The sequence below is a fragment of the Salvia hispanica genome, chromosome 6, assembly GCF_023119035.1.
Source record: "Salvia hispanica cultivar TCC Black 2014 chromosome 6, UniMelb_Shisp_WGS_1.0, whole genome shotgun sequence".
NCBI lineage: Eukaryota > Viridiplantae > Streptophyta > Magnoliopsida > Lamiales > Lamiaceae > Salvia > Salvia hispanica.
In genome coordinates this window covers 796,975-849,484 of record NC_062970.1, presented here as the reverse complement: position 1 = coordinate 849,484, position 52,510 = coordinate 796,975, and the positions used below count along the sequence as shown (strand labels likewise).

The window sequence follows — 52,510 nt, the reverse complement described above, 5'->3', positions numbered from 1 at the left end:
TAAGTATGACAAGTATTGGCAAATAGATAAAAAGGGAACTAATGACAAGTAATAGAGGACGAAGAGAGTAATACTCCCTCCGTCCCCGATTAAGAGTCACACTTTGACCGGACACGAGTTTTAAGAAATGTAAAGAAAAGTTGGTTGAAAAAGTTAGTGGAATGTGGGACTCATTTTTTTATATTGATTTTATAATAAAATGTGAGTGAATTGAGTTAGTGGAATGTGAGACCTACTTACTATTTATGGTAAAAGTGAAGTGTGACTCTTATTTGGAGACGGACCGAAATAAAAAAGTGTGACTCTTAATCGGGGACGGAGGGAGTATTAAATTATAAAATTAAAAACTAGATTCATACTCTATATACTTTTTCCATCTTCATCTTCTTGCATTTCTTAAAGTCGTGTTAATACATGTATCCATATGTTTTTTAGTTACTACTCCCCCGTCCAAAAAAAATAGTCTGATCTGTCGATGACATGACTTTTAATGAGAAATTGATAAAATAAGAGATTATAGGAAAAGTAGGTAAAATAAGAGAGATATGTAGAAAAAGTCAAAAAATAGATAAAGTAATAGAGAAAAACTTTATATTTTTAGAAATGAGACTATTTTTTGTGGACATCTAAAAATAACAAAATAAGATTATTTTTCGTGGATGGAGGGACTGGGTGTCGAAACGGGTATCTGCGGGTACCCAAACCCGATTTTGCGGGTACCCGTACCCGAAAACGTCAATATTATACTACCCAATCCCGACTCGTATAGTTAAATGGGTAACCCCATACCCGCATCGGGTATCCCAAACCTGCAGTTGCGGGTACCCACACCCGCATATAACTTGAATTGTGTATTATATTATTCAATGGTATTATGCTTTTAGTTTTCGCTTATCATCAATACTAGTCATCTAATTCAATAATTTTATATACATGTTTGAAATTCTAGAATGAATTTAGGGATTGTTTCTAGTTGCTACACTATGATTTTAGATTTGTATTTTTTTTTACTTTGTTGTATTTTCATAATTTCCAACTATTAAATATGCACAAATATGGTGATTTCTCATCTCTTAAATATAATATGACTACGTATGAAATATAATGCAAATCCAAATTTCAAATAAACAAATATGATAGAAACATCAAGCATGTCTAAAATTAAATCACCATTCAAAATTTTAATATAAAACCAAAAATAATTCACTTTCATCAAAAGTTTAAATATAAATAACTTCAACTAAAAATCTAAATATTTTAAATCTTTAATATAAAGAGTTAAAGACACTAAACTAATAAAAGTTTCACTTTCACAAATCTTGCAATCCTTCATTTGCCAGCGGATAAATAATTGGAAATAAAGTGTATTGTCGGGGAGTATATACAGACTTCAAATTAATTAACTAAAATAAAATATTTGAAAACCCTTACCCTAAAAATAACGGGTATTATCGGGTTTAATGGGTATACTCGCGCGGGTAGCGGGTATACCCATACCCGCAAAAATTGAAAACAAACTATCCGATCCCGTCCCGTTTCCCATTATTGTCGGGTAGCGGGTACCCGTTACCCGGCGGGTAGCGAGTCGGGTTGAGGGTTTCCTAATACCCGCTACCCGTTTCGACACCCCTGTGAGGGAGTACATATATCCCCATGCTCCCTTTTATGCATTTTTTGAACTAATATATCTTGTTCATTAGTATTACCAATATCAACATTATTCATTTTTTAGTTAGACACAACTTGTTTTTTTTTTTTCTTCCAAAGTTTCTCTCATATTCAACAGCTAGACGACTAATTACTCATTCCAAAAAATGATTTGCTCAGGGGATCCAACTACCATGCCAACCATGTTGGTGAGATACACCTAGTTGTTTAAAACTTAAACTTGTAACAAAAAAAATTGGTAATGTCATTCATTTATATATTTAGTGAACTCTTATTATGCATCACTAAGTGAGCAATAAACTATTTATGATCGATATAATATGTAACTTCATTCAACACTTGCAGTCTTTGTAGAGTTATATATCAACGATTGACAATGCTAAACATGCGATAATTTGGAGTTTAAGGGGAGGAATATAAACACAATATATGATCATTCAACATCATTTCACTTATTAATTAATTCCAAATCATTGCAAAAATAAAAACAAGCTCTTTTTTGCAAAGTACATAAAATACTCCATCGAGCTTGCTCATGAATATTGACATTTGCCAAATGCTGCAAGAAAAAAAAAATCAAAATTAAACCTAATAGTGAAGATATATAAAATACTATGAATAAAAAAGTTGAATAAAAAACTTACAAGGATCATTAACCGAAATTATGCCAACGGCTTTGTCACACTGGCCTTTACTACGATAGACTAGATTGAGAATGTACGATGCATGATTCTGCAACGTATCCGGTTCATAGCACGAACCGCCTGGCTTTATATCTTTGCAGTCGACTAGCTGATTACACGCGGTGTTCAGGAAAGCTTGCATCTGCTCGTCTCTTGCGCCCGGTGCCACCACACACCATTGCTCTGCAGCGACGCATGAAATGAGAAGCCCTAGTTGAACCATGGCAATGATCAAAGAAAGCTTCATCCTTGGAGAGGATGTGTTGTTGTGAGGGTTTGATTCAATTTGTTTTAAGTTTTGGTGTTGATTGAAGTTGAGAATTGATTGGGTTTTATAGGGCTTACTATCAAATCATGCATAATGAAAGTTTGCTATTATTTGAAAATATGGGTGTGTCACATTAAATTGAGTTTGCCGGTTGTGAAATGGTTGAGGTTGATATATATCCTTACTTGCTTTTAATATATGGATTTGATTTAACATCAAAAAGTGCCTTTGCTTTCATGTATGGATTTGATTTAACATCAAAATTGACTTCAAAACAATTGAATCCAGAGGTTAGGAAATCTTTGGACTCATAAGTAAATAACACAAAAATTAGAAATTAAAAAAAATGATTAAAATTCCAAATTGATTTGGTACATTTCCCCAAAAATAATTTTTGTTTCTACACATTGAATGTGTTAATTAGTTTCTGTTCCTAAACATATTTAACGATTCCGTCAAAAAATAATGGTCAACCACATTTTGAGTTAAATATGTACTAAAACATATTATCTAGAATCAAAAGCTAATATACTTAAAATGTGTAGAACCAAATAGTAGATTTTTTTACAAATATATGAGACCAATTTTGAATTACCCCATCTACTTTTACTTTATTCTTTTCCTTTAGGATTATTTTTTCTTTCCACATTTTCAACATACATTTTGCCTTTCATGCCACAAAGTCAAGATACCAAAATTTTGAATAGTCATTATACCACTAGTTAGTCGTATTTTACATTTTATGTTTAAGTAATAATTCCTTCGTCTCCTGAAAATGAGAGCTTTTAAAAATGAGACGGGTTTCGATGCAAATTTAATAAAATAAGAGAGAACAAAAATGTGTAAATGAAAAATGAATCTCACCTACCTTATTAGAAAGAAAGAAATTTTCTAAAATAGAAAGTTTCCATTTTTAGGAGACGCACTAAAAATAAAAGAGTTTCAATTTTAAAGGGACGGAGGGAGTCCTTAAATTGGTAGAGGAATCCCTTTTCTCTTGTAGTACTACTACTTAGTCTTTTATATTTCGTATTTCAGCTCCAATAGATAATTGCTTAGAAAGTCAAATTTTAGTTTATAATGTTTCCAAATTTTCTCATTTGAACTTGCTATTTCATGTTCATATCTTGCTCAATTTGATTTACCTTGCCCACTCCTAGTTAATACTAATATTTTGGAGAGGAAAAATTATTAATGGCTTGATAAGAGGATTGCACAAAACTCCTTAATTCCATCAAAACTAATGTAGCTTGTAGAATGTTGTAGAGCATACAAGAAATCGACTAATGTTGTTAATACAACATGTATTGCTACATGAACTTTATTATAGTCCCTTGGATTTTGTTGCTAATATACGTTGATTTTGTAATGATTATTTAATTATTTTCTTTAGTGATCAACAATTGACAATGTTAAACATGGTATGATTGGAATTCCGGGGAAGAAAATCAACATGATAAATGATAATTCAATCTCATTTCACTTATTCATCATCTTTTTTTTTTTTGGTAATATATTCATGATCTATTTATTATTGCTAAAACTAAAAACAAGCTCTTCTTCCCTTGTGCAAAAGCAAACTCACTTATGGATATTGACATTTGCCAAATGCTGCAACAAAAAAAAAATCCAATTAAAACAAGTACTCTAGAAATTAAAAAAAAATTAAAATAAAATACTTACAAGGATCATCAATGGAAAATATGCCAACGGCTCTATCACATTGGCCGAAACGGCGATAGCTTAGATTGAGAATGAATGATGCGTGATTCGCCAATGTATCCGGTTGAAAGCACGAACCGCCTGGCCTTATTGCTTTGCAGCTCACTAGCTGACTGCACGCGGTGTTCAAAAAAGCTTGCAGCTTCTGGTCACTTGCGCCCGGTGCCACCACACACCATTGCTTGCTCTGCATTATTATTTCATCTCATTTCGTTAAATATATATAATTTTTTTTATCGCGATTTAGATAATTAATTAGCGAAATGTAAAGACCTGGTAAGTTCCAGCATTAGAAATGACGGAAGACTCTGCAGCGACGACGCATGAAACGACAAGCCCTAGTTGAAATGTGGCGATGAGCAAAGAAAGTTTCATTTTTGGAGTGTGGATGTGTTTGTTTTGTGGCTTTGAATGGATTTGATTTGTTTTGAGTTTTGGTGAGGATTGGATTGGGTTTTATAGACTTTACTAAGAGTTTGATTTTGTTGGAATATATGGGCTTAATTTTCACATTAAGTTGAGTTTACTATTGTGAAACTGTTGAAATTAATATGAACCATTACTTTCCTTTCGTCTATTATTTCTTAATGAATTGGTTTTGAATGGTTTTAAATTATGAGTAACGTGTTTGTGTTTACCATAACTAGTGTTATCACCCATGCTATGCGATTAAGGATTGCACAAACATTTTATACAGTTTTTTGGATTGCCAAGTGGCATACATTTAGGCGGGAAAGCCATCTATTGGGCAAACAAAAAAGTAGATATTATTGGATAAAAATTGGTCCAATGAAATGCAGAAAAAATGGCTTCTCAAATAAGTTTAAAAAACTTATATAGATACACCATTAATTGTATCTTAATAGAAGTTTAAGAATGACTTGAAATTCCCACGGGATTTGAAATTCGCACGTTGATTTGAAATTCGCACGGTACCATATGTATAAGGTAAATATGAACAATTACTTTCCCTTCATCGATTATTTCTTAATGAATTGGTTTTGATTGGTTTTAAGTTATGAGTAACGTGTTTCCTATACATTTAGGAAACACGTTACTCATATTTGGGCATACATTTAGGCGGGAAAGTCATCTATTGGGCAAACAAAAAAGTAGATATTTGGGTAAAAATTGGTCCAATGTAATGCAGAAAAAATGGCTTCTCAAAGGAGTTTAAGAAACTTATATAGATACACCATTAATTGAATCTTAATAGAAGTTTAAGAATGACTTGAAATTTGCACGGTGACTTGAAATTCGCACGGGATTTGAAATTCGCACGTTGATTTGAAATTTGCACGGTACCATATGTATAAGATAAATATGAACAATTACTTTCCCTTCATCGATTATTTCTTAATGAATTGGTTTTGATTGGTTTTAAGTTATGAGTAACATGTTTCCTATAACACTGAAGGTAGAGATATTTTTGAAGATTTGTTTGCTCAAATCCATATATTAAAGGCAAGTGAGGATACTTATCAACTTCAATGATTTCACAATTGGTAAACTCAAAAACCATATTTTCCAAAAAAATCAAACTTTTATTGTGCATGATTTGATAATAAGATCTATAAAACTCAATCGATTCCCACAAAATCTTAATAAAACAAATTGAATCAAAACTACACAACAACACATTCACTCCAAAGATGAATCTTAAATTTCTTTGTTCATTGACGTGACTTTTTACTTTTCTTTGATCGTTGTTTCTTAATGGATTAATTAATAGGTATTGGTTGGTTCTTAATTAAGGGAACATGTATGTACGGGTGTCAGTGGTTGAAATTTGAATTAGTCCTTACTTTCTTTCCTTTAACGTATGGAAATTGTTGAGGAGTAGTGCTAAATAATTTGATATTACAGGTATTATATATTTTAATATATTAATAATGATTCATAAATCTTATATATGGCATACATACCCCTACAAATGAATAAATTTTCCAAATTGAATATGTACAATTTAGAAATGATTGATTATAACTTTCTCATTGTATCTAACGATTAATTTGTCTGCGCAATTTGTTTATATTGTGTAGGCAAGAGCATTAAGTTTCTTCTTCATTTATTTCAAAACTTTTATATTTACAACTACACTACATATTGTAGTCTCAATTATTTATGCCTCATTAGAGCATCCACAATGGTACTTGGGACGGGATGGCGTGCCATCCTGTCCCGTCGGGATGGGCCATCCTCAAGCCACCATTGCAGTCGTCCCACCTTGCTGAAGCGCCCATTCAGTAAGGCTGAGCTCGTGCTGACGGGACCTCGCGCCCCCGCCACACGACGCCTTCTGATGCGGCGTGAAGCCCACTCGCCCGTGCAAGTAGGCTTTATTTTTTGAACATTTTCATTTTTTTAATTTTTTAAAAAAATTCAGGAATTACTTAAATAAATAAATAATTCCCACTTTCCCAAATATTATAATACCATTTTTTTACTCATTTTTCATTTTTTTTAAAAAAATTATCCTTCAAATTAATCCAAAATCATGGAGTACCAAACTCTCTAATTATGTAATTTTTAATTACCACATATTTTAGTTATATAATTTCGGTTTTTAATTAAGTTTTATTAATAAAATATTTTTTATTAATTGCATTTTTATTCAATGCATATAATATAAGCTTGACAAGTAACCAATTACTACTACTACTTTGCATCACCATTCCCTCTTGTAAATTGTCATCCATGAAAAGCCTCTCTTCTTCACTTTCTAGTTTTTGGATGCTTAGCTCTTTTGCCATATTTATTGGCCTTGGTTTGAATACGCTTAGTACTTGATAACTCTCCAAATTGCGTCTCTTCGTAGAATAGTTTTGGGAGTATAGTTTTATCCAACTTATAAAACAATCTTCATCCATATTATCTTTCATTAGTGTCCATTGCTTCACAAAGGTTCAAGGCATACGTTCCATCATCTTTTTCACAAATAATTGGGATTGTTTTCACTTATAGACAAAAGAGTTGACATTGTCAGAAAAATCGAAGTGACGCCATCATAACTCTTATTAATAAACTCTTGGTTACTATTATGCATCCTAATACAAAGTATTTTTTTTTCATATTATTGATTTAATTTGTCGAAGTAACCAATCACTAGTACTTCTTTGCATCACCTTTCCCTCTTGTAAATTGTCATCCATGAATAGCCTCTTTTCTTCACTCTAGTTTTTCCAAATTCCAAATTGTGTCTCTTGGTAGAGTAGTTTTGGGAGTATAGTTTTATCCAACTTATAAAACAAACATTAATCCCATTTGCGTTCAAGGCATGCATTCCATCATCTTCTTCAAAAATAATTACGATTGTTTGCACTTATGGACGAAAGAGTTGACATTGTCAGAAAAACCGAAGTGACGCCATCATAACTCCTATTAATAACCTCGTGGTTGACGATTATGCATCCTAACACTAAGTATTTTTTTAAATTATTAATGATTTGAAATCTTATTATATGGAGTATACATTTTCTCAATAGTTTTCTAGCATTTTATTAATAAGAGAATTTCATTTAGTGAAAATAATAAATTTCTCTTTTTTATGCTTAAACAATAGTATAAATTAAAAAATCATCCTTCTCACTCTCTCTGTAGAGCTAGATACACAAAACATGGCGAGGATAGTTCCCATGGCATCATCAATTAAACCCTCCCTCACCTCTTTCAAATTCTCTGCCACTTCTCGCTTCGCGCTTCCTCGATCCGCCCCCAATCTATGCCGCAGCCTCTCATCCTTGCACCTATCCAGTGGTATGTTTCCTCGATTCTCCACCCCTAATTTTTACGATTTTTTTTGTTTATCACCGATTATCGCGTAATTACGAGACTCATTTTCGTGCTCCGAAATTGTATGATTAACTGTGTGTTGGACTCGATAGTGATGATTTTATGTGTGTTTTGTTTGGTGTGATTGCTGAATTTGAAGGACTAGTTTCGGATTGGAATGTGGTTGCTGTTGATAAGGAAACAATTATTGTTGTGTTTAGGAGAGAAAAGGAATGAGCTAGTTTATAGAAGTAGTAGTAGTTAGGTAGCTAGTGTAGTGAGGGAACAATTTGAAGTCATGCTTTTTTCCTTTTTTTGGTTGCTAAATTGGCAGAAGTTTTGCTTTTAATGGTCTTGTTTGTCACAATCAATGAAGTTCTGTTATCTATGCCATGGATTCTAGGTTTACTTCATCTAGTTTTATTAGAATTACATTCAGCTTTGTTTGTTGCACATCATACCAGTATGCTATCCGGATAGAGTTTGTAGATTTTCAGTTGTTTGGACTAAATGCGGAGGGGGTGGTTACGCGAACTCGAGCTGAGTGAATGATATTATTTGAAAGAGAACATTTTAAGCATGATATCGATCTTGGTTTAACTCTGTAAGTATTTCTCACCTCACGATCTCTATACTTGTCCAGTAATTCCGCAGCTGCAACCGTTTGGGCTTAGAACATCTAAGCTGTTCAAAGAAGATGTACGTAGCAGATCAGTAACTGTTGCGGGAAATGCGACTCAAGCAAGCAGCACAGCTACTACACATGAAAATGTTTTGGAGTGGGTTAAACAGGACAAGAGAAGAATGCTCCATGTTGTTTACCGTGTGGGGGACATGGACAGGACCATAAAGTATATTTGTTTTATGTCGCATTTAATAGGGTGTTCTTCTTGGCTTTCTGGTTCCGTAACGAGAGATTATTTTTGTATATTTACATGTTGGCCACAGATTTTACACAGAGTGTCTTGGGATGAAACTGCTGCGAAAGCGAGATATACCAGAAGAAAGATACACCAATGCATTTCTTGGATATGGGCCTGAAGATTCTCACTTTGTGATTGAACTCACTTACAGTAAGAAATTGCCAGTATTTCTGAATTAGTCTTCCACTGACATCAGAACTACTTGTCTAGAATTCTGGATATAAAAGCTTCGAACTTTGGATCAATACAGAGTGACACTGTTATATGTTGTTCGCATTGTTTACTAATATTCTATCCGTTGATGTTTCCAGACTATGGGGTTGACAAATATGATATTGGCAGTGGTTTTGGACATTTTGGGATTGCAGTGGAGGATGTAAGCTTTCACACAATTTATATAACCATGCTGCATATTAATTTGGAATTAAACGATATTTTTAGCACCTCATTCTTGATGAAAGTAGAATCATATATCTGTTTCCATTTATTTTCTCTTTTAAACTATCAAAACTGTCATGAAGTTAACTTCTTTTTGTCCAAAGCGGATTCAATGTCGATGAAGGTTTTTTCTCTTGAGAATTCTCATAGATATTCTAAATTTCACCGTGTCTCTTCTTTTCATAGTTATCAAGAATTCCTATTTACTAGCATTTGGTGTGCAGGTATCAAAAACTGTAGATTTGATAAAAGCCAAAGGGGGTAAAGTATCACGAGAACCTGGGCCCGTCAAAGGTGGCAATACAGTGATAGCATTTATTGAAGATCCCGATGGCTACAAGTTTGAACTTTTGGAGAGAGGTCCCACACCCGAGCCATTATGTCAAGTTATGCTTAGAGTAGGAGATCTTGATCGTGCTATTGAATTCTATGAGAAGGTTTGAATGTTATGTCTTTTCTTGTAATCCAAATTCATGATTTCTTGATTGAGATATCAGTGTTTCATTTTGGTGGACATCTCTGCAAAAATTTTAATTTCGAGCCACTATTGTATAGGCTTATGGCATGGAGCTTCTTCGCAAGAAGGACAACCCTGAATACAAGGTAAAATTGTGTTTTCTCGTTAGATCTAGCTGGTGGTATATACTGCAATACTGAATCATGTCACATCAGTTTCCATCTTAGAGAACTGCTCTTAGACAACGAAATGTACTCAGTAGAGTTTTTCGTCTTTTCAGTATACAATTGCAATGCTGGGTTATGGTCCTGAAGAAAAAAATGCTGTGATGGAGTTGACATACAATTACGGTGTCACTGAATATGACAAAGGCAATGCTTATGCCCAGGTTATTTCTTCCTCCGATTCTTGATCTTCTGCTATAACTTATATAAGTGAAAAAAGGCAACATTTTAACGTCTGATTGACTATATCTATCTTGCAGATAGCAATAGGGACAGATGATGTTTACAGAACTGCTGAAGCAGTTAAGCTATGCGGAGGTAAAGTCACCAGAGAACCCGGGCCTTTACCTGGTATCAACACAAAGATTACTGCATGCCTGGATCCTGATGGCTGGAAGACGGTATTGCCTTAGCACGTAGAGTTTATCTATCTTTTAGATGAATTACATAAGTATTTCAACCGACTTAAGTAGTTATAACGATCCTGTGAATCTTTGCAGGTTTTCGTTGATAACATTGATTTCCTCAAGGAGCTGGAGTGAGCTACCCGTACACCAAACTTTACTTTCAAGTTCTTTGACTCAAAATGATATTAGGTTCAGTTTTGTAGATTAAGCATTTGATGCATTCTAGTTCATTTCTTTCTGTCCATCATTAGATTATATTGTTAGCAAATTACTGAATAATCATATATTTTCTCTGTTCAATTAGGTGATTCAATCACTATCTCACAATTTTCTTTCTAGTAAACTTAGACTGGTGTATAGTTCATTTACCTTGAAAGAGCTTCCCTTATTTTAAGTATTAGAGGCTTCTTGAAGTGGTGATGATCTATTGTAAAGCATGTGTGGAATTTGTGAGTTTTGTAGGAACAAGAAAGTTTCAATGTGGCCAAAAAGTTTAAATTCCTTGTACGCATCTTTTTGGGCTAAGAGCATCCACAACGCCTTCTCACGGTTCCATCAGGGGGACGAGATGGGGGTGGGGATGCGTTGCAAGTGTCCCGTCCACCCATGCGTGAACAAATATTTTTTTGAAAAAGAACCATAGAAATGAAAAGTAAAATCATTTCTTGATATGTAAAATCTGAACTACTTTTAATTAAAATTAGTGAATGCCCAATATTCTGTATCAAATTTGGGGTATATTAATGGTTTAATTTCCATGCATAATCATTGTTAACCCAACATTAATATACACATAACAATCAAACAAGCCATAGACTATCATCTCTTACTATTCTCGAATATGGGCAAAATAGATCATTAGAAAGGCACAAGACAATGCAAAGCAACACAAGTTACAATATAAACTCATGAGTATATGAAATAAAATTCTAGAGAAATAAATATAAAATAAAATTCCTAATAAGCAACATATTCAACCCTCATATTCTCCATTACCAAGGATTTGAGCGAAACTAAATTCGGACTATGAATAACTAAGTTGGAACTATCATGATTCCTCTCTTTCTTGATCACTTGAATAGCTTTAGTCGCGTTCGAGTAGTAAAATAGTCGAGCAGATTGATGCATGGCGAGTAAGATCCCCCCATCTTCGAATGTTTTAACGGGATAAAGCGTATCATGGTAGAGATTTATGTTTTCTATAAAACGGTCTATAGCTTCGCCATCCAAAATAACATCATGTATATCATAACGTATATTATGTTTGAAAACACAATATAAAATATCAGGAAGTTTGAGCATACCCGGTTTTCTGTTGATAACATAATCAGTAGTCCATGATTTGTCATCTCCATATTCCTTCATACGCCATATTTCAACCTTATCATCAAAGTCATCATTGGTGAAGCACAAGCGTCCACCCAAAACAGATAGCACATAATAGAGACTTCTCTGACAATGTTGAATAGTAGGAGGACAAGAAAAATAGTTAAATAGCTCGGTTTCAAGATCGAGGCAATAAACCCTAGAAGGGTTACTTCTATCCGCATGACTACGTAAAAGCCAATGAAGATTCCCATTCATACAACAAGGCACGTGATCCATGTGATACCATAATTCCAATTGGCTCTCAATTGTAATGCTTTTCCACTGCCCCATTCCTAGAATGTATACTTGACATGTAAGAGGATAATTCTCATGGGCAAAAAGCCTAACAATCTTGTACTGACCACTTTTGCTCATTCCAAACCCAAATGAATAATCTTCTGATTCACATTTACGACCCATATCACGACCCATATCGATCCTAACATACTTCAAACAAGGAGTCCATGTCGATCATGAAAAGCAAGCCATTAAGGGAGCTATGTATAAATGGCTTATTAGGGTTTGGAAAGTTATGAGAGAGAAGTGAACCTTTGGGTGGTTTGAGAATCAGTTCATTATCACCAATAAACGGGTAGTGATAAAATGCAAACCCATATATTGTACAAACTCCAAACTTTTTCAACACAATATCAACATAATGTCAACACAGTATAAAATTTCAAGATTCTGATATCAATACAATATCAATACAATGTCAACACAATTTCAACACAACATCAACCGTTGACATTGTGTTGACATTTTTTGTTGCTATTATTTCATGATCTGTTGATATTTTCTAACGGTCCAGATCATAGTTTGGAGTTTGTACAATATTTAGAGTTTGCATTTGATCACGTCCCTATTTTCTTATTATTATATTATTATTTTCATGTATACATACGATTGTTTAATGAAAATTTCACTTTTTATGGAAAAATGAATCATTCTAAAATATGGTAGTAATTATTTTTTAAGTAACTCTATTTCCCAACCGAATTGTCACATAAGTTCTAATTTGCAACGCGGTAATATACGAATTAATTAAGGCAAAACGCACTTGCAAATTTGTTTTTTTTTTCCTTGTTTGAGAAATATATATTAAAGTTGTTGGCGGCATGAATATTCATAAAATTCTGGTGTAGAAAATGTGCTTTTTTATTTATTATAAAAAACAATAAAAGGAAAACAAATTATCCACACAATATATATTATCAAGTTAATTTAATTGCATTAATCTATAACTTAGTAGTACAAGAAAGACAAAGCAAAGCCGACCATTTTTAAAACCTATGTAAATGTCTATATGATAAAAATTATATATGGAGCTTTATCTACGATTATATATTTATATAGATAGGCGATCCCTGCCGGTTGACTAGTGCTTAGTCGCTGCTGATAAACTATTAGGTCGATTTTAAAAAAAAATTATGCCATGAAAATTGGAAATTTTAAGAAACATAAAAATCGTTTATTATCATTACAATTTATGGAAAATGGAGTAAATTTAGGAACATCTAGCTAGACAAAGCAACACAAGTAACAATATAAGCACATGAGTATATAAAATAAAATACTAGAGAAATAGCAAACAATGTAAATATAAAATAAAATTCCTAATAAGCAATATATTCTACCCTCATATTCTCCATCACCAAGGATTTGAGCGAAACTAAACTCGGACTATGAATAACTATGTTGGAACTATTATGATTCCTCTCTTTCTTGATCTCTTGAATAGCTTTAGTCACGTTCGAGTAGTAAAATAGTCGAGAAGATCTTTCTAGAGCGAGTAAGACTCCCCCATCTTCGAATGCTTTAACGGGATAAAGCGTATCATGGAAGAGATTTTGGCGTTCCACAAAACCCTCTATAGTTTCGACATCCAAAACAACATCATGTATATTATAACGTATTCTACCTTGGAAAAGACAATAGAAAATATCAGGAAGTTTGAGCATACGTGGTTTTCTCTTGATGACATAATCTTTAGTCCATGATTTGTCATCGCCATATTCCTTCATGCACCATATTTCAACCTTATTATCAAAGTCATCATTGCTTAAGCTCAAGCATCCACCCAAAACAGATAGCGCATAATAGTAACTTCTTTGACAATGTTGAATACTAGGAGGACAAGAAAAATAGTTGAATAACTCGGTTTCAAGATCGATGCAATAAACCCTAGGAGGGTTACTTTTATCAGCATAAGTACACGTAAGCCAGTGAAGATTCCCATTCATAAAATAAGGCACATCCATTTGATAAAACAATTCCAATTGGCTATCAATTGTAATGCTTTTCCAATGCTTCATTCCTAGAGTGTGTACTTGACATGTAATGGGAAAACTCACATGGGCAAAAATCCTAACAATCTTATACCGACCACTTTTACTCATTCCAAACCCAAATGAATAATCTTTTGATTTACATTTACGACCCATATCACGACCCATTTCACATTTACGACCCATATCGATCCTGACGTACTCACGAGTGATTGGATTGCATACGAATACTTCAAACAAGGAGTCCATGTCGATCATGAAAAGCAAGCCATTAAGGGAGCTATGTATAAATGGTTTATTAGGGTTTGGAAAATGGTGAGAGAGAACCGAACCTTTGGGTGGTTTGAGAATCAGCTCATTATCACCAATAAACCCTAAGAAGGAGTATGCCCTTGAAAACCTGAGATCTTTAAAGGCGGGGAGGCGGGCGGGGGACAAGGCTGCCTGACGAGAATGCAACGAGGCAAAGTAGGGGCTCTTCACCAAATCGCGCCATGACCTACAAACACAGATGGAGTTCATGATGGTTCGAACGGGGAGTCTTGAGAGGATGTCGATGGTGATTCCTGGCGGAAGATCGTTCATATCAGTACCCATGAATTTTGGAGAAGAGAATGAGATGAGAGTTATGATTGTGAATTTCGTGATACAGTTATATATATATATATATATATATATATATATATATATATATATAGTAAAACGATGGTTGTGTATATTTGTTAAGTAAATCTCTAAACTAATTCTCTTGTTTATTAAATTATTTCATGTACTGTACGATTGTTAAATGAAATATTCACTTTTTTTTATGGAAAAATGAGTAATTCTAAAATATTGCAATTGTTTATATTTGTTAAGTAAATCTCTACACTCATTCTCTTATTATTAAATTATTTTCATATATACGATTCTTTAATGAAAAATTCACCTTTTTTATGGAAAAATGAATGATTCTAAAATATGGTGGTAATTGTTTTAGGTTTCCCATATATGATATATTCATACACTTATATTTATACGCATATTTATAAGTAGAGTATATATTTTAATTAAATCTCAACACTCGTTCTTTTATTATTATATTATATTCATGTATGATCGTTTCTCTCATACTATATTGTATATTAGGGCATTCACAATAGTGAAGCATATCTTTTTTGAATACTTGTGTTAAGTCAAACCAATCATATATCCGTTAACATAATCTCAATAATGTTGCATATCCCAAAATAAAGTAAGAGAAAATAGCTCCATATCAAAACAAATATATTTCGAGTTTTTAAATGAGATATATCTATTTTTTGATTTCACACAGTAACAAATGGAAATCACTTTTCAAAATTTTTGTTGTATTCAATTACCAAGGCCCTTAATCATTCCATAGTTAGAGAGATAGGAGAAGGTGTTTCAATGCCTTCCCAAGGTGTAGTCAATTCCGAAGGATTGTGTGCCTTTATTTGTTAATTGAGTATCTTGAATTTCTTAATAATTGTATGTCCTATTACATGTTAAGCTTTCAATGTTCGATTAATTGAGCATAATTGAATACATTTAAACCTTCTTCCTGGAAATTGTGTGCCTATATAACGCCAATTTTGATCGATTAGTGCATTTTTTTTTCTTCGTCAAATGGATAGGTTATGTCGTGTTTTCGAATGTTCGAAATTTGACTAGATGAAAAATCAAACATTTTTTTAACTAAAAGGGAGTATTGGAGCTTGATGAAGGGCTGCTGGAAACATATGCAAGAGTGGTCGAGCTTGAGGAAGAGCTGCTCGAAATATAGGTACTTCTTTACCTCTTACTTTTGTTCATTAATTGTTGGATTTTATATCACTTTCCCAAAAAAAATACTCTATCCGTCACAAAAACTACATATGGACTAAGGTCCACCGAACTAGTATATAAATTCACTTTAATACAAATTATGTAACTCCTACTAGAAATGTCGACTTTGGGGACTTTGGGGGTGTTCGGTTGGCAAGACTAAATCTCATAATTAAATATGTATCATGTTTGGTTCATAAGATTGACTCCCTCAACTTAATCCTAGATGGATATTCTCATAATAATTAGTCATAGCATACCCCCTCCAACTAAAATAATTCTACAACTTAATCCTAGATGCATAGTTTCAGGATAATTAGTCATGACAACCGAACGCCGCCTTTGTGTAAGATTATTCTAAGAATAAATTTTCTTAGTTAGGGGTAATATTGTCTTACATGGCTTTTTCATGAATACATAGTATTAAACCAAAACACACTTGGGAATCCATTTTCAAAGGTGTATTAATTCAACCAAACATAAATTGAATGGAAACTAAACTAACACTAACTTCGTGCATGAAAAACACACTTCCATACAAATCATGTTTTAGTAGTACTCCTACTATAGTGTAAATAGAGGAAGCCGCATCAACAAATAAAAATAATATTTTGGAAAAAAATGTAAAAATGGGTATTATAAAACATTAAGATTCATGTAAGAATTTTAAGAAAATACAAGAGAAAGTAATATTCACATTCAACATCAAGATTCATGCAAGAATCGTTGATAAATGAGATAAATGATATACACATTCAACATCAAGATCCATGCACACTGAGATGATATTCACAGAATCAATGTACGATGCATCCAAGCATGAATTGTACGATAGGTAGTAGAAATATCCATGTATTATTATGTACTATTAATAGAATTTTCTAGAATTAAGTTTTAAAATGCTGATATTATCTAATAAAATATCTAGTTTTTATCTATAAAAATTTAGATATATGCAAATTAAAGAATAGATTAGGGGATTCTAGAATAAGAGATGAATGCATATAAATAGAGGTGAGTTGTATCATTTTATACAAGTTGAAAAGCTTAAAAAATAAAATGTTTCTTAGTTTGATCATTATGTTGATATAAAATAAAATCAATACTCGATTAATTTTGTAATAAATGGTTTCATCTACTCAATCGAACAAGAAAATTTTTACAACACATTTACAGAAAAACAAAGGAGATAACTGGACGACGACGAAACGACAGGAAACGAAATTGAAATGACATGAAAACTAAATAAATCGCGCCTATATACTATAATTCCCGTCCTTGACATTTTGCTTCTTCCATGATGCTTCACCTCATATTGAGGTCAGGGGGTCGGCGATGCCCCACATCCTCCTCGCGGACGGGGCGAGCAGCAGCGTCTCTCGTGACATAACAAAAGTTTCGCCTTATAACAAAAAAAAAATGTTAAAAGTTTTTCTATTTTTTATTAAATGGAAGTTTATATGAAAAAATAAGTAATGTTTTAATGATTTGTAGAATATTTCATATTGATATTCCCACAAACACGCCAACTTCAATTTCGATGAAAAATAAATTTGGAGAAAAGTAACAAAATAAAATTATAAAATTTATTTGTTTAATAAAAAAAAGTTTATTAAGAAAATAACTAGTATAAAATATCAAAATTCGTGTATGTATAGTTGAATACCAGGCATTCAAAAAATCCAAGAAAATTTCATATTGTTATTAATTTTGAGGTTGTGAATTTAAAAGAGTAAATTGCCAAATAAATTCTAATCAAATTTTAAACCGACTAACACAGGGGGAGGGGGAGTGATCAATTGCTAACTCATCATTTAATTGCTAACTACAACTAATTTGAGGTCATAGGATTTTAGAAAACGTGTGGTCTACAATTTATCACGTGTAATTTTTGTTTTTATTAATTAAATAAAAAAAGATAAAAAAAATCTCCAAATTAGGATTTTGGATGAAAATGTCAATATAGTGTTTCGGAAATATCAACACACTGCTTTGAGAATGTCAACACAATGCTCTAAGAATGTTAACTCATGACTTTGACATTCTACATGTATTATATAGTATGTTGACATTTTTTGCTATACGAAAAAATTAAAAAATTTCGAATTTTTTTTTCAAAATTTGACGTCGGAACATATGCATGTAGGATATCGTTGGAATTCTTATAAAATAATCTTTAATTTGATATAAGTTATATGAATTTAAAGTTTTGGAATTTCTTTTAAAAGTTAGTTATAACTAATTTTGTAGTTAATTGACATTAATACCCTTATTGATATTGTTTGGAATTAATCTTATAGCCTTATTGACGTTTTTTTTGTTGATGTATGACATTTCAGGGTTGATAATCTAGGCCCTTAATTTGAATATCTAATGACTATTATTTAACTGTAGTTAACAATTAAGTGTTGAGTCAGCAATATAACACTCCCCCACTAATACATCTATCATATATTTAGCCAAATTTAATTTAATTTTCAGATTAAAAAAATGTTTTAAAAAGAAATATAATTTCCTAGAGTGTTTGAATTCAGTCAGCTGACGCTTCTCTTCCACTTCAATCAACCCCAATTCAACAAACCCTAGCTTCAGCCTCTCACCCCTCAATTTCGTTTTTGTTTTCTCATAATCTACCTCTAATCAATGGGAGCTGAAAACCGAGACAATCGAGTAAACGAAAACGACAAGAGCGGGAAGAGGAAACACGAAACGGAGCCGGCAGCTCAACAGCAACCGTCAAAGAAGAGAAATCGGAAAGAAATTGCCATCTTCGGAAATTACAGACACTATTATGGCTATAGGGTAATGCTCTCTCCTTATCTGTATGTTGCTATCAATGTAATTGCGAATTGATTTGTTTATAAATTTGTTTTAGGTCGTGATGTATCTATTTTCAATTATTGTTGTTGAGCTCCGGCATTGGAATATATGTTGTGGTAAAATCTGGATGTCTAGTGATTGTTGTAGAAGGATCACAATCAACATATTTATGAGTGAATTGACTATAGAATAAGGTCCGGATAAGTGTTTATTTATCGATTGTTTCTCCGTTAGTGTGGGGGGTGTTTGACTGGTTGGTGATGGTGTTTACAGGTTGGGCAGGGTTTAGATGAAGATCCGAGACTAAGTGTGATGAGAAGAGAATGGTTTGAGGGCAAGGATTGCCTTGACATTGGATGCAATAGTGGTTTGGTCACAATATCTATAGGTAATAGTAACTCCTAAATGCAACATCTTATGGCTTTTATTTGTTAATTTCAGTCAATTCTACTTGATGTGGTTGTCGTAGTTTTACAAGCATTGATCTCTATAGTTTATCTTTCTTGTGCAGCTAAAAAGTTTGGTTGCCAGAGCATTGTTGGTGTTGATATTGATGGAGGTAACTATTCCGAATTTCCTGTTTTGAAGTGAACTTCTTACTGAATTGAGATTATTCGGTGTATTCTCGAGTTGAGATTGTTTGTATCCTTGTTTAGTTTCTCTCTGCATATACTTTATTGATGTCAATTGGTGATGATAGGAGAGTTTTCTGTGTAGCTTGTAATAGGAGTACATGTTTAATTTTGAATGACATCATGACTTATATCTGTCCATCAGATATAAAAAATCTTTGCTTGTATTCTTTCTCATCATGCATACATTTCAATAATACTATCTATTAATAGGAAAGGTGTAGGCTGGATGCTTTGTTATTGGCTCTAAATGTATTTCGTGTTTATGTTGCTGGTGGTTTTTTTACATCATGGTATTTCACTGCTATCCACTGCATATAGAAGAGAGTTGAAGATTATGATTTGTTATATGTTGTGTACAATGAGAAGCAAATTTTTACATATACAGCCAATGGCTAAAATATAGAAATCTTGGACCTTTCAAATTGGGTAATTGAAACTCGTGCCCTGATTCGGTCTTTTAGTTTGGTTTTCTGTATTTTCCTCAAATATTTTTTATTGCCTACTGCCACTCTTGACTTTGCAGTAATCTGTGGAGACTCCCTGGAAAATAGATGAAGTCTTTCTTATAATAGTTGCTGCTTATCACTTTCAGCTCGAGTCGAGGATGCTGACTGGACTCTAAGGAAAATCATAAGGACAGATAAGCACAAAGTGACCTCAAAGACTCCAGGAGTAGCTAATGTAGAGCCGGCTAATGGGTTGCAGAATAGTACAACTAAATCACGAGATGAGAACATCAGTGATTCCCCTCATTTGCCGCAAAAAGATTTGCAAAAAATAGTCTCTTTTGAGAAAGGGAATTTTGTTCTGAACTGGCACCCACCAGCAAATAAATCTTACCATGCAATCCTCTGGTAATAGCACTTACTACTTATCTTATCACGTGCCTGCTTTTGTCATGGTTGTTTTTGTTAGGGAAGTCTGCAATTGTTTTGAACTTTATTAATGTTGGCAGTTACTACTGAACTAGACCTCCATGAATTCATCTTTAAAATGAGATAGGCCATGTATGAAGATGTAAGTGAGAAAACCAGCTTCCTCTTGTTTCCACAACTCATGTAATTCATCTTATATTTGCTTTGATCACGCTAGTCCTTGTCTTTATATGAGAAAACTGCATTATCAACATTAATTTACATTTTGTGAATCATTGCTTTTACATATGAAAAACTTTAATCTCCTCTTCGTTTTGTGCCTGATCGAAATTGATTTGCTTTGCAGTTTAAGTGTGACAAAATGGATACATTTGAACTGGGGTGATGATGGTGTAATTAAACTATTTGCAAAAGTGTGGACACTTCTCCAACCGGTATATTTACATTTACTGATTTCTGTTTATTTGCTTTGAAGTGTGACAAAGTGTTTACAATAGCCATTTATTTACTCTTGTGGCAGGGTGGAGTTTTCATTGTCGAACCTCAACCTTGGACCTCGTATTATAAAAATCGTCTCGTTTCTGAGGTATGCTCATTTCTTATCTACTTGTTTGTCACTATGATAAGGCTAGCAGTAACTTTCTTGAGTAGTGCATAACAGTAAATTGTATTTCAACAGACAACAGCTGCCAATTATCAAAACATTCAGATAACTCCAGAAGATTTTCAGGACATACTTTTAGACAAGGTAAAACCATCTTTAGCTTTGGAAATTTTGTTTACAAACTTGTACTAACAAACTTTGAAGTTCTGAATGATTCTTTGTGATGGCAGATTGGATTCCGTACAGTCGAGAACATAACTCCAAGCTTATCAGGTAGTAAATCGGGATTCGAAAGGCCTATCCTGGCTTTCTGGAAATGAATCTAGTCCAACATCACTCCAGGTTGAAGAAATTTTGGGAGCATTAGTAAAAATTGTCATATATTGTAGAACTATTTTACCCAATTTTTGCTTTCCCTTTTTGTGGCAATGGGTTAATATCTAAACTCAACACAAGCGGAATGTATGGGTTATATCTGAGGAAAAAGTTATTTAATTGAAAGGTTTCTGTGATGTAAGTTGAAGTATCAATTGAACCACACCATAATCCACTTTGATAGTTGAGCTCAGTTGGTTTCCTTTGCTTGTCTTGATATGATAAGTTAAAGATAATATGCAAATTTCAAAACTATATTTTAAATTATAACCGAAAAAAGAGTGATGATTTATATAATTTGCTTCTTATCGTATTTGAACCCTTTGTTGCATCAACTGCCCTTTTTCGTGCCTCAGACGAAACGAAACAAGTAGCAAAAGCATCTTTTTACCTCTTCTTCACATTCGAGTCATGGATTTCGGAATCTGATATGCAGCTAGTCGACTCCAGCAACGCTTTGGCTGTGAACTAGTTAGAGAAAGAAAGCTATACAGGCGAGCACCATACGTAAACAGAAACCTCGGCTAACAAACCACCACGAATGATCGAGAAAAATATTAAATGCCTTGCATTTGTATACAATAAACACACCATTCACTAAATCAACGAGTATCAAAGATTTGGTAACTCCATCTGTTGTCACCAATGAGAAAATAGTCAAGTTGCACCAGCCACAGCCAGTGCCATCTTTAGCAACATGTTTCATCTGCCATGGTAGCACAGATAGCTCAAAAGAGGATCAAATCCTGAAATTTGCAAATTTTGCTTATTTGAGAAATAGAACATAGAAAAGTTGAGTTCAATATGATGGCATTCCAAGTTTTGACCACTACGCGATGGTCCAGATAGATCAGTAGTAATACAAGTTTAACGTATTTAACTAAAAAGGAATAATAGTAATTTAAATCGCGAAATTTGATCAAATTTCGGCCAGTCCACAAGGTTGAAAATGAAATATTAAATCACAAAGTTTCGACTTTTCTCGGTTGTCCTTTCCGCGTACAAAGAGACATATTTGGTGATGCCCAAATCAATGTTTGTTTGATTAAAATAAAAAAGAAAAGAAAAGAGATGAAAAAAATACTTATTCTAACTAACAAAATCGTTTTGAGTATTACCAAAGACGTCATTGTTACACATATGGGATACTTTTAAAAAAAATAGACCTTCATGATTTAATATTCCATTTTCAAACTTTGTGAGACTAGCAAGAATTTAACCAAACTTCGTGATTTAAATTGATAGTATTACCCAAACTAAAACCTCTAGTAATAAAAGAATTCGGCACTTTACATGAGAAGGCGAGGGAACGCGAGCAAACCTGAAGTTGTCCGCATATTCACTTGGATGAAGAGATGCGGCGTAAGGAAGAAATCCAACTACTTGAAGAAGCGTGGTTTTCATTTGCCTCCATAGGTAATATAGGTTTTGAGGTATTTCCTTTTCCGACAACAGCATGGGAGAACGAAGTGGATGGCACATTTGTGTTACTGAACACCTAAGCAAGAAGGTAAATCACATGGATCAAACAACTGAGAAATACATATACCAATCAACAAATAGACAGACATCAGTAATACTCTTTTACGTAACAAGATGATAATAACTTACATTTCTGTCAACAGGAGTGCCATGAGTGACATTTCGACTTGTTGGTGATTTGAATTGCAAGCGTACACCAGGACTAGCAGCGGTATTGTTTGACCTCATACGGTCACCCAAATCAGATGGAAGAGGAGCATTACTGCCTATGAGCCCCAACAAATACGATATGCAGACTCAGCTTTTCTTCTCAGTATCTTTCACAGATAAAACTAGTTCGTATTTATATTATATTGATTCTACGCTACCATCATAAACTATAACCCAAATTTGAGCAAAGCACAAAAAAAGGTTGCATCTTCAAAAGACCAAAAGATGAACTCATTCCTTGTTCTTGTAAAGTATTTATCGAAAAAGGATTAAAAAAAAAACCAAACACTTCCATAAAAAGAGTTAATAACTTTGATTTTAGGCCGGTAAATAGAAAGTTCCATGAATGGTCACAAACTAAGAGTCAAATCTCCAGTCCAGTTGGAGTTGGAAGTAAAGAACATATTTTTGGTTGGCAAAATTTTTCTACTAACATGAAAAAGCACAAATGTTAATAACCTTGATGCTTTTCTGCTTCTATCGGAGCCACTTCACTGCTTTCTCCAGCAATCGGCTGTGAAAAGTAACAAATGGTAATATGAGATTGGTTCACTAGTTTGCTGTGCACATCAGCTTACACAGAACTTGCCAAACAACGAGGAAGCTACTAAGTGAGATAAAAGAACAGTCGATACCCGTTTTTGCGTTTTACTTGTTTGTGCTTGCTGATATTTCAATATAGTCCAGTCAAATACATAATCAAACTCACAACCTGCACGAGGCAGCACAAAATTTTGAAGATAGAAAAGCAAATGGAGAGCAGTATGGTATTTCGTATTTGGCTAGGCCTTCACCTTCACGAGTAAACAGTTCACGGAATAAACGTTTCAAAAATCCATAATCAGGTCGCTGGTCAAACGTCAAAGAATGGCAGTAGTGGAAATAGGAGGCGAATTCCACAGGGTGGGACTTGCACAGCACCTTCAGGAAAAACTCAACATCACGTAATACTCAACAAGATTAAAGAGACAGGGAAAAGAAGAGAGAGTTATCAATGTAACCACCTCAATAGGAGTTGACAATTTTTTCTCGCAAATCTTGTCATACTTCTGCTTCTTGGTGGCAGCTTTTAATCCCTGCCAGGGAAGGCTATTCACAGGCTTACAGTTGGTTAAAAATGAAAAAGAATGACACTCGAAAAACAAAAATGTCAAAATGAATTAAGGAGAATAGAACAAGGAATCGCTTACCTTCCTCTCAAAAAATATAGAAGCACGTATCCAAGGGACTCAAGATCATCCCTTCGGCTTTGCTCTACAAAAGATGGATAGGATAAGAGGGAAGAAGATGGGTTACATAATATCTATCATAGATATCACGGTTCAATAGTTATCTTTATTATCCTCGAATGGCCCCACACAAAGGGAAAACAGTCTGTGCTTACCAATTCCGAGATGGGTGTTACAACTTGCATACCGTGCGGTTCCCGTCAAATTCTTATTCTCCCTGTACAAATAAGAAAGGAAAGCATGATAAGCACGAATCATCATAAGGCCTGCAGCGAATTGTTGCCACTATAAATGGAGAGACATATTTTTAAAGTCAAATTCGAACATGGTAAGCTAAGAGATTACAGAATGTTGAAATTTTCAAAATGAGTTTGTGTGCTTTTTCAATCTTGCAAAGTGATATTTTGAGTTCGCCATCTTACTTTTGCAGGCAGATATCAAACAAGTGGGGGAAAAATATCATTAAGATCGCACCTGTAGGGAATATGCCGGTTTGATGTTGAATCACGGTACCTTTTAGCCAAACCAAAATCAATAATATAAACCTAGGAAGGGAAACCAGAGAATAAGATTATTGAAAGAAAGAGGTAGCATGGGGTAGAGACACCAGATGCACAACAACCAACAAATGCTTTTACCTGATTCGCTTTCCGACCGAGACCCATGAGAAAGTTATCAGGTTTGACATCCCGATGAAGGAGGCCTTTAGAATGCACAAATTCTATCCTGGTTATCTACATGGAACAAACGTTCAGAAATGCTGGAAACAAGAAGAAAACAAAGAGCTCTGATTTTGCTAGTATGTAGTTACCATTTGATCAGCCAACATTAACACAGTTTTCAACGAGAACTTCCTACCACAATACACGAAAAGGTCTTCAAGGCTCGGTCCCAGCAAATCAATGACTAGAACATTTTCATCTCCATTGACACCAGACCACTTTATGCCAGGTATACCACCTGCAACAAGATATATGTTACATACATTTAAAAGACTCTGAAAGACCAACTTAAGTAAGGGAAAACAATATCCGTACATAACGAAAGTGATATGCATATTTTCATTATTAAATAGTATGGCAATCTGAATTTTCAATTAATTCATATTTCTAGAATGAACACACTAACTCAGGTAGAACACAAGCCCTATTATGATGCTGCAAACTTGACCTAAAGTCTCTCCTGGTCCAAACTAACTACTCCCTCCGTGTGTTTCCTTTGGGCACGGGATTTAAGAAATTGATATTTAAAGAGTTAAGTGGAGAGAAAATAAATTAGGCGAGAGAATAAAGTAAGAAAGATGAAAGGTGTTATTTTTGCTAAAAGGGAAATGGCTCATTTTAGGTGGAACATCCCAAAAAGGAATACGAATAACTTATGGTGGAAGGGAGGGAGTACGATTTAAAAGTGATAATCACAAGTGACTCATGTCAAGCTGTGGCTTACATTTTGTTTAAAAGCAAACAAAATGAAGTCAAGCATGTTAAATTTCTTCAAAGCAATAAATAAACCAAATGAGAAATTTTGTTTCCTGGTTAAGAGATGTGGCGTCTAAACAGCACAAAAGTAAACTAATCCTCACTCCGATCATCATTCATAATATATATGTATGCATAAATGACAGCTATGTGCAGGCCAACGTACTTCCCCCTTGAAGAGAACGGTATAACTTGGCCTCGTAGAGAAGCTGGGGGTGTTTGGTCTTATTGTTTTCCTGCAAAAACGCAGAAAATCCAGTTAGCAGCAGCCAGCTACACAGTACACCATCGTCATCGTTTTCAACATTAGAAACATTGGAATCAGCCATTCACTTATCAAATCTATGAGTGTCTACATAAATAAACGAGCAATTAGTGCTTCAAACATTCACAACAAATTATAAAGGGAAAATTTCCGCAAAAACCCACAGAAGTTTGGATTTGCTCGCAATTATGCCATGGTGAAAAAATCCGGTATCCTACAATGTAATATTATATTGATGCTTTTCAATCAAACGATATCATTTTCCTCATGAATAGAACGTAAAATTTTCCGATTCAATTTCACCAAAAATATCTCCATATGACAATTGCAAACAAATCATAACTTAGCTATTTTCCGGCTAATTTTCAAAGTCACGGGATGGTTTTTCCAGCAATTGCCTAATAAAAAAATGAGCCCAAAGAATTTTAAATGAAAATTCAATCTTAACCAAAAAAAAAACAACTCAAAACAGGATAAAAAATGAACCACACACTTCAGCATGCAGGTTTCCATAAACAGAAATCCAAAACACTCAACAAATTAAGCATTTTTAAAGGACAAACAGTAGCAGAGACTTACGATCTTCACTGCGACAATCTCAAACGTGTCTATATGCGTAGCTGCAGAAGCACAAGTAGAAAAAAAAAAACAATTCAGCACAGTGAAACACAAAAACCTGAATCAAATTGAGATGCGCAAAAATCTCACCCAAAAAGATATCACCAAATGATCCACTGCCGATCTTACGGCCGAGCTTGTATTTGCCTCCGACTATCCGCTCCATCAGATCAGCGCCCCAAATCCAATCGCAGCTATCATAAATCGATTCCGAAATCCTCCGATTCGCGAGGGAAATTGAATTTCCGGTGACGGCGAAGGAAAGCCACAAACGCAGGAGTAATTGCTGGGTACAGGCGGAAGATGACAAGAGAGAGAGAGAGAGGGGTTTGACGAGTTGTACCTCGCTCACGAGGGCTGGCAAAATTGCTTGAGAGAGAGAGAGAATTTGGGTAATCACTAATCCGTAATTGAGTAGGTGGACTTGTGTGCATTGACGGCTTGTACCTCAGGGTACAACAATAGTCTGTAACCGACGAGGTTGATGACGTCATAAATATTTCGAATTTTGATTTATCTTGAATCTAGGATTTAACAATTTCCAGTTATTCCACTAATAACATTTTTTTTTGAGAAAGTCCCATACTAAATTGGTACATATACATGATAAATAAAATTTTTGTGATGCCACGAGCCCGTGACTAAGGCCATTCGCATCGCGTCTCGATGTTGTCTCTATCTCGTCATCGCTCCATCTCGCCTCGGTCTCGTCGCTCGTCTCGCGCGGAAGAAGACGCTGGTGCTAGGCGTGACGCCCAATCGCCGGCCCGCGAGTGGGTGTCGTCACCATGACATCATAAATAAATTTTTTTTAAAATTTCGATTTTTAGAGTTTAAAAATATTTAAACGGTAAAAAAAATAATTTTTTTTTTATTCTATAAATATTCCTCTTTCATTCTCCATTCTACACACAAACACATATCTATTTTTCTCTCAAACCATCTCTCTTTCCTCTCCAATTTTTGTAAAAATGTCTGGTGACGGAAACTCCGGCAGCTTCGACTTGAACGAGTTTGGGTTTTTTTTAACTATGTTTTTTCTTATTTTTTTAGGACTTGAATTATGTTTTTTTTTTATATTTTTTTAGAATTTTAAATTGTAATTTTATTTTATTTAATGAAGTGTGCTTTTATTAATTGAATTTGTTGAAAATAAAAATAAAAAATGAAATTGAATGAATAGTTAAGAGATGGAGGGATGGAGGTGTTGTTTTTAGTTAAGAGATTGGATGAAAAGTACAGTGGAATTTATATATGAATAGTGAAGAGATGAAACGGTTAAGAGACGAATAAAAGACATGGATGCAGATGGTCTAAATAATGAGTTTTTCAACCTAAGAAATTGTGTTGTCAAATCGGACGGTTGAATTTTTTTGAACGTTATTTAAATTTTGAAAGTGAAACAAATTAGAGTTTGATTTGATCACTTTTATATACAGTTAACCCTTGAATTTAATGGATTAGATAAAATGTCACGTTAACCTCAAGTCAATATAAGGTCGACAATTTTGAGACTTAAGTTAATTTTAAGCAAATTGAATATTTCCGGTGGATGCAATAATTTAAAAGAGTGAATTAAAACTCAGTTTTTTTATTATCAAGAAAATACTAGTTTATACTAGTAGAAGATTTTAAATTAGTAAGGTTATATACTTTAATAAATAAATATATTTTATTCCCATAATAATAAATTAAGAGGGTTCACTTTTAAATTAGTATTTAGAGTCTAGCTAATAAAGGATAATATTATCCCTCTTAAAAGGTGATTTTTTATTGATTAGAATGGGGAAAAAAAGAATGATATAAAAGGTAAGTATACTATTATCTCTTATCTATATCTATATGAATATATAACACTAGTCTATTTAGTCAAATAATGCATGTGTTTGTTTATTTATTTGATTGATTTTATATGTTTCATCATTTTGGATGTTTATAAACTTCTAAAAGCTAAATACAAGGAGATTTATGGAATACGTAATGAAGGATTTGTTGTTTTATCATGAAAGATATATAAAAGGTAAGTTTTTTCTTATATCTCAATTTTCCTAACCATCAAAGAAATAAAAGTACAGTTTATCGCCGATCTATTTGAATCAATATTTAGTCAAATTATTGCATGTGTTTGTTTATTTATTTATTGTGTATTATTCAAATGAAAAATGAGCATATGCACCATGATTAGATAAAGACTTATATCGAGTGATTAGATTCAATATATATTTTATTTGACTCATCATTTTGAATGTACATAAATTTCTAAAAGCTAAATATAATCAGATTTTTATAACATGCAATGATGGAATATATATAGGTAAGGCATTAAAATGGCTTAATTATGATGCTCGAATATAATATAATAACAAGAACATTGACACAAACACGATAGTAGAATTCATATATTTTGAGTGGAGAACATATATAGTCATAAACTTCACCAAACCCTCACTTATTGCAATTACAACATATATATATAGACTTAATAAAATCAACAATATTTATTACTTCATGTGGGTAGGTTGGTGAGATCAATGTCCCAACACTTGGGCGATCATTCATCCAAAGATGTGAGACTCCAAGTCTTTAGTGAGACAGATGAAGAAGTTCAAGAAGGAAACCGGGTGCGGATTTTCGGGTGAGATGAGCTCGTAGTCTATAGTCCAAGTGATGAAGTCGACGCCATTTTTGGTCTCAACATGGGCCGTTATGACCAAATCCTTGTAGAGCACGCAAAGGTCTCCCTCGAGCATCTTCCACGAGATTTGCTTCTTCTCCTTGTCGATGCCTTGAAGCACTTGTTTCGCCGTCTGAGGTTTGCCATCTATCACATATATATGCACATGCATAATTGAATTAAATATCGTATACCTTTTAAATTGTTCCAAACTTTTTTTTACTGGGATATGACCTCTATGTTACATACAAGATGTCACATGTTGGAGTTCACGAATATTGGACTATTTGACTCCATAATTGCCTTGATGCAACGCGAGAAATGAGACAAAGTCAAGTCAAATTAAACTTACCAACAGAGTAGCTCCACTCGATAACGGAGCCATTGACTCCAAATTCGCCTTGATGCAACTTACAGTCCTGGATATGCGTAGGGGTGGCTTTGATGAAGTGACGGGGATTAAGACACACGAGCTGGTGAAACACGTTGCCACTGGCCTTGAAAGCCAACTGGGCTATCAACTTGTTAGGGTATGAGGCCATTCTCTCTTGGAATCTTCTACTAAGTGATCTTTTTCAATTAATTGAGTGATGCTTCAACATTTAGCAATACTAGTCTTTATATAGACAAGAAGCTTTGCAATGTTGCTTCTTAGTTTTACTATATTTGGAGCTTTCTTGCTCATTTTGGGAAACGATTTTGAAAGTGAGAGTTTCCAAAGTTTCTTGGAAGTAAATGTCTTTGTATTTAGGGTTTTGCAATTTATTGCAAATTAAGTGTTTGTTTTAGGAGAGAAAAACGTTGGTTGTAAGATCTATGCAATCTTCCATGCACAAAAATAATCCATAATGTGTTGGGGTCCACCCAAATAAAATAATTAAATAAATAAATCCACAACTTCGTGTATATCCTCCTAATGCTATTTTATATCAGAGAATGTTTTTTTAATCCAAGTATAATTATCATCTTAGGGGCATCTTAACTATTTATAGGTCATGCACGTTAGTTTTTCATACCTTATCAATTATTATAAATATAAACAAGAATCAATCCACAAATCATACACTATATTATATACCTAATCACCATTTCTCCTTTAATTCATTCTTATTTTAATAATATCTAATTTCATATATTTATTTAAATTGCGGACATATAAATTATTACGACATAATTAAAATAAAAAATTACTCATGAGGGAGTTATGTGCATGATTAATGATCAGGTGTACAAAACTCAAGACGAAATATGCACCACATCGTGGCTCGTCAGATAAACGATCACAGTTGAGATGTGACTCATGCGGCATTTTTCACTCTCAATGCACATTCATCTGCGGGGAAAATTTTACCATTTTTATTACTCTATTTGCTTTTAAAGAGAGATTTGATTCATCATTTTGGATGTATACAAACTTCTAGTACAAAACTAATTATAAAGAATATTATTAAAATATGTACTGAATAAATTATTGTTTCTTAATAAGGGTCCACCCCCAATCACTAATTGAGAAATTGGGCCAGGCCCAAATTCGGTCATATCAGCTACTTGTATAAAATATGTAGTGAATAAATTATTGTTGCCGGGCCCAATTTCGGTCATATCAATGTTCATGTATTTATTGAGCTTTCATCTAACATAGTACTACCTCCGTCAACGAAAATTCATCCCGGTTTGATCAGGCACGGATTTTAAGAAATGTAATGGAAAATGGGTTGAAAAAGTTAGTAGATTGTGGATCCTTCTTTTATATATTAGTTTTATAATTAAATGTGAGTAGTAATGAGTTAGTGGAATATGAGGTCTACTACCAAAAATGGTAAAAGTGAAATGAGACAAATTTTTAGGGACGAACCGAAATAGTAAACTGGGACAAATTTTCAGGGGCGGAGGTAGTATTGTTTATATATATAAGATAAATAGTCAGAAAAATGAGTAGTATATAAATTATGGTCAAATTATGATATTCTTGTCATTTTTGTAAAACAGCCTTAAAACTATGAATTTAATATTTTTCTTAATTTTTCCATTACAAAAAAATCGATTTCCTAATTGTAATATGTTGTTGATTTAGTGCACGAACATTCCAAATTGATCCCGTATTTGAGTTATTTGCTAAGTACTTTGAGAGAAATGATAAAATTAATGGATGGTGTTGTCCTCGTTGAATTTTTCGATGCCAATTTAAATACAATTTCACCCAAATTAGACTACATTGAAAAATTAAGAAAAAGTACTAATTAATAAAATTTACTATAATTTTTATGGCAGAATTCTCAAAATTTAACCAAAATTTTCATCATTTTTTCGGCAATTTATCCTAGATATGTGTGTACACCTTAAGACAATGACATTTCTTGTATATGAAAACACTTAAATTTTGAGTCGTATGTTTCAACAACTTAATTTTTCTTACGTAAGTAGTAAAATTTGTTAAAAAGAACATTGGCACAAAACATGATAGTAGAATTAATATATAAATTGAGTCGATAGAACTTCGACCAAACCACCACTTATTGCAATTACAACATACATAGACTTATTTAAATCGAGAACAACATTATTAATTTATTGTGTGGGTAGGTTGTGAGATCAAAGTCCAAACACTTAGGCGATCGATCGATCAACCAAAGATGTGAGACTCCATATCTTTAGTGAGACAGATGACGAAGTTCAAGAAGGACATCGGGTGCGGAGTGTCAGCCGCGATGAGCTCGTATTCCACAGTCCAAGTGACAAAGTTGACTCCATCTTTGGTCTCAACATGGGCCGTTATGACCATGTCCTTGTAGAGCTCGCAAAGGCTTCCTTCGAGATTCTTCCACGAGATTTGCTTCTTCTCGTTGTCGATGCCTTGAAGCACCTGTTTTGCCGTCTGAGGCGTCCCATCTATCACATAGACACATATGAATTTGACCTAGATTAAATATTGTATACTCCATTCGTCCCATTGGTTAACTCACACATTCTTTTTAGATTATCCCAACATGTCCCCGTTCAGTGTTCAAGAATTACAAACAAAATAATTTGAACGGTGACGAGCTTAAAATTATTTAAATAAAATAAAATAAGCAACATTGTAGCTTACCAACATTGTAGCTCCACTCGATCACGGAGCCATTGACTCCGAAGTCGCCTTGAAGCATCTTACAGTCCTGGATCTTGTCAGGGGTGGCGCTGATGAGGTGGCGGGGATTATAGCACATGAGGTGATGGAAGATGTCGCCACCGGCCTTGAACGCCACCTGGGCTATCAGCTTGTTGGTCAATGAGGCCATCTCTCCTTGGATTATAGTACTAAGTGATGTTTTTAGTTGATTGTGTGATGATTCAACATTTGGGGAGTCTGGTGTTTATATAGGCTACAAGTTTGCAATGTTGCTCATTAATTTTACTATGTTTGGGCTTTCTTGTTCATTTTGGTAAAGGATTTGAAAGTGAGAGTTTCCATAATTTCTTGGTAGCAAATGTATACTTAGAATTTAAGGTTTGGAAATTTATTCAAAGTGTTTGGTGTGGGATGTATATTTGTTTGGGAGAGAAAAACGTTGGTTGATAGATATGCTCTATCTTTTATGCACATAGAGGTTTCTAACGTGCATGTACTAGTTGAATGGCTACAGATTTGGGAAAAACAAGTCGGATTACACTCAAAGCCGGATTCTCCGTGATATGGAGTAAAGACGGTTCAACACAAAATAGCATAAACAGAGAGGAAAATACCAGAATAGTCCTATCAACTAGAACAAATCTATTCTAATCCATTTTAATTCACTCAAATGCCTTTAAATCACAAATTACTCTACTTAAATAAAAGAAGGAAAGGATTAATATATGACCAAGAATCCTGCCATCAATTCCTCATTTATTCATCGATATCACTCCAACACTAGAACTTCCATGTAATAATCAATAGTTATTTGGATCCTAAACTCTAACACATACCGAGAATGATCGTCGAACATGACATAGATGTGTTATCCTTACTAATGTCCTGATGTAGACGTCGATAAACAATATCCCTCACTAATTGTCCTCATCATCTAGTGTTTTCAACCCCAAAAGAAGAGGGCCAAATCAAGAAAGCATCGTTCACATCATTCTATGAGTAAGTTCATCCACACTCTGTAGAGGGATACCATAAGCAATGGTGGACATCGTAAAGTTTTGTATTTCGTGTAAATCGTTGTGCAAAAAGAACCTATCGTCACAATGAAATATATGAAAATTATTGGCTCAAACTTCAAACTCCAATCCTATGGAGTAAAATATAGCCCCTCCGAAAACAAATTTCTGCATCCGCTCCTAATCATAAGATACTACTACAAGCAAACAATATGCGGTGCTATTTAACTACTACCTCCGTCCCTCAAATTTTAACACAGTTTACCATTTCGGTCCGTCCCTGAAAATTTGACACACTTCACTTTTACCATTTTTGGTTGTGGACCCCATATTCCACTAACTCATTCCTACTCACATTTTATTACTCCCTCTGTCCCCGATAAAGAGTCACACTTGCATTTCTGCACTCGTTTTGTAAAAATAATAATAAACAGTTAAAGTCGATAAATAGTAAAATAAGATAGAGAATAAGGCAGAGAAGAGTCTTCTTTACATTATTTTCTCTCTTACTTTTCCATTTTTCGACTTTAACTATTTATTATCATTTTTACAAAACGAGTGTAGAATTGCAAGTGTGACTCTTAATGGGGAACGAAGGGAGTATAAAACTAATACTTTAAAAGTAGGACCCACATCCCACCAACTTTTTCAACTCACTTTCTATTACATTTCTTAAAACTCGTGCCACGTCAAAGTGTGTCAAAATTTGGGGGACGGAGGTAGTACAAATCTACAACCCCCAATTCTCATACTCAAACTCACACAAGCATTTCAACAAGCAAACAATATGCAGTGCTATTTAACTACAAATCTACAATCCCCAATTCTCATACTCAAACTCACACAGGCATTTCAACAAACACGTAGCATTCACCACTCCACAAGTCGAAAAAGGCAATCAAAACAACTAATCAACCCAAATCCTCGAAACACAATCACATGATCGAGATACAGACGCCTAGAACAATGAGACAAGTACCAAACAGCGCGAGACCCACGCGAGTTTCTTCGCCGAGAATGATCCCGAAAACAGCCGTGGCAGCGAAAGTAGTGGCGTTGGTGACGGGCACAGCTACGGAGATCGGAGAATCGCTCAGGATCGCGAAGAAAGTGGCCGAGGCCGACAGATTCACCACGAACGGGAGAGTGTACTGCCAAATCAAGAGGAGCTTGAGCCACTTGTGGGGCAGCGGCGTGTTTGTTTGGGGCGCTGATTTGAGCGCTTGGTCCCACAAGATTGCGCCTTTGCGCATCAGGGCGTTAGTGGCGCCCCAAACGAGCCCTACCGCCAGCATCTTCTCCACATCTCTCCCCACCATTGATCGATCGATCGATCGGCTCTACTGTATTGTTGATTTCTGAATGAATAGATTCTGTTTTAGATCGAAAATGGAAAATACAAAAAAATAAGGAGTAAAAGGAAAAAAAATAATAAAATAAAATGCTAATACTAATTTAATATTCATAATTGAAAAAGATTAGTAAAATTGAAAAAGTATTTCAGTTTTGATTAAAATTTTTATTGAGTTACGTTATCTCATAGCACATCGAATGTGATACGGTTTTTCGAGTATTGACAGAGCTAGACATTTTACGTTTGACCCTGCGATAATATTGCACAATATCATTAATAAGGTTTCTCTTAAATCAAAACATAATTTAAGTTCATAATTGATATAAATTCAACAAATGTGGAAATGTCCTATTTTTACAAAGAAAAAAATACATAATGTGCTTTAAAATTTTGGAATTTGATGATCAATTTTAGTTTTTTGGAGTGCCGTGAGAAATACTCATGGGCCAGCCCTTAAGCCCATTCCTTAAAACATTACCACGTCCCTTCTTACGAATAAATGAATTTAAATTTTAAAACCACATCATTTATATATAAAAAGATTTAGATTGAAAAACCATGTCACTTGAAGATTATCACGTTTTTTCCGATTTTTCAGACTTCAGTGCAAAACTTATTTATAATTTAGATTGATACTTTTCTGTTCAACAAAACGATCAAAGTATTCATTTTAAAAATTATTTTACAAATTCATGCACGTGCCATAAAATTCTTTAATTTATTTTTCTATGAGAGAAACGCGTGCAATTTTTTTTTATAATTAAATAATACTCTCTCAGTCACAAGATAGTTGAGGCGTTCTTTTTCAGCACATAATTTGTGATACAATATTACATTATTTAATTTACTCCATTTTTCTAATAACAATTTATCCAGGCACTACATACACATCTATATGTGCCATATATTATGAATTTATGCAAGTACAAAAAACACTATATTTCTAAGGCTGTATTAATGTGACTCGTAGCCAAAAATAAATTAGTCCAAAGCTATAGAAGAAAGTTGGCAAACTTGGATCAATTTCATTATCAATTGCAGTTCACATATATAGCAATCTTCTATATCAAACTGTAATCAAATATACAATGTTGAAGCATTTCACAATGAGAGTTTGAGCTCCAAATCTATATCTTGTGAGCTACTTGAGTCTGAGTTCTGACTACTCATGTTCATATTGTTGGAACCCTAAATCAATCAAAACATAGTGAAATATATTATCAGAATTAAGTACTAAAATTTGGTTCGATTTTAATGGCTAGACGTACCTGAACCGGCAGTTCAAAGAAGGATCTAGTCATGTTGGGCTCAACGAAATGTTGAGTTTCGTAGCCGGCATTGCTATGATGATTCCATCTGAGTTTAAGCCATAAGAAATTTATAACGAGTGAGAAAATTGTTCGTTGAAATATCCAATATTCCAATGTTTTGGGATATGACAATTGTCGGAAAATCATGAAATTTAGTCAATATCTGATTTGTCTCGCAACTTTCAAAATCAGTTGAAAAAATCATGAAGTTTAACATTGTTGTAGTTATATCAAACAATGTTAAAGTTCATGGATTTTTCGGATGGTTTTTAAAATTGCGAGACAAACCAAACTTTGACGAAACTTCATGGTTTTGCAAGTGATTTGTCTAATTTACAATACATGAAAAGAAAGCAAGAATCTTCATGCAAATTACCTTGCTACATTGGTGGGTTGGGAATCTCCATATGCAAGATTTGCCCTATCTAAATCTGGCAACCCCATCTGAAAACAGTAGCAAAAAAACATTGTATTAAAACAAAAAATATTGTTGCTATTCAGGTTTAGTTTCCTCCTAATTAATTACTCCATCTCAACATGTACTATCACCAAAGCATATAGCATAATAATTTTCAGTCCTATATTTTACAGAAATGAAATTGTTGAGAATTTGAATTGTCGAGAGAAAAATCTTCTTGAATTCTTGATAGACAAAGCAACAAAAAAGATATGAAAATATGAATTTAATTAGGCCAAGGTTGACTACAAAATTAGGGATAAAATTAATGTTTACAAAGTTAGGATTTCTTCGCAATTATCCGTCAATTGGCTCACTTTACGGACATACCTGAATTTGACCGAATTTCATGATTTTTTGAGCAATTACCCATAAAAGAAATGCAAACAAATCATCTAAGATTCTATGGTCACTAATTGCAATTCTTCATCTAATTCCTAGTTTAATTTCTAATCAAACTAATCTCACCATGACTCCATGGTGCCCCTGGTAGCCATAAGCCCCCAACGGCGACGACGACAACGACGACGAGTGTGTTGATTGCATCCTCACATCCTCCTGCACAATCCCCACCCATAAAATCATAAGAAAAAAAAAACACACATACACAATATAGATCACAACAATTTTTTTTAAAAAAAATAGTAGTAATTTATATTAAAAAAAAAAAAAAACCTGATATAAATTTGAAGCATAAGGGTTGTGATGAACCGAAGGTAAATATGTGCTTCCGAGTTGACTATGCAACCTTATCTTCTCAAGCTGGGCAACGCCGAGCCCCCGCTGCGGCTGCTTCGGCTTATCCGAGCCGCTCTTCTTCCCTTTTCTCGACGATGATGAGGAAGACGAAGACGAAGAAAGCCCACCCGAGCCCCTCTCGGTACCGCCGAAGTAGTTGCTCCCCATATTACTATGATAATCTTCTATACCGTGTGTAGTGTGTGTATTTTTCTTCTTGACTTTTGATATTTGATGCTAAAAATTTGATTTGAGTGAGATGGAATCAGAGAGATCTTTTGATATAGTAGCTTTTAAGCTGTTAACACATTGCATCGCTGGATCTGATTGTGTGTAGATTTTGTGTGATTCATTCTATTTATATATAGTACTACTATGCTTGAATATTTATTACTCGATGTCTTATGAATTAAGTGGAAAGAGAATAAAATAAGCACGTGAACAGCAAGTATGAGATAGATCAGAAATTAGGATTTGTTTTTGTGAATGGATGAGATCGAAAAGGAACACGTTTCATTTTACAATGAATCTGCGACCGGTTCGAAATTATAATAATTTTAAAATATTTAGAGAGTAAATATTATAGAATAAAATATGAAATTGAAAGGGTTGGTTTTAGTCAAAGGAGGAAATGATTTACATACCTTAAAACATAGAGGATTAAAGAGGAATACGGCTCATTTATGGAACAATAATTGATATTTTTTCACTTTTTTTTAATGTATGTTGGTCTGAGCTTTTTTGACAACTTCCATGAAATTATTACAATTATATATTGGTTGGATAGAGAAAAGGTATGGTCTTTGAAAGGGATTGTCTTGTGATTGTGTAACTAATTTAATATTTATGACATAATATTTTCCCAAGATTTCTAACATAAGCTAACCCAATCCACGCGCTGCTGACGCACGTTCTTCAGAAAGATTTTTATAATTTAATTGCGGCAAAAATCAGATTTTAATTAATAGTACAATTTTAAGTGGTTTCAAGACTACAAATTTGATCATGAAAAGATTATACACATAGTTTGTATGTTTAAATTCTTTATTTATTACATCCGTAATTATAAATAAATGTTTATTTACATAATTGTATCGATATATGGTAGTAATCGATTAATGTTGTTTTAGGTAATAGAAAATTTGAATTTTGAAGAGAGAAACATATATGGGGAATTAATTCATATGATTATTCTATCAATAAGCATATCTTCATTTTACTCTGAAAAATTGCCTAACAATATTTATAGTAGGACCACATTTTATAGTCGGGTAGTCGACACTCATTACATTTTTTAGATTAATTATCGTAACTTCTCTTTTGACTTAGAGATGGAGTGACACCGCTCCTTTCTGGCGGATGAGGACTGGTCAACATGTATATTAGCCTGCTGTCTTTTTGGATTGAGCGTCTTGTATCTCATCAGAATGTCCATTAACATTATGCTACGCACCTTGAAAATGTCGTTATTGATCCTGAAATCTTTCTTTCAAGTTTGTTATTAATTATTAGTTTGATCTATTTCTTTCGAGTTTGTTTGTCATTAATTAATTTGGTCATATTCAGAAAATGTTTCTCTCTTTAATATTTCAAAGATAATTTTCTTCGTCATTTAATATTACACTATTATTTTATTCATTAATTTACAAATATATTCACATTATGACGAGCAAATAATTTTTCTCATTTCTTTTCCCTCTTATTATCGGGTAATTATAATTTTTTTTGTATGTATATAAAATGTTACAGTATGATTTTAGATCCAACCTAAGTACATCTAGATTGCACAAAATCCTGCAGCAAATGTATGGGGATTGTCACAAACGCTAAAAAATATTCTCATCTTCATAACCATAGATATCAATTGGAGAAAGAAAGATTCTATTACAAATATATTAGCCAAATCATTTACATATTAATGCCTCGTATCAATATGTGCATATAATTAATATTCAGCTGCAAGCTGCATTTCTGTATGATATCTTTGTTAGCTCCAAGAATTAACTTATGTACGTAAAAAATAATAGATCGATGTAAATAATTAAATAAATAAAGTATTAAAAATTCAGTTGCCATGCACCAAATCTAATCGATCTGTTCCACGCATGATTATATGAGTTGTATGTGTGGTGGAAAGTGCAGAGTCATTTAATTTATTACTTACTTGGCCACTATGTTTAATTTATTTTATTATTTTAATTTTTATTACATGATTTGCTATGTTTGCATAATATGTTAAAAGATCTAATTTTTCTTACTGAATGTAACAGCCATCTGAATTTAATATGTTAACATTTTTAATAAGTTTTGGTATTTGACGTTTACTCTACATGATCCAGTGAATTCCATTCTCGATCTAGTGAATTCAATATGTGATGTATTAAGCTCAAATTTAAACTATAAAATAAAAAGTCATTATCTTAGAGTTATTTATTATTATTATTATTATTATTATTATTATTATTATTATTATTATTATTATTATTATTATTATTATTATTATTATTTTAAAACAAGTACAGAAAATGAATATCAATTAATATGAAAGTGAAAGAGTTGCTTTTCATTATAATAGTCAAATGACTATATCGAAGAAAATTGGTTAATTATATTAATAAATTTAGGGAGATGTGTTCCAAAATGCAAGTGTTAATAATTAAGGATGGATGAATTTCACAGTTATTTAAAGAATCGTTGAAATGATTAAATGTCGACATTTGTAACATCTAAGCAACTAAAACGTGACATTGACATCTCCTACAGTTTTCATGCCTAAATATAAAAATATTAGTTAGGCTACCTTCGTTATCCCACATTTATTTAATTTAAAACGTAATTCACATGAACTATATTTATATAGAACCAAGTCTATGTTATTTTTATTAAGAACCGACCTGCTAATTTTAGGAGAGGATAGCAACATACATACTATAGGATAAAAGCAATTCAGAATCGAAACAACAAAATCAACGTATAGACAAAAATAAACACTATATTTGTTGTTACTATAGAAGAAAAGCAGCGGACGAACACAACAAAAATAAGAAAATACGAAATGCGATCATAAACACACACTATATAAAAGTACTTCCAAAAAATTAAATTTTAAAATGAGCTGTTTTGGAGTGAGCTCAAATCAACTAATCTGAAAACCCACTTTACTAAGTTCAAATTTGACGTCCCTCATAATTATTTAACAAATAATCAGTCTACTTTGCCAAGTGTGGATGATCATATATTTATTATACCTACAAAATGAAGCCTTGAAAATGACTCCACAAATCTAATACCAAAGTCGAATTGACTCAATAAAATACAAAAATGAATGCCAGCTTCTTTTTATATAATATTACTAATATAGTTTAAAGAATACTACTATAAAATAATATTGCCAAACAATAACGAATCATGTAATGTAAAGACAAAATTAAACACACTATAATATAAATCAAGAAAGTGCCAGCCATGGACTAACCTAGATAAAATCATTGGTAGAGATTATATATTTTAAATTTTATTTCAAAATATATGTTATGACAAATAGGGCAATTGTGAATCGAGAAACAAAAGAACGTAAATAGACACAGAATTTACGTGGTTCGTCGACGTTGTGTTAGCTACGTCCACGGGTAAGAACGGAGAACAAATTGTATTATGACTGCAGTTTTTCAGATACAATGATTCCGTACCCTACTTCAGGTACAAACGACGACTGGGCCTAATACAACGATTAGGGCCCAAACAGAAACACATCAGCGAGACCTGCGTTTGGCCAGCAGCAAACAGTAATGATTCAAAACATCCTAATAATATAATTTTGGGGGATTTAGATCAAGGACTTTTATAATATTTCACATAAATTTTAGATAAACATTTGAAGACTATAATAAATTGTAGGGGCTTAAGCCCTTTGTGCTTTTCATTTGGGTTCGGTAATAAGGGCATGATCACATATCTTGACATTATCCGCTAAACTCAGTGCACACACTTTTACTACTTACTTATATTATTATTACTACAATATTACCAAAGGTAGAGAAGGAAACTAGGGAATATGTTGAATCAAAATCTGTTTAGGATAAAAGATTTGCACATATGTATTTAATTTGAATATATATAAGATGAGAAAAGAATATCTACTATAGATTGTGGGCACATGCTACAGTCATTACCCCAAAATGTAAGCAAAACAATCTTTCAAAGGATGCTGGTGGCCTAATTATTTATTTATTAAACTATTTAATACTAATATAATTGTATGTAATGTATGCACACACAATCACATGGGTGTGTAACACCAAATCACCTTAATCTCATAGTTTATTGCATATAAGATATACTTAGGAGATTCTTTGTTATTGTGAGTACATTGGTCCCAAAAAAAAGATTGGGAAGAGGATCACATTATATTGTTTCCCAACTTTTGATTAAACAATCATACATCCAAGATTCTTCTAGAAGATTGATCAACCGTATTATACCTAGCACAATGATTGTGATGTTTTCTTCATTACTTGATTCTATTTTTGTGATTTTGGTAGTTGTGGAAGATATTGAAGTACACATATAATCATATCTTAATAGTTCAAATGAGTTTATAAGTCTTAAAGTAGTTATACAATTTTTTATAGTATCGAAAACAAATTTTTTGAAGATTGTGGAGCAACTATACCTCTCAAGCTCTCAAATGTTCCAACTTTCGAATGAAAAAGAAAATATAAAGATCAAATAATTTTGAAACAATCAAATATATGAGATACAAGATCGTATCATTTAGTAGTAATTCATAATAAATATTTATTACTCCCTCCATCCCGCTTAAGATGACACGTTTTCCTTTTTAGTTTATCCCAACTAAAATGAACATTTCCTTTTTTGGTAACTTTCTCTCTCCAATTAATACACTCAACCACTTTTTCTCACTCCTAATAAAATATTCATCTTTCTTTATCTCTCTACTTTAATACTTACACCCACCTTCTCTCTCTCCAATTAAATACTTTAACCAATAACTCCTAAAACCCCGTGCCAGCTAAGCAATGTGTCATCTTAGCCGGGACGGAGGGTGTATTATTTTACTATTTTTAAATATAGAGTTGCGATTGGTTTTTAGTAGGGGTGGCAAAATGGGTAGCGGGTAATGGGTAATTCCCATCTCGACCCGCTACCCGCCGGGTATCGGGTACCCAATACCCGACGATAACGGGAAATGGGGCGGGATCGGGTAGTGTGTTTTAGAGTTTTGCGGGTAGCGGGTATACCCACTACCCGTACGGGTATACCCGTTAGTCCCGTTACTACCCGTTATTATTAGTATCAGAGCCATATATCATTTTTAATACTCCATCCATTCCATATACACATTCATTTTGAAAAATTAAAAATAAATAGTTAGAATGGAGAAAAAATAAAGTAAGAGAGATAATAATGTAGAGAAGAGTATTTATATTATTATTTTTCCAAAATGAGTGAAGAAAATGAAATGTTTCTAAGAGTTCTTTTGAAACATTTTTATATTCCGACGAACATACAATTGAAAACTCATCGGAACTAGCTATAGAGTCCCCTCACTTTTATTCTTAATCTATTCAAAGTTTACCATCAATATTAATTAAGTAATTAGGGAACATAGACGATTATTATGGTTTTCAATTTTTTTATTCGAATTTCGGGTCGGGTATGGGTACCCGCAATGCCGGGTACGGGATACCCGACACGGGTATCGGGTAATCCCGGTATATCACGGGGCGGGTATTGGGACAACCAATTTAGCTAAAATCGGGTACGGGTACCCGACTTGTCGGGTGCGGGTACCCGCGGGTAACCCGTTTCGCCACCCCTAGTTTTTAGAAATAAGGAATCCAACAATACGGCCCACAAAAGCTTTGTAGGCCCAATATGGTTTCAAACTTTTTTTAGTAATAAAGGCCCAAATAGATACCCATATGATTGTATCCATTAAATAAAGAGCCTATTTAGTCTAGTTAAACTAACTTCTTAATATGTGAAAAATAGATTATAACTTTTGAAAAAATGCGTATTCGAAATAAAATAAAATAACATAACTAAAATTTAAAAATTTAGAGAGAAAGAGAGCTAAATATTGCTAATTAAATTGATTTTTCAGATTTCTTTTAAATAAAATAGTTTTCAAATTCTTCTGAGTCTCACGATTACCATTTACCACAAATGCAGCACGAGCTGCACTAACTAGTCGAGAAGGGTGCGCCTTCGTGAATTTACACGCCACGTGCAAGCACGACGTGCTCCGAGCACGCACGTTGTGTCGTGTGCCTCAACTTTTTCTTATACTAAGTTAAAATGAAATTAGAAACAAGAATGAATGTGGGAAAATAAATAGAAAAAATAAAAATAAAAACGGTATGGTTAAGATGATAAAAAAAAAATCAAGATAAGGATTTTAAGCCTCACCTTTCGTTTCCATCTTCACAGCATAATAACAACAGTGTGGAGCCACTGATTTTGCCTTCACTCCAGTTTCAAGGGCTTAATTCGCGAAAGCCCTTTTGCGTTTGGGTAATTCCTCTTAGAATCACTCAATTGATGTTTTCACTTCATTGATTATGTGTTCCTGATTCTGTGATCATCATTGTTTAGAGACAATTTTCGTTTTTTCCAAGCTCGATTCCAGCTCTTATTTCTGCATATGAGTTCCAGATTTTGGGAATTTTTGTTCTTATCTGTTTTCATCAGCTTGAATTTTCAATGTGTTGGTTATTGTGAGTTGTGCTGCTTTTAATTTGTGTTTTTGTTTGAATTCGTTGAGTTTAGTGGAAGGATTATTGTGTTTAGGGTTTATTTTGATAGGAAAAGAGGGGAAATGGCTGTAGGTGGAGCTACTCAATGTTGAGTATAGAGTAACAATGTTCTAACTTCTATTAGTTTCTCAAATCAATATCATGTATGAATGCAGAAATTAGAGGCTTTCCTTCTGCTAATACTCATACTTGCTTCTGAATGTGTGTGATTGCTTTGGGGTTACTGTGTTTAAGGTTTATTTAGATAGGAAAAGAGGGGAAATGAAGCCACTCAGAAATTAGAGGCTTTCCTTATGTTAATGCACATCTTTGCTTATGAATGTTACTTGCTATTGTTATGTGTGTATGTATATGATTGCATCTGGATTGATACTGTGCTGGTGATTCATCTGTCTCCGGTTTTTAATCAACGGTCGAGATTGTGTATCGGTCTTTTATGCTCTACTTCTGGTGTGCCAGGTGATGAATTTGGAGAATGAGTGTTTTTACTGGTGATAACTCCCTCGTGCACTGCAAAATGGCTTCTTTAACCCCGAGCTCCACAAACATTTCACTCACTCAAGCTGTTGCCTTCACAAGAAAGAAGAGCAACATCTTGTCCAGACGTAGCATCTTGCGGAATGTCAACAAACACACGTTGCCTCTCTCAACGTCGATCAGATTGTTTCCCCAGTTTCATATTGGGTGTGTACTAAGGCCCAAGCAGAGGACTCTTGCAGTATATGCTTCTGGTACAGATGTTGCTGTGGAGGAAGCAGATGTGTCTTCAGAAACCAGTGGGGAGTCATCTGCTGTACCTGAAACAAGTCCTGTTAAGTCTCAACGTTCGAGGCCTGCTAGAAAGAGTGACATGCCGCCTGTGAAGAATGAGGAACTTATTGCAGGAGCAACTTTTACTGGAAAAGTTAGATCAATCCAGCCATTTGGTGCTTTCGTTGATTTTGGCGCTTTTACTGATGGGCTCATTCATGTCTCTCAATTAAGTGATAGCTATGTGAAGGATGTTGCTAGCGTAGTTTCTGTTGGGCAAGAGGTGACAGTGAGATTAGTAGAGGCGAACTTGGAAACAGGCCGAATATCCTTGAGCATGCGTGCAGATGACTCCAGCAGGGCTCAACAGCAAAGAGAATCTCCAGGTGGCGGCGATAAATCCAGACCTCCCAGACGGACTGGCCAAAATTCCGATCAGAGAAGAGAAGATCCAAAGAAGTTCTCAAAGTTCGTCAAAGACCAAGATCTGGAGGGAACCGTCAAAAATCTAACTAGATCTGGTGCTTTTATATCTCTTCCTGAGGATGAGGAAGGATTTCTGCCGCAGTCTGAGGAAAATGACGGGGGGTTTGGGACCATTATGGGTGTCACTTCGTTGGAAATAGGGCAAGAAGTCAGTGTCCGGGTTTTGCGTATTTCTAGAGGGAAGGTAACATTAACTATGAAAAAAGATGAAGATGTTAAGGAGGTGGATTCTAAGCTCCAGGGTAAGATGCATACAGCGACTAACCCTTTTGTCCTAGCTTTCCGTAGCAATGAAGCCATAACTTCCTTTTTAGACGAAAGGGAAAGTGAGAAGCAACAAGTTGAGGAAGCAGAAGAAATTGCAAAGGGTACAGATGATGTTACTGACAAAGAAACACCAAACACAGCTGATGATATAAAAGCAGAAGTTGAAGAGAAAAGTGAAGAAACAGACAGCTCCTCCGCCACAGGAGATAATGAAGTTACTGCAGCCATCGATCCTGAGGAAACTGAGGAAATTGCAAAGGATACAGATGCTGTTGCTGACGAAGAAACACCAAACACAGCTGATGATATAAAAGCAGAAGTCGAAGAGAAAAGTGAAGAAATAGACAGCTCCTCCGCCACAGAAGATAACGAAGTTACTGCAGCCATCGATCCTGAGGAAATTGCAAAGGATGCAGATGATGGAAGTTCACATACTGAAGACCAAGTAACGGACGAACTTTCTCAAACTGAAACTAAAGAGGACAACGATGGTGAGGTATCTGGAGAAGAATCTGTTGTTTCATCCCAGATTGTTGAAGAAGCTAAAGAGAGTATGGTTGATGATGAAACTATTAAAGATGAGTTAGCTGATTCGGAACAGCAACTATCCGGTGAGTTGACTAATCAGACTACACCTGATGTTAATGACGAAGAAACACCAAACGCAGCTGATGATATAAAAGCAGAAGTCGAAGAGAAAAGTGAAGAAACAGACAGCTCTTCTGTCACACAAGATAATGAAGTTACTGCTGCCATCGATCCTGTGGGAAGTGACAGCTCAAGTGCAGAAACTGAGTCCGGGGATCTTGAAGCCAAACCTGCAGGTTTGTAGTCAACTCCTTACATACTTCGGATCAATGGACCGGAAATGTTTTCCATCTCAATGCTAAGTTTAAACTGTTATTTTTTTCGTGCAGAAAGTCCTATCACCATCAGTGACAATCTTGGAGCCGATATAGCTGTGAATGGTGTAGAAAACCAAGCATCTGGTGATTCTCAGCCAAATGGAGATGCCTCGAGTTCAAGTGAACAAAGTAGTAATGATTCGCCTAAAGAAGCCGTAGTAAAAGGTCAGGGTTTCTTCCTTTTACTAAGTTATTCTTGTATATATAACATGTTGCCAAATCATTTTTTCCCTTTTTTCTGTTTAAAACTTTTTAAATGCGAAGTCATCTTAATATCAAGATCGTCTTTCAGTGAATTTCTTGCTAGTTCGTTCTAATAATTTATCTTCTTATGGTGCAATGCAGCTACTATATCACCAGCTCTGGTGAAGCAGTTGCGGGAGGAAACAGGCGCAGGAATGATGGACTGTAAAAGAGCTCTTTCCGAGGCCGGAGGAGACATTGAAAAAGCCTACGAGTACCTCCGCAAGAAAGGTTTAGCTAGTGCTGATAAGAAATCCAGTAGAGCCACAGCTGAGGGAAGAATCGGTTCATACATCCACGATAGCAGGATCGGTGTCCTGATAGAGGTGAACTGTGAGACGGATTTTGTTGCTCGAGGCGACATTTTCAAAGAACTAGTTGAGGACTTGGCCATGCAAGTTGCTGCATGCCCTCAAGTACAGTATCTTAGCCCAGAAGATGTATCGCAAGAGTTTGTTGATAAGGAGAAAGAGATAGAAATGCAGAAGGAAGATCTGCTGTCGAAGCCAGAGCAGATTAGGTCGAAGATTGTCGAGGGGCGGATAAAGAAGAGGTTGGACGAGCTTGCGTTACTTGAGCAGCCGTTTATTAAGGATGACAAGGTAGCGGTGAAGGACTGGGTGAAGCAGACCATTGCTACGATAGGAGAGAATATTAAAGTCAAGAGGTTCATCCGCTACAACCTCGGAGAAGGTTTAGAAAAGAAAAGCCAAGACTTTGCTGCAGAGGTTGCTGCCCAGACTGCAGCTAAACCAGTTTCAACTTCTGCAAAACCGGAGCCTGCTGCTGCTGAGACGAAAGAAACTGTACAGGAGTAAGTTTATGTTCTTGCTGCATATTTATCGATAGTCATGCTAAAATTCTTAGGTTTTCATGTCATCATCTAATTTTACGAGATCGGAAACAACATACGGGAAACAACTTTAAATTCATAACAGATATTACTGCCATGGAGCAATAATCTAACATGGTTTGATGGCTTTTTAGGCCTCCGAAGACTGCAGTTTCAGCTGCGTTGGTTAAACAATTACGCGAGGAAACTGGAGCTGGAATGATGGACTGCAAGAAAGCTCTCTCGGAAACGGGGGGAGACCTTGAGAAGGCACACGAGTACCTGAGGAAGAAGGGGCTTGCAGCAGCCGACAAAAAGTCAAGCCGGATTGCTGCTGAAGGCAGAATCGGATCCTACATTCACGACTCCCGCATTGGAGTTCTGATTGAAGTGAACTGCGAAACTGACTTTGTTGGCAGGAGTGAAAATTTCAAAGAATTGGTCGAAGATCTGGCGATGCAAGTTGCGGCCTGCCCGCAGGTGCAGTACGTGTCGGTTGAGGACGTCCCAGAAAGCATTGTGGCCAAGGAGAAGGAGCTGGAGATGCAGAGAGAAGACCTTCAGTCCAAACCCGAGAGCATACGAGAGAAGATTGTCGATGGAAGGATCGCGAAGAGGCTCGGAGAGCTGGCTCTTCTCGAGCAAGCCTACATTAAGAATGACACGATACTCGTGAAGGACCTGGTGAAGCAAACAGTTGCTACGCTCGGGGAGAACATCAAAGTCAGGCGGTTCGCCCGTTTCACTCTTGGGGAGATGCGTGATGCAGTAGTCGAAGAGCAAGCGTGAGACGCGGGGGAGAAACGGCACCGGATTAACAGAGAGCGGTTGAGTTTTCTCAGTAGAGCTAAACCATCTCTACACTGCAGGTATACTTGATTCTTTTTGTTGGATCAGAAAGCATCTAAAATGTCTGAATTTGAGAGGGAGAAGGCATTTTACCTTGAATTTTCGTTGTGAAAGTACTAAAATTTTGTAGATTATTTATTTGAAGAAATACATATCATGCTATTTTTTCAAATTTTAGTACTTCAACATGAATCTATGTGTTTAGAGTACTTCAAATTTGGATGATTAATTTTTTATTATAATTATTAAATAATTAAAGAATTCTTTTGAATATAATATACTAATACATGTTTGTGTTAAAATGACAATCCCTTTTAAAGTGACACCGTAACACCACTTATACAACAATATTATAAACGCTACACAACAATATTATAAACGTTACACAGCAATCTATAGATTGTTGTATAACGTGTTGGATATTGATGGACAAGAAAAATTGTTGTATAAAGAGCAACAAATTGCTGACCGAGTTTTGCAACTATTTTTTTTTTTTTTTTTTACCACATGACAGTTTATTATTCGTCCACATATACAAATAATTGACTAGAAATATTTTTATGATATTATTTTAAGGGATAATGGACCCTAACATGCCCCTACTAATACATATACATGCATAAAGATATTTTAAATTGTGGTTAATAATTAATTGAAGGTTGCAATACATGACATATCCCAACTACTCTGAACTAAAAAATGGATATCATCATAAGCAGTCAATCTCATGAAATTTAATTGGACTGACTGCCTGTGATGTCACATCATTAATTTTACCTAGGTTCATGTTAATCCATACTTATTACAATAATTAATTATTAAAAATTCCCAGCAAATGATGGAGCCCAATAATCAGCTCCATTCTCACCCCCAAAATCAACTGTGCATGATAATGGAACCAAGCACAGCCCTCTACTCTTCAAATCCTTCTTCACCTCTTCTTCACATTCCTAATTAACACCACACAATTTAAATTAAAAAATCCCTCATTAATCAGAAAATATTGGTATATATTTATATATGTATACCTCTTCAGAAACAGCTTTCCTTTTCCTCTGGCTCTCATTCAGAAGCTGTGGATATTATCAAAAGGATCAAATTAATGGTCACAAATAATTTTTTTTATATATTTAGATAAAAAAATAAATTAAAAAAAATGTAGGCAGTAAATAATTATACAAGGTACCTGGCCAGGGTCCTCAGGGAAAAGACAACTCCCACTCTCCCTTTTAACCTGAAATTGAAACTTATTAGCCATTACTTAGTTAATTTCATTTAATTATAATTATTATATGCATAACCAAATGTGAACCACATTTAAAATAAGACTAATTAGAACCAATAATATACCAACTGGATTTATTGATCTAATCATATCAAAAACATGTAATGAAGCGATATTTTTGGTTAATCTAAATAGAAAATTAAAGGTTGTCATTTTTTTTAACTAAAAATAATATTGCTATGTTGTATTCTAAAATTGTAAATTAAAGAAAACTATTAACATGATATAGTAGTATATTGATAGTGATATACATATATGCTTATAGTAATGCTTATTCAAATATTATAAAGATTTTTAAAATACTATAAACGTGCAACAAAATTGTCAAAAATTTTATCTGAATATCAAAAGACTTACAGTTTGTGACTGGTTGGTGTTCACTGATCCAGTGGCTAAGTACGGAATGCTTAAAGCCTGCATATTTAAAGGGGGAATAAAGTGATATTTTATTAATTTTTCATGGAAATAACACAAAAACATTTACCAAATTTCATGAAATAAAGAGCATAGAAATGTCACCTCAATTTGACGTTGAAGGAATCTAATGTATCCAATTGCTTCCAGCAACACAGAAGCTGTGTCAGTCTGCAAAAAGAGTTACAAATTTACATACACAAAATTCTCTAATTATCTCTCTCCATATATATACAAAAATTTATTACACATATGTGAATATTTGTTGCAAATAAATTCAAACTTTATGATTATTTCGATTGAATTTTAATTAATGTTGCAAGATGAATCAAAATTTGACCACTTTTTACAGCAATTTGCCCATATTTATATGAGATATAAATTAAGCTGGAAGAAATGAATGGTTTTCATGAAATAATTAGTACTATAAATAAAAGTGATACATTGTCTCTTTGCACCTAATTGACTTCTCTCATTAGAAACAATCTATTTTTTCATGAATTATTAGTTTCATTATTTCAATAATTCTTCAATTTAGTCTACTGAATTTATTTACCTTGCCGAATGGGGACACTAGTTGGTGAAGAGCTGTAATCCTGTCCCCCAGTTTTTCTTTCCTCACCTATTTAAAAAAAAAGAAGAAATAAATCAACATCTCAATTTAGAAAAAGGCAACAATAAAATTAATATAAAGTTATAGAATTAATAATATTTCACCATCACATTCAAAAATATTTCTTTTTCTGTGTGGGACTATATGCTTAATACAAGCAATGGGAATATGCATATATGGAGAAACGACAACCAAAAAATGACAACTTTATTATTCCATAAAATCGAAAAGTTTATCAAAAAACAAAAGCTACCAACAAAAATAAAATTCAAATTAAAATTGATTTATTGATTTTGAGTTACCTTGATGCCAGACTGAGCTGAAGTTGTTGGATTCATCTTCGACTTCTTGGTAGCACCCTTCATCAAAATCTAAATTAACAATATCAATAAAATATTAAAAATCCAACTTTTAATCAATTTGGTACTTTCACTAGTAGATCTATAATTTGCCAAAATAGTTTTTTAATATATCAATATTACTATAAACATAGAGTTTTACTACTGTCAATATTATTTTCTGCGTTCGCCAATAACTATAATCGTAACATTTTAATTTTTGAACATGGATTTATCCGGTGCACATCTAACCTCGGATGATTTGTTAGAGAAACCGAGCCCGTCGGTGCACATGCCCGTAGACTTCGCCACCGTGGATTCAAGATACGCCGCCGGGTCAATCCCAAGTGCCTTATCCTCTTCTCCACCAAACCCTCTACACATTTAATCAAATCAAAATAACTCATCATGTCACTACATAAATAAATAACCTAATTTTTCACAAGGGTTTTGAACAAAAAATACTAAAATTGTATAAATAATCAACAACAAATGAATATCAAATATTGGATCAATCTTCATCCATGCATCAAGAAAAGAGCTAATACGGTATGATACCTTAACGAAATTTAAAAAAAAAAAAAAAAAAGATTACAAGACTAGTTGGCTCCATGACTGTGGAAATTCCTGAGAGGGAGGCCACGGCGGGAGGGGCGGCGCAGTGTGGATTTGCAAGCCGTGGGAGGAGGCGGCGGCGGCGGCCATTTGATGCAGAGGAAGAATCCCTTCATTCATATCTCTTTCACTCTAAGTTAAAGAGAAGCAAAAGTGAAAAAATGAAATTATGAATCTTTCTCTGATCCCAAAGATTTAAATGAGTTTGCACTCTCCTCTCCAATTCGTCTATTTTACTTTCTCTATCGACCTTTTATTTTTGTCTTTTCACTTTCGCTTTAACCCCTTTTTTTCTTCTTCTTTCGAGCTCTTGACAATGGCCTTGTACAAACTTTTTTAGCTTCTTCTCTCTACTTGATTAAGTATAAGCCAAATCAAGAGAGAGAAAGAGGAGAGAGAGAGGTTGTGGTAAATTTTGATCTCCTAGTGCAAAAGTTGTTACAACTTATATTCATTAAAATCATGAAATATACTTAGTAAACATTGTTGGGTAAGAAGTCTGAAAAGAAGTGAATCAGTCCAAAATGCACGAGGGTTCATGAGCGAAACCTCGAGCCATTGATTGGAATTTATATTCGAAAATATAGTGAAATTTCTGAATTGGTATCAACCTCGGATGTAGATAAGCATCATATGACACTAGGTAAACAATATCCATTGTTTTATTCGACTATATTCGTGATCACTTGTGGTGATACATGCCCTTGTTGGAAATGTGAATGCGAAAAGGAAGTGAATCAGACGATGATTATGATTGAGCTACAATTCTTAGTCTTACTAGAACTATGGCTTGGTAAATTGCCTATATTTAGTTCTCGATCCTTTTTATTGTCGGATATAT

General features: G+C 34.1%; 11 protein-coding genes across 11 annotated transcripts; 3 read left to right on the top strand and 8 right to left on the bottom strand.

Moving 5' to 3' along the window:
- Nucleotides 1-2,098: 2,098 nt before the first annotated feature.
- LOC125192781 (glucan endo-1,3-beta-D-glucosidase-like) lies at nt 2,099-2,638 on the bottom strand. Its single transcript, XM_048090430.1, has 2 exons — nt 2,313-2,638; nt 2,099-2,227 (listed from the first exon to the last, which is right to left on the bottom strand). Exons 1-2 carry the CDS (start codon nt 2,596-2,598, stop codon nt 2,202-2,204), a joined length of 312 nt encoding a protein of 103 aa, XP_047946387.1. The 5' UTR covers nt 2,599-2,638; the 3' UTR covers nt 2,099-2,201.
- A 5,293-nt stretch (nt 2,639-7,931) lies between these two features.
- Nucleotides 7,932-10,904, top strand: LOC125192572 (probable lactoylglutathione lyase, chloroplastic). Its single transcript, XM_048090186.1, has 9 exons — nt 7,932-8,097; nt 8,756-8,963; nt 9,061-9,185; nt 9,347-9,411; nt 9,698-9,910; nt 10,029-10,076; nt 10,211-10,318; nt 10,415-10,555; nt 10,655-10,904. Exons 1-9 carry the CDS (start codon nt 7,959-7,961, stop codon nt 10,694-10,696), a joined length of 1,089 nt encoding a protein of 362 aa, XP_047946143.1. The 5' UTR covers nt 7,932-7,958; the 3' UTR covers nt 10,697-10,904.
- Nucleotides 10,905-13,545: 2,641 nt separating this feature from the next.
- On the bottom strand, nt 13,546-14,814 carry LOC125193311 (F-box/kelch-repeat protein At3g06240-like). The gene has a single exon (XM_048091080.1). The coding sequence runs from the start codon at nt 14,812-14,814 to the stop codon at nt 13,546-13,548; it is 1,269 nt and encodes a 422-aa protein (XP_047947037.1).
- Nucleotides 14,815-18,573: 3,759 nt separating this feature from the next.
- Nucleotides 18,574-21,495, top strand: LOC125193368 (probable RNA methyltransferase At5g51130). The gene is made up of 8 exons (XM_048091139.1): nt 18,574-18,846; nt 19,138-19,252; nt 19,376-19,423; nt 20,092-20,353; nt 20,721-20,808; nt 20,895-20,960; nt 21,054-21,122; nt 21,209-21,495. The coding sequence occupies exons 1-8, from the start codon at nt 18,688-18,690 to the stop codon at nt 21,296-21,298; spliced, it is 897 nt and encodes a 298-aa protein (XP_047947096.1). The 5' UTR covers nt 18,574-18,687; the 3' UTR covers nt 21,299-21,495.
- Nucleotides 21,496-21,861: 366 nt separating this feature from the next.
- Nucleotides 21,862-27,027, bottom strand: LOC125193367 (casein kinase 1-like protein 3). The gene is made up of 15 exons (XM_048091138.1): nt 26,726-27,027; nt 26,597-26,637; nt 25,919-25,988; nt 25,086-25,234; nt 24,913-25,008; nt 24,749-24,819; nt 24,430-24,491; nt 24,236-24,299; nt 24,050-24,134; nt 23,840-23,966; nt 23,681-23,757; nt 23,505-23,559; nt 22,965-23,101; nt 22,675-22,851; nt 21,862-22,099 (listed from the first exon to the last, which is right to left on the bottom strand). The coding sequence occupies exons 1-14, from the start codon at nt 26,799-26,801 to the stop codon at nt 22,693-22,695; spliced, it is 1,269 nt and encodes a 422-aa protein (XP_047947095.1). The 5' UTR covers nt 26,802-27,027; the 3' UTR covers nt 21,862-22,099; nt 22,675-22,692.
- Nucleotides 27,028-29,006: 1,979 nt separating this feature from the next.
- Nucleotides 29,007-29,904, bottom strand: LOC125197180 (MLP-like protein 31). Its single transcript, XM_048095892.1, has 2 exons — nt 29,662-29,904; nt 29,007-29,456 (listed from the first exon to the last, which is right to left on the bottom strand). The coding sequence occupies exons 1-2, from the start codon at nt 29,849-29,851 to the stop codon at nt 29,191-29,193; spliced, it is 456 nt and encodes a 151-aa protein (XP_047951849.1). The 5' UTR covers nt 29,852-29,904; the 3' UTR covers nt 29,007-29,190.
- Nucleotides 29,905-31,767: 1,863 nt separating this feature from the next.
- LOC125196922 (kirola-like) lies at nt 31,768-32,642 on the bottom strand. Its single transcript, XM_048095586.1, has 2 exons — nt 32,398-32,642; nt 31,768-32,198 (listed from the first exon to the last, which is right to left on the bottom strand). The coding sequence occupies exons 1-2, from the start codon at nt 32,585-32,587 to the stop codon at nt 31,933-31,935; spliced, it is 456 nt and encodes a 151-aa protein (XP_047951543.1). The 5' UTR covers nt 32,588-32,642; the 3' UTR covers nt 31,768-31,932.
- Nucleotides 32,643-34,183: 1,541 nt separating this feature from the next.
- LOC125196345 (transmembrane protein 234 homolog) lies at nt 34,184-34,822 on the bottom strand. The gene has a single exon (XM_048094834.1). The coding sequence runs from the start codon at nt 34,751-34,753 to the stop codon at nt 34,370-34,372; it is 384 nt and encodes a 127-aa protein (XP_047950791.1). The 5' UTR covers nt 34,754-34,822; the 3' UTR covers nt 34,184-34,369.
- A 961-nt stretch (nt 34,823-35,783) lies between these two features.
- Nucleotides 35,784-37,604, bottom strand: LOC125191643 (protein SPEAR3-like). Its single transcript, XM_048089040.1, has 5 exons — nt 37,231-37,604; nt 37,024-37,113; nt 36,475-36,542; nt 36,057-36,144; nt 35,784-35,976 (listed from the first exon to the last, which is right to left on the bottom strand). The coding sequence occupies exons 1-5, from the start codon at nt 37,459-37,461 to the stop codon at nt 35,890-35,892; spliced, it is 564 nt and encodes a 187-aa protein (XP_047944997.1). The 5' UTR covers nt 37,462-37,604; the 3' UTR covers nt 35,784-35,889.
- Nucleotides 37,605-43,693: 6,089 nt separating this feature from the next.
- Nucleotides 43,694-48,576, top strand: LOC125193250 (polyprotein of EF-Ts, chloroplastic). Its single transcript, XM_048091017.1, has 5 exons — nt 43,694-43,830; nt 44,532-46,399; nt 46,493-46,645; nt 46,826-47,537; nt 47,711-48,576. Exons 2-5 carry the CDS (start codon nt 44,548-44,550, stop codon nt 48,342-48,344), a joined length of 3,351 nt encoding a protein of 1,116 aa, XP_047946974.1. The 5' UTR covers nt 43,694-43,830; nt 44,532-44,547; the 3' UTR covers nt 48,345-48,576.
- Nucleotides 48,577-49,030: 454 nt separating this feature from the next.
- LOC125196260 (transcription factor bHLH68-like) lies at nt 49,031-52,049 on the bottom strand. The gene is made up of 9 exons (XM_048094702.1): nt 51,650-52,049; nt 51,307-51,430; nt 51,019-51,087; nt 50,660-50,725; nt 50,209-50,274; nt 50,047-50,103; nt 49,591-49,638; nt 49,433-49,477; nt 49,031-49,354 (listed from the first exon to the last, which is right to left on the bottom strand). The coding sequence occupies exons 1-9, from the start codon at nt 51,787-51,789 to the stop codon at nt 49,223-49,225; spliced, it is 747 nt and encodes a 248-aa protein (XP_047950659.1). The 5' UTR covers nt 51,790-52,049; the 3' UTR covers nt 49,031-49,222.
- Between the last annotated feature and the right edge of the window lie 461 nt (nt 52,050-52,510).

Coding starts and splice junctions, on each gene's coding strand:
- LOC125192781 (XM_048090430.1), bottom strand. CDS start 2,598: ATGAAGCTTTCTTTGATCATTGCCATGGTTCAACTAGGGCTTCTCATT. Junction 2,228..2,312: donor AATTTCGGTTAATGATCCTT/GTAAGTTTTTTA, acceptor TTTTTCTTGCAG/CATTTGGCAAATGTCAATAT.
- LOC125191643 (XM_048089040.1), bottom strand. CDS start 37,461: ATGGGGAGCAACTACTTCGGCGGTACCGAGAGGGGCTCGGGTGGGCTT. Junction 36,145..36,474: donor CAACCCACCAATGTAGCAAG/GTAATTTGCATG, acceptor GCTTAAACTCAG/ATGGAATCATCATAGCAATG. Junction 35,977..36,056: donor TCTTTGAACTGCCGGTTCAG/GTACGTCTAGCC, acceptor TGATTGATTTAG/GGTTCCAACAATATGAACAT.
- LOC125196345 (XM_048094834.1), bottom strand. CDS start 34,753: ATGGTGGGGAGAGATGTGGAGAAGATGCTGGCGGTAGGGCTCGTTTGG.
- LOC125196922 (XM_048095586.1), bottom strand. CDS start 32,587: ATGGCCTCATTGACCAACAAGCTGATAGCCCAGGTGGCGTTCAAGGCC. Junction 32,199..32,397: donor CGAGTGGAGCTACAATGTTG/GTAAGCTACAAT, acceptor TCTATGTGATAG/ATGGGACGCCTCAGACGGCA.
- LOC125196260 (XM_048094702.1), bottom strand. CDS start 51,789: ATGAATGAAGGGATTCTTCCTCTGCATCAAATGGCCGCCGCCGCCGCC. Junction 51,431..51,649: donor TCATGGAGCCAACTAGTCTT/GTAATCTTTTTT, acceptor TTAAATGTGTAG/AGGGTTTGGTGGAGAAGAGG. Junction 50,104..50,208: donor TCCTTCAACGTCAAATTGAG/GTGACATTTCTA, acceptor TTAAATATGCAG/GCTTTAAGCATTCCGTACTT.
- LOC125197180 (XM_048095892.1), bottom strand. CDS start 29,851: ATGGCCTCATACCCTAACAAGTTGATAGCCCAGTTGGCTTTCAAGGCC. Junction 29,457..29,661: donor CGAGTGGAGCTACTCTGTTG/GTAAGTTTAATT, acceptor TATATGTGATAG/ATGGCAAACCTCAGACGGCG.
- LOC125192572 (XM_048090186.1), top strand. CDS start 7,959: ATGGCGAGGATAGTTCCCATGGCATCATCAATTAAACCCTCCCTCACC. Junction 9,186..9,346: donor TGTGATTGAACTCACTTACA/GTAAGAAATTGC, acceptor TGATGTTTCCAG/ACTATGGGGTTGACAAATAT. Junction 9,412..9,697: donor TTGGGATTGCAGTGGAGGAT/GTAAGCTTTCAC, acceptor TTTGGTGTGCAG/GTATCAAAAACTGTAGATTT.
- LOC125193311 (XM_048091080.1), bottom strand. CDS start 14,814: ATGGGTACTGATATGAACGATCTTCCGCCAGGAATCACCATCGACATC.
- LOC125193367 (XM_048091138.1), bottom strand. CDS start 26,801: ATGGAGCGGATAGTCGGAGGCAAATACAAGCTCGGCCGTAAGATCGGC. Junction 25,989..26,596: donor AGATTGTCGCAGTGAAGATC/GTAAGTCTCTGC, acceptor GCGTTTTTGCAG/GAAAACAATAAGACCAAACA. Junction 24,820..24,912: donor TCGGTCGGAAAGCGAATCAG/GTAAAAGCATTT, acceptor TTCCCTTCCTAG/GTTTATATTATTGATTTTGG.
- LOC125193368 (XM_048091139.1), top strand. CDS start 18,688: ATGGGAGCTGAAAACCGAGACAATCGAGTAAACGAAAACGACAAGAGC. Junction 19,253..19,375: donor TTTGGTCACAATATCTATAG/GTAATAGTAACT, acceptor TTTCTTGTGCAG/CTAAAAAGTTTGGTTGCCAG. Junction 21,123..21,208: donor AGGACATACTTTTAGACAAG/GTAAAACCATCT, acceptor TTGTGATGGCAG/ATTGGATTCCGTACAGTCGA.
- LOC125193250 (XM_048091017.1), top strand. CDS start 44,548: ATGAGTGTTTTTACTGGTGATAACTCCCTCGTGCACTGCAAAATGGCT. Junction 46,400..46,492: donor TCTTGAAGCCAAACCTGCAG/GTTTGTAGTCAA, acceptor TTTTTCGTGCAG/AAAGTCCTATCACCATCAGT. Junction 46,646..46,825: donor TAAAGAAGCCGTAGTAAAAG/GTCAGGGTTTCT, acceptor GGTGCAATGCAG/CTACTATATCACCAGCTCTG.